This window comes from Salvia splendens, chromosome 20 (genome assembly GCF_004379255.2).
Source record: "Salvia splendens isolate huo1 chromosome 20, SspV2, whole genome shotgun sequence".
NCBI classification, from domain to species: Eukaryota; Viridiplantae; Streptophyta; class Magnoliopsida; order Lamiales; family Lamiaceae; genus Salvia; species Salvia splendens.
In genome coordinates, this window is record NC_056051.1 from 8,139,689 (window position 1) to 8,211,151 (window position 71,463).

Here is a 71,463-nt window from a genome sequence, read left to right on the forward strand (position 1 = left end):
AACCAATGATCAAGTTGTGAAAGAGAAAGGGAAATGCAATTAAATTAAGATATTATTAGTTCTTTTATAATTTAAACCTAGTGAACTTGAATTTTGATTAGACAAGATTCTTAGCTTCAAAGTTATAATATGATTGGATTATTAGAGGGGGCTGAGCTGGACATTCTCAATTGATTTAATTAATAAAAGTTGAGAAAGCTAAAATTAATTTAAGTATCATGATAGGACCTCTATAGAGATTGAAATAGTTTAGATATGCTTGAGAAGGATTATATACAAGTATATATATACTAAACAAAACTATTGGATCGGTCACAAAATTGCAATCGTAACTATCGGAAAAACAATGTTAGATGTGTATGAATATGATATATATCGGAAAAATGTAATTGTAACTATTGGAAAAAACAAGATATCAGTTAAGGGACTTATATAGAGAAGGGAAGGGAGTAGTATATATCTTGAAACTAGTAGTTTTCCCTATTTGTCCTCCAAGAGCTAATTAGTAGTACTTCATTTTCTCTCATGAAGGCACAAAAACATGAAAGTAAATTTTATTTTATTTTTTTTATAAAAAGAAAAAAGAGAGAGAAATCATAACAATAAATATGATTGTTCCGTAGGGGATGATTAAATGAGTACACATATGCATCGATGATCGATATGAGACTAAAGATGTGAATAAATTATTAGCATGTATGTTTCTTGCTATCGCTACAATAATACAGTATGATTTTAGTTAGTGTGCATCAATTATATGGAATATGGATTCTCCTAAACTATTCTTTTATCACTAAGATCTATGAGTGGGGTGCAAAAAGCTGATAGTTCAACACCTCTCCTTATTGTGGATGGCCACTTGTTACTACTCCACTATAATCTAATTTTAAGAATCTTGTTTCAAATATATTACTAATAATAAAAAGGAAAAAAGAGGATCAGCTCCATGAGAGCATACGCCACGTCAGGCCAATCGGTGAAGGACACAAAGGCACGCACAGGGGCTTAATTCTTCGTCTTTCCACCTCACCAAAAGATGTTTAGGTAGCACAATATATTATCAAAAGAAACAAGTGTCGAATGATGGTTAATCAAGGTGTTAATCTAATTAAGCCTAAAAAGGTCGTGTGTAGTTTAATAAAAGTGGCCTCCTCCAACCATGAAAATGCATGATAGAGTTAATTTATACTATTTGTTTATTGGGAGAGAATATGTGTGTGTGTATAAGGTTGTGTTAGTTGTGAGTGTTTTTGGTCAAGTACTGCTATCCTAGCAAGAGTTTAGAGAGAGAGAAAGGCAACAGTCTCGAAGCTAGTTCAAACTAGTGGGAGCTGCTTGTCTGCAAGCTTAATTACACCACTCATCAATTTTTTTTTAAAAAAATTGTTCATATATAAAAATATATATTTTGGTGAGTTAGGGAGATTTTTTCTGGGGGTGGTGTTGTTATTGTGTCGTGTAGTGATGGCACGTGGGAAGACGCAGATGAAGAGGATCGAGAATCCAGTGCACCGACAAGTGAGCTTCTGCAAGAGGCGGGCGGGGCTGCTGAAGAAGGCCAGGGAGCTCTCTGTGCTTTGTGATGCTGAGATTGGACTCTTTATTTTATCTTCCCATGGCAAGCTCTATTAACTTGCCACCAACGGGTATTTCATCATTCTCTACAACTGTGTTATTTATTTATATTTGTAGAAGTCATTAATGAAACAAATTATTGAAAATTCAAAACTTAATTTATTCATTTTCTCTATTTTAAATAAATGAATAAAATAACAAACCGAGCTTTTAGTGTCTGAAACAAAATAGCAAACGCATGCGGGTAGTCACAAAATTTCGATTTTAGGTCATCATCCAAAACATAATTCTGCCCGAGTTGAACAACAGATTAATTACTTAAAATTGTTTTCTATATATACATGCGAGTTTCAAATTTTTTTCTTGTTTATAAATTGCAGAAGCATGAAAAGCTTGATTGACAAATATACAAAGTATAGCAAGGAAATCCCAGCTGAGGAACCCAAAGAGAAGCAAGCTAACGAATTTATGGTACGTCAACTCAACAGAAAAACCCTTAATTATATTTCTACGTACAAGATCTTAGATTCTGATCCTTTTAGTCTAAATTAATTACACCAAAAAATAGAATATATTATATAAGTAAGACAGAATCTGGTGCCTTTTCTGGTGTTGATCAAAAGATACAATAATTAAGATATTGAATAAATGCAAAGCTATCAAATAAGTGACCTCCTATTCAGTTATTCTTGCTTTTTGCAGACAAAACTGCATGGGCAAGATGAGAATATATTACACCATTTAGATCAATCAAATAAAACTTTAATAAATTAATTACCTTTTTGCAAACCTTTATTTACTTTTAAACTCGATATATGTTATTATAAAATAGATATTAATTTTGAATTAAAAAATTTTAATTGATGAATATGACAGATTAAATATGCAATATACATATACTGACATGCAACTCAAATATTGTATACAACCCACTTTTCATATCAGATAGGCATACAAAAATTACAAGAATTTTATAGGGTATGAAATAATATTTGTAAATATCTTAAGACTATTTTAAAGTAGTCAAATGCATTTTGCATTTAGGATCTGAAAGAAGAGATTAACCTGCTGAAGAACGAGACAGAGATTCTGCAGAAAGGAATAAGGTAATAAACATATTTTCCAATTATTGGCATAATCAAAAACAACAATACATGAAGTTTGTTTGGATTTAATTTGAAAAAAAAAGGATTAAATTTTGAAAATGACTTAATTTTTAGGTATATTTCTGGAGGGGGAGCTCCTGGTGCTATGACTCTGAATGAGCTGAATGTTCTTGAGAAACATCTTGAGACATGGATTTATCAGGTTCGCTCTGCTAAGGTATGTTTTTTTTACACTCGCAAATAACATTTTTTATCTCGTATTTTGTTTCATTGTTATACAAATTACATATACAAGTATTGATAAAATGAAATAGGAGAACAATTGACTTGTTTTAACACATGCATGAATCATGCATGGAATAATATTCTCACACTTTTTATAATTTCTTCTATTTGTACTTATATTACTTTACAATAACATTTTGGTACAGATGGATATTATGGCTCAAGAAATCCAGCTGCTGAAGAATAAGGTTAGACTGATTACAAAATTATTTAATAGATTTTTTTTTGTGATATATTTATATATTATCTGCAATTTTTTTTACTATCACATTTATATTTACTACAAACCTGAAAATGAACTTTATATTTACCTTGTCTAATTTAGGAAGGAATTCTTCAAGCAGCATACAACCATTTGCAAGAGAAGGTATATAGTCTACAAGCATACTCCATATACTAATATTGTAATTTCAAATCACATTCATAAAATATATATGTGCTCATACATATTGGTTATGTATATATATTAAACACATAATATAGAAGTTTTCTTAGTAACTAATTTTTGGTGGTTAATTTTGTGCAGATAGATGAGCAATATGGGATGATTGAACTGACACCAATGCTGACTAACATTCAATACCCACTAACTACTAACATTAATCAGTACCCACTAATTATACCAAATCAAGAGATATACCAGTTTTAAATTAGCAAATATATGCCCATTTATTTATTACTTTTAATTTGGGCATATTGTAAGGCTCGATGTAAGAAAATAAAGTGGTGTTTTCACTCACTTTGACTGGACTTAGTTGGTGAGTGATGGAATTATATGGGTGTATGTGAAACTTGTACTACTTGTGATGTTATGTAATGGCATGTTTTTATTTTTCCGTTATTCCAAGATTTTCACTTTATGTAATGACAAGTTTGTGTTAATTTGTTCGTTCTTAAAGTATCTTTTTGTTAATTTATCACCTACTCATTTTATAAACTGTATTCAGGAATCATTAAAGTATGTGATAAAGTTCATGACTGTTTTAGAGAATGTTTTAAAAACCGGACCGGACCGGCTTATTCGACCGGTTCAACCGCGAACCGGTAGGTGGTCCGGTCCGGTTAGCACTATAAAACCAGTGACATGTTCAACCGCCATGAACCGCCGAAACCGGCTGGTCGGACCGGTCTGCCGGGAACCGGACACCGGTTCAAATGCTTTTCAAAATTTTATTCTAAAATTTTGGCCTTGATAGGGGTCGAACTCAAGACCTCCCGATAAACTTACCAACAATTCTACCACTACACCATAAAGACTTCTTGGTAATAATATGAACATAAATTATTTTCATATGTTAAACACGAAATATTTATCAATATAAACTAATAATTCGTGTTTAATACGTATATATGTATATTAAGAATATGTGATTAATTATATTAAAAGTTTACTACTATTTGATTATATACTAGGAGTATTTACTAAATATATGTTTTTAATTTATGTTTATTCATATATCTTTGTGTATAATATTATTTTGCCGCATTACTTTTTGAAAATAATACTATGAACTTATTTATTTTTATACATAAATATTAAATTTTTTATTTACAATAACTTACTACTAGTATAATTTATATATTTAATTATATTTGTTGATAAAAAATTAATAAAATTCTATCATTCACTAAAAATATATTCTTTTTAATTTTATATTCTTTTAAGATAATTCATTTTAATTTTATATATTCTTTTAAGAAATTGTTAATTTTAATATATTTCTTATATTTTAATTATACTTTTACAATCACTAATGTTTTATAATATAGGAGTTTATAATTATACATAGAGTTTAATACTAGTTTTTAATATTGTGTATTATAATTTATTATTGTATTTAAACTTAACGTCATTAAATATTCTAATATAGTAGTACAAGACTTGTTTTCTATAATAATACTATTAAATGTATAATACTATAATATCTATTGATAAAACATTTGATTAAATTTTATTATTTACTACTAAATAAATAAATAAATGTATAAACAGTATACCGGTTCAACCAATGGTTCGACCAGTGAACCGGTTGAATCAGTAATGACGTCGGTTCGCTTGCCGGTCCGGTTTTTAAAACATTGGTTTTAGAAAAAATACTGTATTTATTTTCATGCAATTAAATTCTGGAAACGCGTGCCAATCTTTGGAATTCGTTGTGAATTTATGTCAAACGCAGTTGGCAATTAACTCAACAATCCCCAAACCACCCACACCAGAATTTAATAAAGTGAAAAATAATATAATAATCCTTCTATTTTAATTTTTTTTTCTTAATCAGAACAGGCAGTGTGGCTATAGGTGGATGCAGAAAAAGATGGTGGCAGTGGCAAAACTTTATTCAAATTATACATATTACAAATGATAAATCTACAAGTAAAAACTACTACTAGTATAATAGTTCATTAAGGCTTAACCAACGACTAGCCATTGTATATGCTTTATTCGAACTAAATGTTAGGATCGTCGACTACAACATTAGTTTGATATTGTCCGCTTTGGGTCAAGCCCGCACGGATTTATTTTTGGGTCACTCCCAAAAGGCCTCAAACTAATTGGGGTTGGACATGAATTATATACACCTTCCAAATTCTCTCACTCATCCGATGTGGGATAGGTTTGTAACCCAACACTAAATGAGATGAAAAAATGAACCGTGACATCATCTATTAATCTAAATTAGAGATTTTTTTAAATTAATTTCAACGGTCTTGAGATGCGTACATATTTTTAAAATGATTAGTTACAAAATTTTTACAAACAACTTCTTCATAAAATTAAATCATAATGATTTTAGTTTGATTCAATCTTATAGTTTCTCAACAAATCGAAAGATACATTAGAAAATATTAAAATTGATTTTAAACACTAAAAAGTCTGCCAAAAAAATACATGAACGAATTAAGATATTTCAACTTTTAATTTATGAAGGTAGAACCGTTAATTAATAGAAGTAATAAAGATTAAAAAGTATAGAGGCCATGAAGCTGTTAATATTTGCCCTCCATCTCTAAAAAAAATAGTCTCATTCATCTATTTTTGTCTGTCCATCAAAATTACTCTCATGCTAAAACTTGAAATCCTTTTTAAAACGAAAAAACTTTTTCTCTCCTATTTTATTCAAAATGTCTCTTTCTCTCATTTTTTTATCAGTTTGGCATCAAACCTGTATCATCCACCAATGCTACTATTTTATATAGACAAATAAAGTATTTTTCTGAAGAAGTATGTTACTTGAACATAACTAGTTGGAGAGTGGTGAGTTTAGAATCATTCTTTTATGAGACAAAATACACACCAAGAATTTCATAACTTTCTGTTGGGATTTACGCACACAAGGCTTTCACACACTCAAGAAGATCACACACACACTCACTGTTGTATGAGATCACACAATGCAGAAAACACACACACTCACACTTTGAGTATTGAAGATGATAATCTTGGAGAGAAAACTGGAAAACTCTTTATTGATTAAACTCTACTCTAAACTACATACACGGTGAGCTATTTAAAGCTCTACTATCAAGTAGCAACTGCTACTAACTAACTACAAGAAGAATCAAGAAAGCAAGAAGAATAACCGCTACATCTCAGCTAACTAACTGCTGCTCCAACGGCTAGTTCGGCTAGGTTGCTTCTTCCTTTTCGGTTCAAGACCGAACTCCTTCCTCGGCTTAAGACCGAACTCCTTCCTCGGCTCACAACCGAACTCTTCCTTCTCGGCTCACAACCGAACTCTTCCTTCTCGGCTCACAACCGAACTCTTCCTTCTCGGCTAGTTCCAGCTCAAAGCCGAGCTTCCTTCTTCTGCCTTCTTCTTCTCGGCTAGTTCCAGCTCGGTAAGCCGAGCTTACCGAATTCTGCCTTCTTCTTCCAACTGAAATGAGCACTCCATTATTACACTTTCTCCATTCATAGATTGATCCGAAGGATTCGTTCAAATTAAGGGAACCAACAAGTATTTATTTCAAATTTGTTTAATTGTTTTTACACACAAATACAATATTTCACATGTGTAAACTACATCCACATCTCTCTATTATTAGATGATCACAAAAATTTATCACATTTTACCATGATTCATACACCCTAAAATAAAAAATCATTGACTGAGTGAGAAGCACACAAACCAACACGAAGAAGTAAATAAAATATTGGGTGCATATTAACTTCAGCATAGACTACACAGGTGAGGTGAGCATATTTACTTCTCCTCCAACCACCGCCCATTCTTGCTTAAAACCATCCTCACACACTCATTATTCATCATCTACAGAGAGAGAGAGAGAGAGAGCAACAATATAATAATGGGGTTCAAGTTTTGCAGCCTCCTTGTGCTCTTCTTGTCCCTCACTTCCAACAATGCAGGTTTATGCTATGGCCAAGGAGATGAGGATGCAAGAGGCAAAGCTATGGTGCCCGCCATGTTTGTTTTTGGTGATTCTTTGATCGATAATGGCAACAACAATGATTTGCCTTCTCTTGCTAAGGCCAACTACTTACCTTATGGTATCGATTTTAGTGGCGGCCCCACCGGTAGATTCTCCAACGGCTACACTATGGTCGACACCATCGGTATCTGTCTCAACCCCAAATATACTGCTGAATCTGTCGTTTTTTAAGTCTCAATCTAGTCTACATATACTGTTGGGTCGGCTATTTTTTTTAATTTTCAGCATGCAACCTTCCATTCTAATAATATGATACAAATTCATGGGGTTACGTCTTTTAAAAAGATTGGTGATAAACAATTTCAGCTAGTAATTTTTTTTATTCTTTTATTTTTGTTTTTTGTGTGAGAGAGAGATATTTGTTGGTTTCATTTGCCATAAATGTATTGATCCATGCATTATTGGATTGTACGTGCAGCTGAGTTGCTTGGACTTCCGTTGATTCCTCCTTACTCTGAGGCTTCCGGCGATCAAATGAGATTTGGAGTTAATTATGCGTCCGCTGCTTCTGGAATTCTAGACATCACAGGCAGAAATTTTGTGAGTTTTTTTTTTACTATTTTTTCCATGCAACTAAAATTGATATATTTATTTATTATGATTAAATATTCTTAAAAAATTGATTTTACCATTTCGGTTCTTTTATATTCTGTCATAGCTATCAATCGAATATTGATTAATACTTGCTTCGACTTACTAATAGAAATGTGACAATGTCATGTGGGCAGGTGACTCGAATCCCATTCAATCAACAGATCAAAAACTTCGAGAACACACTCGACCAGCTCACGGACCGTCTCGGGGCCCTCGAGCTGGCCCAGGAGCTGTCGAGGTGCATTTTCTTCGTCGGAATGGGAAGCAACGACTACCTCAACAACTATCTCATGCCAAACTACGACACCAAAAATCACTACAATGGCCAACAATATGCAGATCTCCTAACCCAACAATACTCACAACAACTCACTGTAAGTGAACATAGAAGCACACGCAGAAAAAAAAAATTTCTAGTGGAATATATTTTCTAATTTTGAATTTAAGAAATCCCTTATGATTTTGAAAGGCCAGTGTCTAAAGTTATTTTTTTATTTTGATCACAACGACTTCTCCACCGCAGAGACTGTACAATCTCGGAGCTAGGAAGTTTGTGATCGCCGGATTAGGGCTAATGGGCTGCATTCCGAGCATCCTAGCTCAGAGTAGTAAAGGGGTGTGCTCCGAGGAGGTGAACCAGCTAGTTGCCCCGTTCAACACAAACACGAAGGTCATGATAAACAACCTCATCCGTAATCTTCCCGGAGTCCGGTTCTCCTACATTGACATCCACAACATGTTCCAAGATCTCCTGGCTAATGCTAGATCATATGGTAGGTACCCTGAATTGATCAAGATTCGATTTTGACTCAAGAGTCTGACACTAGATTTGATTGAATGATTGATTAGGTTTCAGCGTGGTGAACCGCGGGTGCTGTGGAATTGGGAGGAACAGAGGCCAGATAACTTGTTTGCCGATGCAGACGCCGTGCCCTAATAGGAACCGATACATTTTCTGGGACGCATTTCACCCGACAGAGGCCGTGAACGTCTTGTTTGGGAGGAAGGCCTTCAATGGGGGCTCTGATGTGGCTTATCCGTATAACATAGAGCAACTTGCTCGCCTATGAATTTTAGGGCTCTAGGGCTAATTAATTTGTGGGTTTTGTAAGAAGAGAAGATGGTTGTTTCTATTTTGATCATAATTACCAAGTAGCTTAATTGATTTCTGATTTCTGATTAATGGATAGTTTGGAATTGATTACAGATCTAGGCTGACGCAGAAAGAATTATTAGTTACTCTATTAAACTTCGTTGGAGAATTTTTAAGACGAAAAGGAGCAGCTCACAATCGATTGTGTTTTGCCAACTGAGATGCGTATTTTAATACTTCAGGTAAGTTCAAGATGACAGCGTTACACATGTTTTCTTACCAAATTTGCAAAAAACATACTCAATTTATATTTCAAAATGAAGAATTGATTTAGATATATGGGAGCTCAGATTCACGAGTCTCTAATCATTTAAAATACAAAAAAACTCCATGAAACTGTAGCAGTTGTGCAATAATTCAGATGAATACAAGGAAACAAGAGCTCTTTCTATGGCCGAGATTTGCAAAGCGTTCTACCAAAAAAAAGTATTGTTGTTTTAACGAACCTTACGAGCTTTCTCCTCCTGACCTAATCCAAGCGATTTCTGTGCATCCGCTATACCATCGGGATCTGCTCAAGAAAATGGCACAAAGTTAAAAATGAGACGACGCGCAACTCAAATGGGAGTGTGAATTGTAACTAAAAAAACAGTTCAAGCCAGCATAGTTTTTTTCTTTTTTCTAATGCTTACTCCTGCGGTTTGAGGAGGCAAACGGGATTAATCATGGATCATTTTAATCGCGATAGATGCATAAAACAAATGCAATAGAACTAGGAAAGGCAACAGTGTGAAGAAGAAGAGTCGACTCACCAAAGAACTGAGTGAAGATCCTTGTGAAGAAGGATAAATTGCGGGAGACATTGTACGCCATTGATGGAGGAAGGGGCTTGACAATCGTATCAATGCTGAAGACGTTTTGAAGGAACTGCAAAAACAGAGAGGGAATCGTCACTGATTTTCACCACAACATTTGGCATTAACCAGCAAGCATAATTTATGTACTACTCTTTCACTCCTCCAAAACCAAAACCAAAACCAAATGAGACCTTAACATCATTAACGAAGAGCACTTTCAATATCAAAAAATTAGAATCATGAATTCCGATAAAAAAATTACTATCAAACACTAAAGCAAATGAGACCTTATCATCATCAACGGAGAGCATTTTCATCAAATCTAGTTAACATTCTTAGCTTCTCTCAAACATAAGAGAGGCATTTTATCAAACACCTCGGGCGCTTTACTTAAATAAAAGCCTAATCCCCTAAAATCAGAGGAGATATTGCAAAATGCACATAAAAACTAAGTGAACAAACATAACATAAAAATGGATAAGGTTTCAATTCACCTGGAAATTGCGCTGGAAGCTGTAGCGAAGTTCAGGGTCGATTTCAGTGAGAGAATCCTCCCCAACGGCGTCGTTTTTGGAACCGAAAGTCTTCTTGCCGGGGACGTGCATTTTGGGTGTTGCACCGGGCTGTGACGTCACCTTCAACTTAGCGTCCTTGAATTTGTCGTCTTCTTGTGGGCCCATCCTCCATGGCGCTGATGACAGCAGCTCTTTCTTCTTTTGCGCCATGATTGCGATTGATTACAGCTGTTCGTTTCTTTGGTTTGTGCAGTCGCGAATTTGAAGAAGAAGAAAGAAGATAAAACCAAGAGTGGATAGAATAGTAGGGGGGGTTATACGACGATGTTTAGGCATCAATAACCTCGTCCCGGTTTCAGACCCTAAGTCCCCTTCACGTCATCATTCCTCTACAGTTGCGGCCCAGGCCCCAACTGCTCTAACCCTGCAGGCCACAACTAATAAATGACATTATTCACAACTTCAACATATTTAACTCGTAAATGCAATTCGTTGAACAATTGAAACCGGGAAAATACATTGGTATTGTTCATTAGAAATTAACATTACATTTCCTAGACGAAGCAAATTAAAAATACTAGAAACCCGGGCCACAACTACAACTTCTTCATTTGGGCACGAAGGTAGGCGATCATCTCACGGTGCAACTCGAGATCGAACTCCAACATCGTCGAGGTATCCCTCGATGTCAACTCCGTCAGCTGGCTCATCTGCCATGTAATACTCATCTCCGACAAAGAGTCGGACATCTTATCCAGAGACGGATTGATCGGCGGTGGCACCATGGCGGAGTTGCTCGCAGTTGCCTTCCCCTTTGCTTTCCTCTTTGCCGCCTTTGTTCCCATCGGGCGGCTCTGAATGCTAGGAGAGGAGCCGAAGACGTCGTCGTCCGTCACGTTGAAGTCGATCGTCGGACCTCCTTCGCTCGAAGAGTAGTTTCCGGAGGCGGAAACTTTGGTTCTCTTCGCCGCCCCAGTTGCCGTCGGCTCGGCACCGCTGGTGAACTCCGGGCTCTTCTCGACGAGCTTCCAAACGTCGAAGTACTTGAAGGCCTTCTTCGCGTCAGCGAAGAACGCCTCCTACGCCTTCTCGACGAGGTACGCCTCGCTGTGCCCGCTCAGCCACATCCGGACTACGTTGGCCCACTTTCCATTCCACTTGCTCATATCCGCCTGGACCCGACCCCAATGCTTGCGCAGCTTCACGTAGCTACGCTCGATCGACCCTTTAGGACGCCCAGCGTTATACCTCTCAGCAATCCGCTCCCAGAAAACCTTGCCGGACTGCTGGTTGCCGATGATAGGATCCTCGGCGACGTCGATGTAGTTCCTCGCAAGCCACATTGTCTCTTGCAGACTGTACTTCTTCGGCCCATCCTCCTCGCCGACCTTGCTCTTGCCCCGCCCTTGAGCGGGCTCCATCTCACTGATCTCGAACTCTTCGGTGTTGACCAGCGATGTTACGTCGGCGTTGCTACCGACTCCCGGACTAGGCGTCGGCTGCGATGGTGGCGACGCCGGCATGTACCAATTGTTCGAGTTAACGAACTCGTCCATCTGACGTTCATCGTTGTTGAACCAATCCATTGACGCTGAAACAAAGTGTATAATAGAGGATTGAAATGGATAATGCACGTTAGAATGATGCAAACAAGTCTCGTATTTATAGCCAAAAAATCGAAAAAAAATATAATTTTTGGGGACTTGCGGCCCGGCCCGAAGAGCATGTAACGCTGGGCCGGGACTCGCGGGATGCGGCTCGTCCCCGATTAACGCTGGCCAGGCCGGGCCGCGGAACCGTCACCGGGCCGCAAATGCGGCCCCGGGACTGGCCTGGGCCGTGACTCCCCTCCGATTAACGCTTGTGACGGGCCGGGACTCGCGATTTGTGGCCCGGCCCAGTGCGTTACTGATGCTCTTAGAGCATCGGTAATGCTACGGGCCGGGCCACAAATCGCGAGTCCCGGCCCATCCCACGCGTTAAACGGGAGAGCGTCATGACCTGGGCCGGTCCCGGGGCCACATTCCCGGCCTGGTGACCTTCCCGCGGCCCGGCCCAGCCACGCGTTAAATGGTGCGGGACGTGACGCAATGCGGCCCGGCCCAGGGTTATTTCGTTTTTGGGTCGGGCCGCAACTGATTTTTGTTTTTTTTTTTAAATTCGAATTTTTTTATATAAATACTCCTCCATTCCTCCATTTTCATACACATTCAACTTCATTTCAACTTCAAATCTCTTCCTAGAATTTGAAAAAAATGCCTCCTCGTCAAAGATTATTCGAATCTCAAATGTCCCGGTTGTTAGCAGAGGCGGTACCGGCAATCCAAGAAGAAATCAACAACGAAGTAGAACGCTACCAAGCTGCTATTCAAGCTTGGAACGAACAACAAATCCGGGTACCACGTACTCGGATGTATATTCACCGAGACCGTCAACAAGCTGCCTTGCGGCTTTTCACGGATTATTTCTCTAGAGATCCGTGATGGAGTGATCAGATGTTCCGTCGCCGGTTCCGGATGTGGAGGCCTCGGGCAGTCGTCGAAGCATTCAAGGATACATACTTGAGAAAGCCAACGACCGACGACGTTAGGAAGCTGGTCGACATGCACGAGCGGGCCCACGGCTTCCCGGGGATGCTTGGAAGCACGATTGTATGCACTGGCAGTGGAAGAATTGTCCAACGGCTTGGAGAGGACAATACACTAGCGGGCACAAGGGCACACATCCCACGATTGTGTTGGAGGCCGTTGCCGACAAACGATTGTGGATCTGGCATGCCTACTTTGGTGTCGCGGGGTCCAACAACGACCTCAATGTGTTGAACGAGTCTCCATTGTTCAACGACTTGTGTGCCGGGTGAGCGCCGAACGTAAAGCTCACAGCCAACCACCGTCGGTATAGTATGTACTATCTGGCAGACGGGATCTACCCTCGATGGCCCGTGTTCGTGAAGACTATCACATGTCCGACAACGGATCAGAGGGCATTGTTTGCCCAAAGGCAAGAGGCGGCTCGGAAAGATGTCGAGCGTGCATTCGGAGTCCTCCAAGCACGGTGGGCTATCGTGAAGGGAGCGGCCCGTGGTTGGCAGCGGTCACTAGTCGCCGACATCATGTATGCATGTATCATAATGCATAACATGATCGTTGAGGACGAGAAAGATAATGTCACTTTGTGGAGCGACGATCCGCTCGCCAGCACTGGGAGTGACTACGTTGTCACCGACCCGCCCGTGCAGGGCCTTCCTCCCGACATCCGCAATGTCATGGCCCGGTCAGGTGCGATGCGCCAAGAGGAACAACACACTCGCCTCCAAGCCGATCTAATCGAAGAGATTTGGACTCGCACCAACGTTTTCCAGCATTGACGTTGTGTTTTTTATCGTTTTTATTTTGTATTTTAAAATTTCTATGTTGTAATTTTCAATCTTCGATCGAAATTAACTTTACCGTGTTATAAATTTCCGGCGTTTTTTATTTTACGTTTAAAATAGGTTGAAATTGTGAATAGTGTCATTTATTAGTTGCGGCCAGGGTTGTGGCTTGCAGGGTTAGAGCAGTTGGGGCCTGGGCCGCAACTGTGGAGGAATGATGACGTGGAGGGGACTTAGGGCCTGAAACCGGGCCGGGGTTATTGATGCCCTTAGTGTTCTCTCAGGGATTTTTGCAAATTCGCCCTTCGGGTTCTTGATAATTTAGGATATCTTACCAACTTATTCTTTTGCTTCTCAAATTTCATTTTCCAATATAAAGCTTAAGGGCACCCGCAACGCGTCTCGTTGCGGGCTTTATCTCGTCTCGGAGAGACGAGACCGCATCGAGACAGCGTTGCGGGCTCCGTCTCGTCCCCATCCCGTCCCTTGTCTCGACGCGGAGGGAAGTCTCACGAGACAGCTCGCTATGCGCGTTAGCGACGTGGCGAGCTCCGGTTCATCCGTGAACAGCGAATCCATGGGTATTTGAACCCGAATATCCAGGAAAAAGCAGAATATTTGATGGAAGGACGGGGAGCTCGAGTGGGCGTCGTTTTTATCCGAAAAAAAATATTTTTTTGTTTTTTTTTAAATTCAGGAAAAATTCGATAATTAAAAAAAATCCCAAAAAATATACTAGTCGTTTATAGCCATTTTTTTGCAAATTTTTAATTTTTAAAATTTTTTTAAGCCCTCAATCACTTCTATAAATATCAAATCATTCCCACAAATTAATCCACCATAAAAAAAAACTCTCTATTCTCACTCAAACACTCTACATTCTTCATCTCAGAACATTATTCTTCTCCCAAATTTAATCCATTCATGGATCCATTTGAGCAAATGCGTCTAATAAAAAAATCAAACACCCTAAATTTTCAAGTATCGTTGGAATCCACATACTAAAAGTTTGTCGGAGCGCTCTCCCAAATTCGAAATAAAATCCTTCACCTCCCCAAGTCTATCGCTGCGAATTTTTGTTGCCTCGAGCTTTGATCCCACAGAATAAGACGTCGCAACTGATGATATCTTCTTCTGCTTCTTTGAGTTTTGAGATTTTGAATTTAGAGAGAGTGAGCAGAAGATTTTAAATTATGTATTTTTTTATTTTTTTAGGATTTTATTAATGTGGTTTTTTATTTTTTAAAAATTTTTAAGTTGTAATTTTATTTTATTTAATGAAGTGTGTTTTTATTAATTGAATTTGTTGGAAATAAAAATAAAAAAATGAAATTGAATGAATAGTTAAGGGATGAGATGGTTAAGAGATGGAGGGATGCATGTGTTGTCTCTTAGTTTAAGAGATGGAGGGATGCATGTGTTGTCTCTTAGTTAAGAGATGGGGTGAAAAGTACAGTGGGGCCCATGAATAGTGAAGAGATGAGACGGATAAGAGACAACGTTGCGGATGCCCTGATCAAAATTTTATATAACTGTTTCTAAAAATAAAATATCAATATATTATTATCGATTTGCATCATGGCACAACTAAATCGTTAAGTGATTCTGATGATCAAATTGACAAAATTATGAAAATGAGATGGAAATATAATTAACACAATTGCTACAAACAGGGATAGAATTATAAATTATAAAGGTTTTAATGAAAATGATAAAATCCCTAAAAGTCATGATATACTCAATCATTATTCCCTCCAATGAAATCAAAACAGGTTTGGAAAATGTAATAAAATTGAAATAGGCATGCCATAATTAAAATGCTATACTTTATTAATTTCATGATATATAATATAGAAAATCTCGTACAATCAATACGAATCCATAAATTCAAAAAATAAAAAATGAAGAAACACAAAATATAGGAGGTGCATAGTTTGTTGTCACACACGTATAATAGTGCGACCATATATGTGTCTATGGACAAAAAGGTCTACCCGAACTAGTCCTATGACTAGGGATATTGAAATGCCTAATTCTCCCTTCTTGCTCAACCAAATATCCCTCACACAACAATTCCTTTGAAAACTTGTCTTCTACAACCCTATCCACATCATGCACAAACACATCACTCTCCCCACTCTCTCTATTCCTCGCCATCAACCCGGCCGTGTAGATTGCGCTCATCCGCCCGGGCGCCCCATCAAAGTACCCAGTCGGGGCGTCCACCATGATCAGGTCCCACTCCACGTCGTAAACCTCACTCGGAAATCCAGACAGCGCTAGCTGGCACTTGGAGAATCTAGGGTCACTCACGGCCCTGCATTCTTCTCTGGAGGCCACCTCGAGAAGCTCGTCGGCCTGGGACACTTTTGTGTCATACGTCACGTGGTATGCCTCCAGGGACGGGATCTGCGCCTTGATTTGCGCGATCCACTCCTTGTCCTCTTCTAGGAAGACGGTCCGGCCGCCGTAGTTGAGGGATGTCCACATCAAGCTGTCGTGGCCCAATCCGAAGACTAGGAAGTTGCATGGGGATTTTTTTTCGAGGATTTTGAGGGAAATGGAGATTTCTTTTAGTGTTTGTTGTGGGGTGAAGTTGAGGGTTGCATAGTGGACTAGTGAGTGGGCTAGGGAAGGTGGTATTTTGGTGCATGATGGTGGGGAGTTGGAGAGGGAAGGGCAGTTGATCGATGAGTTCGATGGGCGGAGGGTGGCCGGAGTAGAGGGGGTGGGTTGGGGGTAGGGGAATGTTGATCGGAGGATCAAGAAGAGGAAGAGGAGGAAGAAGAAACATATCAAGATTGTCTTGAGATTGTAAGGGTAGTATGGTTTACCTCTCATGTCCAGTGGTTAAATTGGACCAAAATCAAGTAATTGAAAAAGTGGGAGTAGATTTGAAGGTGGGAGTTTGTAGATGAATTGGTGGGGAAACAAGAAGGGTATGATTTTTATGGGGGGTTTTGTGGTTTTGCTTTATTTAGTCTTGGAGTTGAAGCAATGAGTTGTTGTGGGTTGATGGGGACATGCTAACTTATAATGATTGGTTGATGGTATGTTAATTAGGTGGGGGGTATTAGGTGACATTGAGGTTGTTATGTCTTATCTAACACAAGTGAGTGTGACTCCGAAGGTTGTATAGTCCTAGTGTTAAATTATTGTTGTATTGTTAGATATTAACTACTACTAGTATGTTACAATTAGAGAATTGGATGGTGCTTCACGCTACATAATTTTATAAAGCAAGTAGTTAGTTAACATAATGCTTTCAACAACCATTAGGTGGTACGATGATAAGGTATTGAAATAATATTAATCTCACTCTTTATATGAGAGATGTCATACTTGTTCTTCTTCAAGATAGGAGGGGCTCGAGCCCCTGTCAATGTATTTATTCTTATAAGAAAAAAATCATCAAATGTGTAGAATACAACCTCTTCCTAACATTTTTCTTCTTTATATCGTATTTCAATATCATCAAAACATAACACAAAAATATCATTCGTTATGTCATCCTCAAATTCAAAATAGAAAAATAGGAATATAGTAGTAACATAAGGTCATGAACATCTTTACAAAGAAAATGATTAAGGATCAAGTCAGAAAAATTGTACAATTATTTCCAAAAAATTTAGAGATTACATATATATAGCATTCACGATAATATTTTTCCCACGGGAAAAGTTCTACCAATACACAAGAACTTCAGCAACTGTGAACACAACTGACAGAAGCACCGCATAAACCGGACATCTATACACAAAAAATGTCTATATTGATCGATCCTCAAAGAGCAAACCATGGCAAAGATTTAGAGCTCGATGAGAGCTCAAGAAACTGATGAAACATCCGACAAGAATGGCAAGAATCGATTTGTCAAAATTTCCATCTACCTTAGAATCTATAACCAGAGCCCGATGATGGAGGAGCAGGTGGCAAACGATTGGGAGTGCGTCGGCCGCCAGGGTTTATATCACCGTTTTGAGAAGGATCACTATTCCGGCGGTTGTGGCCATTTGATCTAGAATCCCCATATGATGGGTTTGGACCGTTGGCAGCAGCATCAAACGCAGATCTCCAGTCGTCCCCGGAAGATGGACCAGCAATGGTGGGACTTTCTACTGATGTAGAGAGGAAACCGTTACAGGCTTACAAAAGAATTATCATATATCAAAATAAACAAAACCATGTATATATAGTTATATAAAATTTGTAAGAATAAACCCTTTATAATAGTAAAACAAATAACCTCCATTAGAGTGGGTGGATGCAGCAGCTGCCCGATTATCATGAATACTGAGTTGTCTAGTAAGCTTGGAAAGAATAGAGGACTGTTTCTGGATACGCTCTCTCCTCCGTTTGACATTCTGGTCCTCCTGGAGCAGCTCTTCTATTCTTGCCATGCTTTGAGCACTATCATTCCGAATTACACAAGTCATGTCATGAACACAAAAATAAAAGCATAAGATGAACAAATCTTTTTAACAAGGAGATGTTCATATAGACAAACTATCTCAATAAGGCAAGGCCATGTGAGTATTCTCTAATCTTTCCATGTGATTTTGCCGTGGTTAAGAAATACAAACTGACGAAAGCATCGTACACCATTGGATGGAAGCATGTAAGGAGACTACTGACCTTATAGAACTGTATAGCTTAAATAGCATATCTTCTTTTGCCTTTTCAACTTGGCAAAGCACAACTGCCTGTTATGAAATAGAGTACATCACAAGTCAAAAGGTGGTTTCTCTTAAAATGCAGTTTAATGGAATCTTTTTACTATCATATATCTGACCTTTGGGACGTTGGCTGCAAGACTGTTAAGAACAGCTTCAACATAACCACGCACTTCCTGAGCCATCCACCGAAGTTCTTCTTCTGGATCGGCAGGCCTTCTAGTCATTGTATCCTAGACGAATATTTAAAAGTGAGAACATGTATGAAAGAAATTCCTAATTCACAAACAGAAAGAAACTAAAACGAACCAAACATTTAGAATTTATAAATCAAGCAGCTGACAAAATTCCGGCAATAAGAACTTTAAGAACATAAGCATTGAACAAATTTGGCAATGCTAGGAAGTTCATGAACTTACAAGAGAACCATCAGAAAGACTTTGGCGCAATGGAGGGCCAGATTCACCCTTCACTTGACCTCCTTTTGAACTGATAATATTTCTTAGTTTATTAATCCATTCTGTCTTGTCAGTAGCACTTTCAGCCTTCAAAACAACGGCACTATGGGCTGCAGATACCGTGGAGCAGTACTTAGCTGTCTATGAACTGAATTTGCAATAAGTTTCAGAAAGAGAAGGCAGCAATATTTGTGGTACCTTTCAGGACAGTCTTATATGGAACTCTACTTGTTATCTTGAATACTAGACTGGGTGCTTTTCCCGGATCTGGACCATTTGCTTTTTTATCTTTAGAGCTCTTTGGAGGAGGTGTTTCCTCATCTTCTGCAACTTCTTCCAGATTACATTCCTGAGTGTTGCAACAACAAAATGACAGGATTGGTTAATCTTAGGCGCAACTTCTGCAGCTATACAAAATCAAATCAACACTTTTATGAACCAACAGATGTTATGGAGCTTTAAGACAGAACCAGTGAAACATGTTCAAGTCATATAGCTCCAAAACATGCAGCAACGTAATTCCGTTCTTATTGGTAGGCATTAACACATCCTCCAGATGACTCCCCATTCTTTGTAATATTATTTAAATTCCCCAGTTTCTAACATCTTTAGAAGCTCTTGTAGTATATAGACATATTTCAGGACTAAACTAGAGGGCTCAGTAAAATGTGTATCACACTGCCATAAAGTACCTCTAATGTAATGACACCACGAAAATGCCTCTCTTCCTGCTTCTTCGTGTACCCAAGCTGCAGAGGTCATGGAAAGTATATGTCATGAAAGCATGAAAAGAAATTTGCTTCTACAAGTAGTTGTGTAAGTCAAGGAACTCACTTTTCCTGTTTTTCCATTCAAGACGAACCATCTGCGGCTCCAACCATTAGTTTTCGTACTCCTCTTTAACAAAAATCCTGCAGAGAGAAAGGGTAGTGCTCCATAAGAAATCTGGATGTATATACATAAAAGTAGACAAGCAGCATCTTTGAATCATCTATCTACCAGCACACAGTTTCAACTTTATAAAGAAACAATATGCATGACAATCATCTTTGACCTTTGAATTGTGATTGTTTAAAAAGAAATAGGTTTGACAGCTCTAGTGGGTTTCTTACAACCAAGCTCACCTAGGTACTAAAGCAATCAGATATCGAGGGCAACTGATTCTAATTTGTTCCACAAATAACATATGCCAATAGACGAAATGAAATACGCAAAAAGAACTATAGCTTCTGTGAGATTATTTTGCAAGAACCTGCTGTTAGTTCTCCATCTGGTCCTGCAATCTTCAGCCCAGATCCTTCTTGGATATCTTTATCTTTATCTTTTTCTTGCTGACTAGATTTGCTATCCTTCATTGATTTTGAGTTGCCTCCAGTTTGTGGGCTAGTAGCCTGAAAGTAGGAATATGACAATTAGAGGAGCAAATATCATCAACCATTTTTCATCACAAGGTTATAGCAAGCAATTTTTTGGTTGAAATAAATTAAATAAGAAGCCAACTTCCAATCCTAAATGAAGTAATACAAGTTCCAAAAACATGTTTACCCGATTCAATATAGATTGCTCTGCCTCAGAACCCTTTTTGGAAGACCGGCCTTTCAACTCCTCTTCACGCCGTTGTCTATCCATCCTGCAAAAGCAATCAAAGACAGTAAGTATAAAAGAACATAGATTCAAATGCGGGGAATGTAGAACTAAATCAGTTACAGTACTCACCGCCTCTGCACTAGACGTATGAAATGTTGAGGCGGAACATATGCACGTTCCATGTCAACAAGTGCAACTACCATGTTTTTAGCTTCATTCTTGAATCCTTCCAACGCAGTTGTGGCAATTGCTATAACCTACATAGGTTTCACAAAAGAATGCCCTATGAATATTTAATAAAATAAACAAGACATAATGTCAACAGTAAATGAAGTAAAAGCATCCCATGCACCTCACGCTTAAAAGGAGGATATCTTCCAAGGCCTGGTGTGGCATTTGCAGAGGCGGAGACAATATCAACAAGAACCCGGTGTACCTACAAAAGGTAAAAAAAATTGTTTAATCAAATATATCTACAAGCACTAGACTCAAATAGGTAAAAGAACCAACATTTATTTACCTCGTCAACACAAAGGCGTGAAGATTCTTTTGCTAGTTCTAAAACACCTTTAATTAATGACCTCAGCCCTTTCTCAGGAGAGATAAGATATGGTTGATAACCATCTGCTTCGAGCACAATCTGGTTCAGTTTCGAAGCATTAATACAAACACAAGAGGCATCAAAACTCATACTCAAAATGACATAACTAATTGAAACACATACTCTTTTAACATTATTGATGTCGAAATGTCTATCCAGAGGTAGTTGCTTGATCCTGTTAGGGAAATTGCCTTCAAAACTAGAAACCACTTTCCAGCCAGAACCCTGGACAGGTAAGGTAATCCAGATTCAAGCCAGCAATATAGAGCTCAAATAAGAATAATGACAATCAAGATGAACTAGACCTGAAGTTTGAATAAGGAAGAGTTCCATAGAACATCATTCCACCTCAGAGATATATTATACTATATATGTATGTATATATGATGTGCATATATTCCTTTCCTGGAGTTCAGAGCATTACCTCTCCGGTTGTGATATGCTGGAGGAACTTGTCCTCAAATTCACGGCAAAGTTCTAGAGCTAAAGCTCTTGTACCCTCGGAACTATGAACCATCTGTTCACCAAGCCTGAAAAGTTCATCCTGCACTACTTGGGACTTGCCCTGGAGCCTGCAGTAGTCACACGATCAATATCAATAATTAATATTCAATATAGGCGTAAATAGTGCATCATACTCTAGCATATGATGCACTGAAAGAATCAATGCATCCAGACAGAACTAGGATAGAAGCAGCTTCACGAGACAACATACCCTGAAAGAAGATTTGGCAGCCTTATTTTCATGCGATTTCGGATCTGTTGAGCGAGGGTCTCAACCAATGCTAACCTCCCAAGCTTACTTTGAGGTGCTCCAGTTAATATAGATTTCAAACTTTCGCTCTCAGCTCGCCAAGCATTTTCTAAAGAATTATCAGCTCCAACGCTCCCAGACTGAGCAGATGCTATAGCGACCGACTGACCAATTAAAGCAACCCAGGGGATGTCGGATGTACTTCTAGGCCCTTGATTTAGCAAAAGAGCCTGCACAGCAGCAAGAATCTTTGGATCTGATGATGATTGATCTACTTTGCTGATCACTCCAACAGTTCGTGTACCTATTTAAAAAATGAATATAAGTTACTCAAGACACATTGGCAGATAATGTTCAGTTTCTATATTCTTCCCCTCTTAAATTTATTAATCAAGACAAAATTGGATAGCAAACTGACATTCTCCATCTAGTTCCTTTGCAATTCTAATAGCTTTGGCAGATGCAACTTCTGGAGCCTGGGCAGCAGGTATGACAACCAGCAATATTGCATCACTACGTTCGGCATACAGACTCTGACATGAAGAGAAATGCCATCAGACAACTTAAAAATCAAAATACTTTGGGCCCAGGGCCATGATTAACAATCATTAGTATCATTCAGTCAGGGTAAGAAGGTCAAAATTCAGCAAGACTGAAGTAGGGAACATTATCAATTGTTCAACAAAAGTGCAACTGCAATCTGCAAATCAGTAAAAGTGCAACTGCAAATTCTATTGAAGTCCAAGGTGTATTCCACTCAATCAATTCAATTGAAATCAAATCTTGTTAAGAAGGTACTCACCAATGAATCATCAACATTTCCCTTATCTGCTCCGGGCAAATCAATCAATTTCAATGGTGGAGCTGCCAAACCATGAAGATAAAAGAATTAGATAACTAACCTCATGTGTTGCATAAACCAACATTCTTATGAGATAATATTATTAGATGCTCTTTCAAAAAGCAGAAAGAATGCATCTATAACAACTCCAAAAGAAGACACACCTGTACTTGTACGGAGCTTCAAATATATTTCATCACGGCTCTTGCCAGATGCTTTACCCAACCTGTCTTGTAACGAATGCCGAAGTGCACCTATGGCAGAACACTGAATTAATATGAATGATTACATGCAATGATAAAACCATGTGACAATAATTTTTATCAATACATAACCTATTTTAATTCATATTATCTGCTTTAGGAGTAATGTTCAGTTAGAGGCCTTACTTGCAGAAACTGCTTGAGATTTACTATCAATCTGCAACATAATAGATTTGCTGCTTAGTGAACTATCCCTTGTTAAGTCAACACATATTGGAGCACGGGTTGCACCACCTTCGCCAGTTGGCTGCAAAATTCAATAGCAGCTTTCAGAAAAATGACTTTACAAATGAAGACAGCCGACCAACCTATAGGATACTTACCAATGCTGGATGCCCGATTAGACTATTCAGTACTGCTGACTTACCTGCACCCTGAAAAAACAAGTACCATATGAATTAGCAAAGAATAGTAAAACTGCAACACATGCAGATTGTTCATTCACCGCAAATGGTAAGTCAAATTAGAGAATGCTAGAATACTTCAATCTGGATGATACAAGCTTATACAGATATTCTGAGAGTGTGAAACCCAGGTGAATTGTTAAAAAATAATCCAAGATATAGTTACCATAGGTCTGATACATTATAGTAAAGTATGAATTCTAAGCTTAATTTGAATAGGAAGATAGCAGCAGTTTCTTTCTACCAGTTTCCATTGCAAGGAGTAGTGGTCCTTCGAACATGAACAAGCCTAATAGAGATACAACAAACGATTTTTTCTGGCCTATATAGGAACTAATCTATGATCAACATGTTGGCTTCTACTTAAAGCTCTACAGACTTGCCATTTTCCCACACATTTAACAAGCTAAGCAAGTAAGCAGAATAGTGTCTACTAGGTATGAGATGTTACATACAATCACATAGCTTATATTACAAATTTATAATTAGATTGAAACAATCATAAATACTTGGCACAGAAAGGGAACAAATAATATACAGTAAAGGTATACATACTTTCAAGCTTCTAACTCACTCAAATAAGACAGGAGCACTGATCTTGTGCATTATTACTTTCTTCCTTTCATTACTCATATTCAGTCATATAAATATTACTATAAACAAATTATATATCCACATCTTTGCACGCAAACTTCCAAACCAGCAGCCTATTAAGTGAAAACAAGACATGGCATGTTGACACATTTAAATTAATGCATCCACCAACAAAAGTTTTCGGTTAATTAACCTGAAAGGTAGACCTCATCACAGAAACAGCTGAATTCAGCTTGCCTAAAATGTCTCATTGCAATATTTGAGTTACAAGCTAGTGGGGAAATAGAGAAAATGAAATAAATAGATCAATCAAGAGTTCAGAATACAGTATTGTTTTTAAGTTTGCTGTGATTTGGCAATTTAATTCCAGAGACATTAATTTAGTTTTTCTTTTAATCATCCTGCAAAAGTAAATCCCGACGGTTATGTGAAATACCCTTATTATGCTCATTTGGTTATGTTACTTGCTAACACAATATAACCCACTAATCAAGAATAAAGCCCCGCCACCAATTGATTAACATTATCACATGATCTGCATCAATCGCCCAAACCCAGTCATTGCAAACTGAATTTCGCATCAGCCAGCTAAATTGATCGTACAAAGATTCATCTTGAGATCAGATGAACCGCAATTTCCATTTATTAAATCAAAATCCAGATCCCAAAATGGCCAACCCCTGAGATCTAGACCGTACAACATCCACAAACCAATTCAACTGCCAACTTCAAAACAATCCTCTGATTGAGCTAACTCACAGTGTTTCCAAGAGCAACGACATTGAGGAAAGTGGACGAGCGCTTGGATGAAGAAGATGAAGACGCCGTCTCGTCCACATCTTCATCGGCGAGCATCGCCGACGCCTGGCGCATCGATTCCGAGAGCTGCGCTAGTTCCTCGATAGCCTCCATGGATTCAAATCAATCTATAAACTTTCTGATGAGCAATTAAACGATGAATTTTCACCAAACCACTGGATCGAAGTGCCGAAAACCACAGATCCAATAGAATGGGAAGAGATCGAGCGAGAAAACTAGCGTGTATGTATTATATCTATATGTTCATGTGTGAATTGTGGAGATTTAGGGTTTGGGAGTTTGAAGTTTTCAAAAAAAATTGGGAATGAAATGAAAATTGGTTGAAGAAAGTGATGACGGTGAGCCGATTACGTTCAAATTTTGAAAGGCAGATTTCAAATTTTTATAATTGGAAATCGTACTTATTTTATTTTATTACTACCTCCAAGTATTTTATTACTTCAATATGTGTCCCACTTTACTCGACACAAAAATATATAAAAAAATAAGTTGAAAAAGTTGTAAATCCTATTTTTATTAACTATTCCCTCCATCCTGAAAACAAAATAGTGAAAATAATGTTAGTATATTGTGGAGTATACATTATTAATAGTGTGTGTTTGTTGAAAACTTTTATTATTTAGACTTTTTCTAATTTTCGGGGATGACCCAAATAGAAAAATTAGTCTATTTTTTTGGAGACGATGAAATGTTTGTTTAATAAAATAATGTAAAGGGGAAATAAGTTAGTAGAATGTGAGTTTTATTATCAAAAATAATAAAAATGATATGGAACAATTAATAAGGGATAGATCAAAATAGAAAATTAGGACAGATAATAGAAAAGAGGAAATATTGTTTTGTTTCCTGAGGCTCTATAGCAATGTAAATTATCAGATCATGGCGGTACAATTATCATGTTGTGTGATTAAAGATAATATTTAATTTTATTTTATTAAGTTCTCTTTTTTATCAAAAGTTACTTTTGCTTTGCCAACATAATACCAAAATTATAATTTACTATTTCATAATTATTAATCTCACTTTCATAGTACTATGTAACACATTTAATTAGAGACAAACTTCATTTTGGTTTTACTAAAAAATAATGTCACCTTAGTTGAATTGAACTAACTCATAAACTTGTGAAGATTAGCTTATTAACAAAAAAAATTATATTAATATTACTGAAAAGTAACAGTTTTGCTCAAATTCTAGCCAGTCTCGTAACTTTAAAGGCATAAAAAAAGTAAAGGTCGCTTTTGACCATAAATATATGATCAAAATACGAATTTTATCCAAAATATTCACTTTTTAAAAAACGGGTCCATAACAAATGAAAATGTTGTCAAAGAAGTTATTTTTTTGACGTTTCCGTCAAAAAAGTAACGGTCAGCGCCAAATGCACAGTGGCATGACCGTTTTACGGAACCGTCAAAAAATGACCACTTCGACAGGGATTTCATTTGTTATGAGTCTGTTTTTCAAAAAGTGAATGTTTTAGACCAAATTCGTAATTTGGTTATATGTTTAGGACCAAAATTGACATATACTCTAAAAAAATATACTACCCACGTCCACCAAAAATAGACAGTTGCAAAATGACACGGACTTTAATGCACAATTAGTAAAGTAAGAGAGATATAGAGGGAAAATGTGCTAGAAGTCGTGTTGGTGGATTGTAGGATCTACATTCCAAATGATATGTAGGGTTAGTAATTGTTTAAACCCTTCTGTATTTATAATTTGTTTAATTTTGATGGACGGCCAAAAATAGTAAACTTGGTAGTATATATTTTTTTGTGAATGGAGGTAGTAGATTTAAACATTTCTGTCATGGTTAAAAAAAATCAAATGTCGCAATGTAATATATTGTTGATTTAACACACCCATGTTTCAAATTGATGATAGAAAAATGCTAAAATTTACCGGTGGCGTTGATCTCGTTGAATTTTATAGATGTCATATTGATATAGTTTAGACTCAGACCCCGCTGGAAAATTAAGAAATGTTAAAATTTATTACTTTTTTTATTGAATTTTAAATTTGTGAGATAGACTAAAATTTGTCCGAAATTAATATTTTTTCGGACACTTTGCCCTAACAAAATAAAATTGGATATAGTGGCCAAATTCATGTTTTTCCAACAATTTACTCTAACAAAAATGCATAAAATTCAACATAGTGCAAAATGTAACAATTGAAAATCATTTTTTATTTATTTTACTTTTATTATTTACTACTTATAGGTAAGGTGAGAATAAATTAATTTTGCTGCAGTCCACCATTTGTGAATTTTCCTTTTTGACTATTATTGCGGTGTTAATTATGGGTTGATCAAGTTAAAAGCATGGGCTACACTAAAAATTTGAGTGGGTAATCAGTTATGCCCTAATAATTATATATATTGGGGCAGAAAGAAATATAGATAGAGATTTAGCACAATAGATTATTTAAAGTTTTGATTTTAAATGGGTGAATTCTTAAATAATGTATTATAATCAGTTCCTTATAGACAAAAAAAATAATGTATATTTGTTTTAAAAGGTTCATTTTGTATTTTGGGCCACTAAAGCTGCATTTTATGCCCAAACTGTAGGCTGAATATGACCCATAAATTTATTGACCATCAAAATTGGGCTTTTGAAAAATGAATTTAATGTGTTTATTTATAGTTTAGGTCCCATATAATATACCCCGGGATCAGGATGTACTCCCTACGTCCCACAATAAAAAAACAATTTTATTATTTTGGTCCATCTCATAATAAGAGTCACATTTCACTTTTACCATATTTAGTAAGTTGGTCTCACATTCCACTAATTCATCTTACTCACATTTAATTATAAAATCAATATAAAAAAGTGGATCTCATATTTCACTAACTTTTCCAACCTACTATCTTTTACATTTCCTAAAACTCGTGCCCACAACAAATATGATTCATATTGTGGGACGGATGGAGTATTTTATTTTAGGATACATCTATTAATCCCATAATTTTAAATAATATACATTTCACATAACATATCTATTAATCCCATAATTTTAAATAATATACATTTCCCTGACGGACGGCGTCCGTGCCGCTGGCGCGGCTTTGTGCTGCCGCCGTTGTGCTCTTGCCGCTGGCACAGCTCTGCTCGATACATAGAGCACGTCTGTGCCGCTGAGCAGGTTGACGTGGCGCGACGGGATTGGCCAACGGCAAATCCGTTGGCATTTTCAATTTTTTAAAAAAAATCGTATTTAATTTAAAAAATCTATTTTAAATAAAAAAATATTTCCACTTCCCAATAAATTATATCCATTTTCTCCCCACTTTTAATTTATTTTTCAATTTTTTCCCCAAATTTCACATTTTCATCTATAAATACCCCCACTTCCACACAAAAAATTTCCCACCACACTACACAATTCTCATCTAAATTCTCTTATCAATTCTCAATCTTTCACTCTTACAAAAAGAATGTCCAGCTCCGGCGATCACCCCTCCGACTCCTGCGGTTGGAACCCCGACTGGTTCGGCTCACAACCATTCCCTAGTCCGGAAACGCAATTCTCGGCTCCTCCTCAAACCCAAGGTTCTCAAGTTTCAGGTGGCTACCGGTCTTACCCGGTGGACGACCAAGATGCCCCCGACGGGTGATACGGGTGGGCACCCAAACCCGGATCGGGAGGGGGTGACGGCTCTCAAACTCCTCCTCCTACTCTTACTCCTACTCCTTGTGGTGTCCACACCCCGTACACTCCGGCGGAGATGGATCAGTTATTCAAAGTCTATTCATTTTCTCCGAAGATCCGGAGGTTGACACGAACCAAAGCGGGGATAGGTTTTGGTGGTGCGTCTGTCGCCGGTACAATGAAAACCGCCCTGATGGAACCATCAAGCGCAATGAGAGTATGGTGCGCAATGCCATCTTCAGAGCCAACTAAGAAATCCAAAAGTTCCAGGGGTATTACCTCCAGGAAGAGCGGTCGGAGGGGAGCAGCAGGAGCGAGCTTGACATCATCAGTGCCGCCTTGTTGACCTTCCAATCCCAACATTACAAACCATTCAAGAACCTCAGCGCTTGGCAGGAGGTGCATGTGCATCTAAAGTATAAGGGAGGCGTATCATCCTCCTCCAGCTCCTCCAGCAAACGGTCGAGGTCGGTATCCCTATCCGACGCCGGCGAGGATGAGGTGGCTAGCCAGCTTGCCGGCCACAAGGAAAAAGCCGACGGCCAACCGCCGTCGCGCCGCGACTCCATCCGCCCCCGCTCCCTTTGTGCCACCTCAACCTCCCACCAACTCATTGTGGACCCTTTTGGCTCAGCTCAATTTGACCGATAGGTTTCGGATGACTTCCGAGCAATTTGATTCACATTTGGCAATGATACGGGGTCTCCGAAAAACATTGGGGATAGGGCCAGAGGACTAGTCTTCCACGTGGGTATTTTTTAGCCTTTAATTATGTATTTTTTATTTTTTAGGATTTTAATTATGTATTTTTTATTTTTTAGGATTTTAATTATGTAATTTTTATTTTTTAGGATTTAATTATGTAATTTTTATATTCTAATGTATTTTTAGTAATTGAAGTATTTTAATTAAATAATGGAATTGTGTGACCCTTGAGCATGTCCTTGTGAAAGAGCATGGATGTGGGTGTTATGCTCTTGGAGAAGAGCATGCAGTACAAAAAATAATAAAAGTGGGTCCGGGCCTAGATCCATGCTCTTGCCAAAGAGCATGTATGTGGATGCTCTAACATATTATACAGTACTTGTTTTCAACCATTGAAGATATATCATATATGTACTTAAAAGAAATGTGTCATACACACCGAATAATATTATATACTCTCTCTGTCCCTCATTAATTTACTTTACTTTCATTTTTCATCCGTCTTCAATTAATTGATACCCATTTTTTTACTATTTTTGGTAACGAACCCTACATTTCACTAACATTTTATTATAAAATTAAGATATAAAAGTAGGATTCACATTCCACTAACTTTTTCCACACACTTTTCACTATATTTCTTAAAACTCGTGTAATGTCAAACAGTGTTGATTAGTGGAAGATGGAGAGTGTAAGATGTGTATCAAGCATTTTAACTCATGAAATATACAAAAATAGCAAGCAAATATTAAATTTTATAAATTAATTGTGAACTCGTCCATTCCACCAACAAGACCATTTAATACACTCATCAAGAAATAGCATATAATTCAGTAAAGACGCGATGGCAATGTAGGTTCCATGAGTAGGGAAAGTCGATGTTTAGGATGTGTGCTGAGTCCGTACTCCTCTTCGAGAGACACATCTTCTGGCCTCATGCCATCGACAAATTTTAGGTCAAATCCATGCAACAAATTTGCCAGCCTCGTGCGAACGACCTTAAGTCCGAGCTTAATTCTGGGGCATACCCGCCTACCCGAGCCAAAGGGGAGCAATGCGAAGTTGCTCCCCCACGCACTTGTTTCCTTTCCTAGAAACCTCTCAGGCAGGAACTCATCAGGGGCGTCCCACGCCCCAGGGTCCCTACCTATGCTCCACACGTTGACAAAGATAGTTGTCCCCTTTGATATGTCGTAGCCTGCAACGTTGCAGTTTTGCATCGCGTAATGGGGGGCTAACATTGGGGATAGGGCCAGAGGACTAGTCTTCCACGTGGGTATTTTTTAGCCTTTAATTATGTATTTTTTATTTTTTAGGATTTTAATTATGTATTTTTTATTTTTTAGGATTTTAATTATGTAATTTTTATTTTTTAGGATTTAATTATGTAATTTTTATATTCTAATGTATTTTTAGTAATTGAAGTATTTTAATTAAATAATGGAATTGTGTGACCCTTGAGCATGTCCTTGTGAAAGAGCATGGATGTGGGTGTTATGCTCTTGGAGAAGAGCATGCAGTACAAAAAATAATAAAAGTGGGTCCGGGCCTAGATCCATGCTCTTGCCAAAGAGCATGTATGTGGATGCTCTAACATATTATACAGTACTTGTTTTCAACCATTGAAGATATATCATATATGTACTTAAAAGAAATGTGTCATACACACCGAATAATATTATATACTCTCTCTGTCCCTCATTAATTTACTTTACTTTCATTTTTCATCCGTCTTCAATTAATTGATACCCATTTTTTTACTATTTTTGGTAACGAACCCTACATTTCACTAACATTTTATTATAAAATTAAGATATAAAAGTAGGATTCACATTCCACTAACTTTTTCCACACACTTTTCACTATATTTCTTAAAACTCGTGTAATGTCAAACGGTGTTGATTAGTGGAAGATGGAGAGTGTAAGATGTGTATCAAGCATTTTAACTCATGAAATATACAAAAATAGCAAGCAAATATTAAATTTTATAAATTAATTGTGAACTCGTCCATTCCACCAACAAGACCATTTAATACACTCGTCAAGAAATAGCATATAATTCAGTAAAGACGCGATGGCAATGTAGGTTCCATGAGTAGGGAAAGTCGATGTTTAGGATGTGTGCTGAGTCCGTACTCCTCTTCGAGAGACACATCTTCTGGCCTCATGCCATCGACAAATTTTAGGTCAAATCCATGCAACAAATTTGCCAGCCTCGTGCGAACGACCTTAAGTCCGAGCTTAATTCTGGGGCATACCCGCCTACTCGAGCCAAAGGGGAGCAATGCGAAGTTGCTCCCCCACGCACCTGTTTCCTTTCCTAGAAACCTCTCAGGCAGGAACTCATCAGGGGCGTCCCACGCCCCAGGGTCCCTACCTATGCTCCACACGTTGACAAAGATAGTTGTCCCCTTTGATATGTCGTAGCCTGCAACGTTGCAGTTTTGCATCGCGTAATGGGGGGCTAACATCGTGCCCACCGGGTGGAGCCGAAATGTCTCCGTCACAATGGCATCAAAATAGGGCAATCGAGAGATGTCGCCCTCTTCCACCCACCTCTCTCTTCCGATCACTTTTTCAAGCTCTGCTTTTACCTTCTCAATTATCCGTGGTTGCCTGAGAATTTCGTGCATAGCCCATTCCATCGTTGTGGCAGCTGTATCCATGGACCCCACTATCAAATTCTACAATTGTACAATACTTTTTTGTAAATAGAAAAAAAGTCAAAATTAATAAAATCAAAATTATTGTACCTGTATCAATGCCTTGACACAATCCCTTGTGAGCTCAACTTCAACCTTGTTACCATCCTCAGCCATTTGCAACAAAGTATCCACAAAATCCCTAGGGGTAAATTCGTCTTTCTCTTGAAGTTTTCAAGCTAAATGATCATCAATCACATAGTTGTAAAACTTATCCATTTTCTTGTTCAAAGCCTTCATTTTCTTGACATATCCTTGCAAATCAAATGGACTGAGCCATGGAATCCAATCTCCAATGTTAAAAACTCCAGAAAGCAAAAACCACTCATCAAGCATCTTGTGCAATTCATCCATATTTAAAACAGAATCTCCCTCACTAAAATGCTCATCTCTTGATAGCATCTTCCACGTAGTTGTCAAACTATACCGCGACAAGTGATCTTTTAGCACAACAGGCTTGCCAGCTAGGGCTCATATGTTTGACAGCAAATATTGCCTCTCAGCAACACGTACTTGCTCATAGAGCTCGAGCTTCTTAGTGTTGAAGACTTCATAGGAGTAAATCCTCCGAGTCTGGCGCCAATATGGGCCATGTGGGGTCCATACTAGGTCCCTGTAGTTGTAGCTGGTGTATTTTCCAGCTGCAAGCGGGGGTCTAGAGGCGAAGCTCGCGTCATGCACCATCAGGAACTGTTTGGCCATCTCGGGTGATGATGCAACCACGACCGATATTTTCCGAACTTCAGTTGCATAATATCACCGTATTTTCGGGATAACTGGTGAAAGGATTGATGTGGGATTGGACCAATAAGGTTCAAGTTGCCTATGATAGGCCATGGTTTTAGACCTGGTGGGATTTTCCGGTTTGGTTTGGTTCGGATTAGTTTTGAGGCAAAGGCTATTACAACTGTATATAGTAAGGCAAAAAGAATCCAAGAACTATCCATTTGGCTGTGGAATTTGTAGTTTGGAAGGTGAAATTGTACCTGTATATATAGGTGAAAGCTTCTCATGTTAGGCAGTAGGATTCAACTTGATACTATTAATTTAATTAATTTGTTTATAAACATTGCGATAAAATTTGTCACGTGATTAGACGTGGACTGATTGATGCACTATAATGTTTAATTTGTCGCAGTCCTATTGTACTTTTTTGAGGTAATGCTGTAACACCCGTACCTTAAGTTAGAAATTAATCTTATGTAACGGAATAATTGATAAAATTATTTCAAAATGCTATGCTCCTCGATAAATGTGATAGGGGAAAATTATGGTTTATGTGTTTGATGTGAAAAGGAATGTTTTGATGTTGTTAATTGTGATCGATGGGAGGCACGTTTAAAGGCCTCGTTGAAAGATCGACGACGAAATTGCTATTCTTTAGCAAGACGAATGAATTAAATGGAAAGAAATATATGTTTTATGGATAACGACGCGCGTAAAGCGAGGAATGGTTGAAGGAATATTATATTTAGAACAACACCAAATATAAATTATGTACGATTTCTCGTACTTTAATTTTTGGTTATGAAGAACGAGATAACAAAATTTAATAAAGAACCGTGAATTTTAATTGATGAAGGAAAATACGAAAAATATATAATGTATGAATTTATTTTGGACTTTCCAAAAATAAATTTGAAGTCCAATTATAAATAAGATAAATTAAATCTAATCACTCTTTAAATCCATCAAGTGATAGTTTTAACTTGGGCTTGTAATTAATTGTTGATTCCTTTCTAGCCCAATTGAATTAAATCTTTGAGCCCAACAACATGGGATTTAATATTATTCTTTTTCTTTCCAAGCCCAAAAGTCTTCTTCTTCCTCTCTCTCACAAAGTAGTCGACGGTTTTCTCCCCCCATGACGACCAATCGGTTGTTCCACCTCCCCACTTTCCTCCTCAATACCTACACCCTCCTCTAACCCACTCATCACTTCCACTTGACAAAAAAAAAAGAGAGAAGAGAGAAGAAGGAGAAGCGGCGAAGCCGAGAGGAAGGAGGAAGAAGAAGAAGTTGGTTCCACCATTTTTTTTGTCCAACCACCATCAAATTTAAGCTTGAGGTATACCATTCCTTCCATCCTCAAAGCATGAGTCGTTTACTAGCTTTGCATACATGATATACACCCTTGTGCCATAGCTTTTCTTCCATAATCGAACTAAGTAGAATTTAACGTAGAACCTTCCGAACGATCGCCGTACGTAGCCGAAGCTTAGAAAGAACCTAGCTTTATGTAAATATCACGTGTTGCGAGTCTTTGCGGAGTGTTTCCGGGCGGGTTCGGAGTGGTTTCGGTGGAGGGGAAGCCGCCGCCGACGACGGGCAGCGGCGGTCAGCCGTGCTCGACGTTCCGGGGCGGGCGACGGCTCTCGGTGAGTGACGACAGTAGCTTCTCCCCCGTTCCCGCCGTGTCGGTGTCCTGGCGAAGCAGCGGCAGCAGCACGGTGGCGGTGGCGCGACGGCGAAGCAGCGACGCCTCTCGGCGAACCCAGCGACGGCGACGGGCTGAGGACGTCAACTCCTCGACGACGTTGCTGCAGCGGCGATCCCATCGATGGTGTCGAGCCGGAGAGGAGACGACGGCAGTGTGCCTTCGTCGTGGGGGAGGTGGCGGACGGCAGTGGGAAGAAGAAGGAAGGGAAGAGAGAGAGAGGGGGAAGAGAGAGAGAGGGGTTAGAGAGTGAGATGAGATTGGGCCTCATGTTTGTTTTGGTTTGATTTTGGGCCTTAGATTTTTGTTTTTGTGGTTGGGCTTTTAATAAAGTTTTGGAAGTCAAATTAATGGTGGACTCTTCTTTTAAATGATGGGCTTCCTAATTAATTATCTTGAGGAATAAAGTGGCTGAGAAATTTAATCTCGGCCGGTAATTAAATTTTGATCGGGGGAAAATATTTGGTTTATTCCCGGAAGTTTTTGGAATGAATAATTTACCTAAGTATAAATTAGTACTTTTTCCAACGGTAAATAATTACGGAAATTTAAGTATGCGCATAAATAAATTTTTGGAATTTATTTTCGACGCTAAGGAAAAATACGAGGAGCCAACGAAGGGAAGAACGAGCGTAAGCGGCCGACCGGCATCGCACGCGACGCCTTGGGCGGCCGCCGAATAACCGAAAATGCACAGAAATCGAGAAAAAGAATTTAAAAATTGTAATTAGAGTGCATGCATTCTAAATATTGTCGTTACCGAGAATTGATATGATTTTTATGTATTTTGCGAAAAGGTGGTTCGCACACTCGTTAAAGTCGGATCGAGAAGTTATAAAAGGAAATTTCTAAGCTATTGAGGTGGGCTTTATTCTTTAACGTTTATTTTAAATCAATATGTTACGGTGTTATAAGGATGTTTCTATAAGTATGTCATGCCGTATTTATGTTTGGAAACTGCCTATCTGATTGTCTACTAGAATGATACTCTACTAGACTTTGATGGTTAACGAATTCGGGTCTAACTAGGGCTACGCCCTACTTAGACTAGTGCACTGATGGGGATCGTGAGCCGTCCCCTAGGTCGGCCGGTCCAGTGATCGAGATTGTGGCCACAGTCTCGTTTCACATGATGGTTCAGATATGGTATATGATGGAGGAGGATGTTATTCCGCTGATAAGTCGTATTCTAGGCCTAGGTTACTGGTCAGTATGATGTGCGTAATTGAATTATATCTGCAAAAACTAGTTGCTTAAGCGTGCAGGGTAAGCATTATAGCCACTAGGCAGAGTTTCAGACACTTCAAGTGAAAAGGGCGTCAGGACGATTACGTACTGACCAGTATACATGCAAATATGGCTCGAGATGGAGAAGGAGGATAGCTGGGACTGCTCGATCACAATTAAGGGCAAAGAAGTCATCTCACCGCAAGGTCTTACCCTAAAAATCAAGGGTAAGCCTCCCTATAAAAGGAAGCCACTTGGAGAGAGAAAATGGATTTTTATGATCATCATCACTCTTAGGTAGAATTCTCTGGGAGTTCAGTCCTTCAGCCCAGTCCAGAATCTCATTTCTCGCCACTGCCATGGTCACTTGAAGATTTAGATGTTCCCGGAATTCCAGATCGTTCGTTCCAGCCAGCAGAACCGTAGTTAGAGATATCATCGCCCGGAGTGGCAAAACACTTTTACTCGCTTTCGTAGTTTAATTCGCTTGCTTTCTTTACGTTGGATCTTTTGTTGCTTTTGGATATTTTCTGTTTTGAAGTACTTGTGGAAGATCCGAACGTGTTTATGCTATGAAGTTGATTTCCGTTTCGTATATTGTGTCATTTTCTTTTCCTTTCTATTCCGCCTAGTTAGCTCAGATCTAAGGTTCCTTGGTGTTTTAAGTGCTGAAACTTTCCTTTCTTTGTTTCCATCAAAATTCCTTTAGTTAAGTGTGGAACTGTTGATCGTGAGTGAATCGCTGCATGTGGAGTCTTGTTTGAGTTCGTTTTCGTTTTCCTGCTGATCAGTATGCGGAGTTGCATTTTCTGTGCTTGATTTAAGATTTGGTGTTCGTATTTGTGGATCTGTGTTCGCGAATTGATAAACTGTGTTTCCGTGTTGAATCTGGAATTGTTTTTCTGATTTCAGTTTGTGTTGCTGAAGAAGATGATGTCCTGTCAAATGTTGGGGACCACTTACTTTTTAGATGCTTTTTGTTTTTTTTCACTTTTTGTCCTTTGCTTTTCGTTATAACCTGCAGATCTGTCAGCCCAGTCACCTTGACTACCACTACCCTCTGAATATTCTGTCTAGCCCAAAATAGAATCCCGTACATTCCAAATATTTCCTGTTACAAAAATGTCTCCCTATTTCCACGTACACAGCTGCACCCCTACACTCCTTTCCCCATTCTAGTAAGTAGGAAATTACCTTTAAGTTTTTGCCTAGGTAGAGACTCAACCCGAGCGTGGTAGCTAACCAAACCATCCAGAATATCACCACAATAGTTTTAACGCACCATCTCTGTGGGATTCGACCCTTACCACCACTATACTGATCAGTAGAAGTGGGTTGAGGAATTTTTGAAACCAGGGTCTAGGCTTAGTTAGGATCTCTATCCTGACCAGTAGGATATATCCTTGCTTGAACGACACCTAAGCACCCTGAGAAGAACCATCGTTTCAAATGGCGCCGTTGCCGGGGATGGATGGCGTTACTAGTTACTTTTGTGTGTGATACTTTGGCGTATATATTGTGCATAATCTTCTTTTCCTTTTCTTTCCATTTCAGTTTATGAGAAGCAATTCGGCTCCTGACCAGGGGAGACCGAAGATACTTCAGCGAGGGTCTATACTCGTAACCACTCGTTCTGGCTTGTCGACCACCTTGTCTGACCTAGGGACGAGTAGTGACGAGGAGAAGGGCACCATAGAGGGACCGATACCAGAAGAGATACCACTGTTGGAAGGCAACCCAAGGGAAATGGCCAACCAGGGAGATGAGGACCCGGAGATCGGGACGCTGAACGCGCATACTGAAGGAGAGCCCCCGCAAGCCATAGTCGTTACTCCAGGCCAAACCGCCTGCGATGTGAAGCCTCATGTGATCGCAATCCTGCCTACATACTGTGGGAAGAGCTATGAAGGGCCGTATGAGTTTCTTCATGAGTTTTGCAAAATTTGTAGGGCGCAGAGGAGACCGGCAGGAGCGACGGAGGATGATTATAGGCTGAAGGCTTTGCCATTTGTGCTAAAAGGGGAAGCTAACACCTGGTTCATGCGCCTGCCCCCCAACTCCATCGAGACTTGGGCCGATTTCAAGTCAGCATTTCTGGGCGAGTTTTTTCCGTCATCCAAGACAAGCGCGCTGAAGAGGGAAATAACGAATGTGAAGCAAGGGTATGATGAGCCCTTGAGTGATTATTGGGCAAGATACATGGGTCTTTTGGAATCGTGTCCCAACCATCGCATGGCGGACATTGAAGTACATCATACTTTCTACGAAGGCATGAACGCGGTAACCAAGGACCTGGCAAATTCATCGTCGGGAGGAAGCTTCACGCAATTGCGGGTTAGCGAAGCAAAGAGAGTCCTAAGGAAGCTACTGAATGCAAAGAAAGAGTATGACCATTCAAGGGAAGGATATAACCGAGAGCGGGCTGTTGTTGCCTCGGTTATTGATCAGGAAAATACACTGGAGCAGAAAATGGATTTGAAAATGGATGAGCTGAAGAAGTCACTTCTGAGTGCGATCGAGAAGAGCACTCCACCACCTCCCTCAGTTGGGAATTACAAGGGTGCAGAGCAGGGAAATCAAGGACCGAACTATGATCAGCCTAATGACTTCGGGAATATGGAGCAAGTTAATGCTGCGGGGTACTTCAACTCTAGTGGGCATTGGATTCAAGGTAGGCAACGGGATGCACCATGGAGGGATCATCCAAACTTCCGATGGGGTGACGGGAGCCAAAATCAGAACCAAGGTCAGAGCCAGTATAACCCCCATCCGAACCAAAACCCTAACCGTGGACCAGCGAACCCAGACTACCAGCCCAACTGGTCAGGAAGAAACCAACATTCCCAAAACCAAAACCCACAGAACCCGAACCCTGTCTATGTGCCACCCCACCAGAGAAACTTCCAAAACTTCCAAAATCAGCCAAACCCAGGACCCCAAAACCATCAGAACCAAAATCAATTCCAAGGCCAGCACCAGAATCAATATCCTCAAGATCAGTACACCCCTCCTGCCCAGTATAACCAATACCCGCCTAATCAAGGCCAGCAAACCTCCCAGAACTATCAACACCAATGGCCAAGTCACTTCCAAAACTCGAGCAGGTCAAGGAGATCCGTTGAAGACATGATGGGTGAAATGCTAGCATCACAACAGAGCATCAAAGGAGAATTGCAATCCCATAATGAGGTCGTGCAGGGGATGCAAAACGCCCAGAAGGAACATAAGGCGAACATGAATATGATGAATAGGCAGTTAGCTCAACTGGCCAGTTCGGTGGGTGATTTGAAGGGAAATGCAGGGAAACTCCCATCTACAGTCCAAATGCCCGAAAAGGCAAATGTGAGTAAGGTTACGTTGAGGTCGGGAACCACTTATGACGCGCCTCAACCGAAACAACCTGGTGGAGGATTTAATGGAACGAAGATAGGAGGTGATACCATTTCAGTGGATGAATTAGGGAGAACTATGCCTCGGATGAAGGATCCATTCTTCTTGGATGATACACCAAGTTTACGAGGTGAACCCGACACCCTACTGACCAGGAAGAAACCCCCTCAAGAGGTAGAACCCAGAATGGAGGCCCAGACCCAGGAACTACCCAAGAAAAACTCCAAGAAGGTTGCTGAAGAACCAGTAGAGGAAAAAAATGGGAGAAACCGTTCCCATTCCGATTTGTTACAAAGAGGAAGAAAGAGAACCCGGTTGACTACTTGTCGATTTTTGAGAAGTTGGATGTCACCATACCATTCCTCCAAGCCGTGAAGCTACCCCCTCTCGGGAAATTCATTAAGGACTTCATAGCCGGGAGAGCCCAGAAGGATGGCAAGATTATGGTGGAAGGAATAGCGTCAGCAATAGTGCAAGAGAAGTTACCACCCAAGAGAGCCGATCCAGGTATGTTCACTTTGCCTATAACTATAGGAGATGTGAAGGTCAAACATGCAATGTGTGATTTGGGGGCGTCCATAAATGTTATGCCATTGTCTATCTATAACCGATTGAAGGGAGTTAGATTGTCTAATACTACTAGGGTGTTGATCCAACTGGCTGATAGGTCGTGCATAAGTCCTGAGGGAGTTTTAGAAAACGTGTTAGTAAGAGTGCATGATTTTACCTATCCTGCTAATTTTTATGTGATCAAAATGAGTGAGCATGAAGCTAGGGAATCTAGTGGAGTGTTGTTAGGAAGGCCATTTTTGAGAACGACTAAGACAATAGTAGACATGGCCGAGGGGACAATTTGCATTGATTTCCATGGAGAGAAATTTACTTTTGATATCAATGAAGCCATGAAGAAACCGATTGATTCTGAAAATATGTGTTATGTTGACGTGATTGACCCCCTTGTCCAAGATTTTCTTGAGACCGAACTATTGCAGGAGAAACTCCAAGCATTAGATGTTTATGAGCAGGCTGACGTCGAAGCCGCTGCATGGTGTGAAATGATCAGTAGCCAAGGGTTGACTGATGAAGAAATAGAAGTAGCAATCAAGGAATTCTGTCAGAAATCGGAGTTCACTGGAGCCGCAGGGGTTCAGCTACCAGCCAGTATAGAAGAACCATCGAAGGGAGGTTTAGAAAAAGAAGGAGAGATTGAGAAAAACCCTCTACCCGAAGACACACTTCCACCTCAAGTTGAGCTGAAGAAGTTGCCACCAAATTTGAAGTATGCCTTCCTTGGAGAGGAGAACTCTTATCCAGTGATCATCAGTAGCAGCCTCACGAAAGAACAAGAGGCTAGGCTACTGACCGTGCTGAGCAAGAACAAGAAGGCAATTGGATGGAGTCTTACAGATTTAGTGGGGATTAGCCCCGACGTCTGCATGCACCACATTAGGTTGGAGGAAGGAGCGAAGGCACATCGAGATGCTCAAAGGAAGGTAAACCCTAACATGCGAGAAGAGATATTGAAGGAGATCTTGAAGTTATTGTCGCTAGGGATTATCTATTCAGTACCGGATAGTGAGTGGGTCAGCCCGATCCACATGGTCCCAAAGAAGTCGGGCATCCAAGTAGTTCAGAATGAGAGGAATGAACTGATCCCAACGAGGCTAGTCACGGGTTGGCGAATGTGCATCGATTACCGTAAGCTGAACAATGCGACTAGGAAGGACCATTTTCCCCTGCCGTTCATCGACCAAATGTTGGAGAGATTAGCTGGGAAGAAGTTTTTCTGCTTTCTAGATGGGTACAGCGGGTATTTCCAAATTTACGTAGATCCTGAGGACCAGGACAAGACTACTTTCACTTGCCCGTTTGGAACCTATGCATACCGTCGCATGCCCTTCGGCCTGTGCAACGCTCCAGGTACGTTTCAACGATGTATGATGAGCATATTTTCTGATTTGATTGAGGATTGCATAGAGATATTCATGGACGATTTTACGGTTTACGGAGACTCGTTCGACTCTTGCCTTCACCATTTAGATATAGTTTTGGAGAGATGTCAAGCAAAGAGTTTGGTTTTGAACTTCGAAAAGTGTCATTTTATGGTCGCCGAAGGGATAGTTTTAGGACACGTGGTCTCAGAGAGAGGTATCCAAGTGGATCGAGCCAAGGTAGATGTTATATCCAAATTGCCATTCCCTACTGATCAGAAGGGAATAAGGGGTTTTCTGGGGCACGCCGGATTTTATCAAAGATTTATCAAGGATTTCTCCAAGATCGCCCAGCCCCTTACTAGTTTACTTCAGAATGACGTGGAATTCATCTTTGATGAGCAATGCAAGGCTGCTTTCAACCTTCTCAAGGAAAAGTTGATATCCGCACCTATCATAAGGGCTCCTGACTGGAACCATCCGTTCGAAGTAATGTGCGACGCCAGCGATTTTGCGGTAGGAGCCGTGCTGGGTCAGAAGATCGACGAGAAGAGGTACGTAATTTTTTATGCGTCCAAGACTTTAAATCAAGCCCAGCGGAATTACGATACCACTGAAAAGGAGATGCTGGCAGTGGTGTATTCTTTCGAGAAGTTCAGGCCATATTTGTTGGGATCTAAGGTCATAGTGTATACTGACCATGCGGCGATTAAGTATCTGATTGCCAAGAAGGAATCCAAACCACGCTTGATCCGATGGGTACTCTTGCTACAAGAATTTGACTGGGAGGTAGAAGATAAGCGAGGAGTCGAGAACAAAGTGGCGGACCATTTGAGCAGAATAGTGCAAGATGGAAACGGTGACGAAGTGCATGATAAATTTCCAGAGGAACATTTGTGTGAGGTGATTTTTGTGCCCAGAAAAATTGATTGGGAAGAAGTGTTCAAGCTTACTGGTCAGAATGATACAGCAAAAGGAAAAGAGAAGGTAGGGCAAGAGCCTTGGTACGCGGACCTGGCCAACTACCTGGTAACTGGAGAGCTTCCAGAAGTGCCAAGTGTTACCAAAGCCCAAAGAATGAAGATCAAGAGTGAAGCGAAATACTACTTTTGGGACGACCCCTATTTGTGGAGGATAGGGTCCGATCAAGTGATAAGGAGGTGCATTCCTGACTGGGATTAGCGGGATGTTTTGACCCACTGCCATTCGTTAGCATGCGGAGGACATTTCGGGTCCAAGAAGACGGCTAGGAAGATTTTGGATAGCGGCTTTTATTGGCCAACCCTCAACAAAGATGCGTACGAATTTTGCAGAAGTTGTGAGCGTTGCCAACTGACCGGTGGAATATCTGCCCGGGATGAAATGCCACAGGTACCCGTAATAGTTTGCGAGTTATTCGACATATGGGGAATGGATTTCATGGGGCCTTTCCCTTCATCCTATGGGAATCTGTATATCCTAGTTGCTGTAGACTACGTCTCCAAATGGGTGGAAGCCAAGGCCACAGGCACGTGTGAAGCCAAGGAAGTGGCCAAATTCTTAAAGAGTCATATCTTCAGCCGATTCGGTGTGCCCAGGGCGATCATATCCGATCAAGGTACACACTTCTGTAATCGCACAATTGAAGCTTTAATGAAGAAATACGGTGTGCACCATAGACTATCCAGCCCTTACCATCCGCAAGCAAATGGTCAAGCAGAAATCTCTAACCGCGAAATAAAGAAAATTTTGGAGAAGGGGTGAACACTTCTAGGAAGGATTGGAGTGTAAGGTTAGAGGATGCTCTCTGGGCGTATCGAACAGCCTACAAGACTCCCATAGGCATGTCCCCTTACCAGATTGTCTTTGGAAAGATGTGCCATTTACCAGTTGGAATCGAGCATCGAGCATACTGGGCAGTACAGAAAGTGAATATGGATGCTATAGCCTGTGAAGAGGAAAGGAAGCTGCAACTGCAGGAGCTTGAGGAACTTAGATTGGAGTCATTCGATTCCGCCATGTGGTACAAAGAACGAACTAAATTATGGCATGATCGAAATCTGAGGACTAAGGAGCTCCATGTTGGCCAGAAAGTACTACTCTTCCAGTCAAGATTGAAGCTTATGCCAGGGAAACTCAAGTCCAAATGGACAGGACCTTACATCATAACTGCACTCCGGTCCAACGGGGCAGTAGAAATTTCAGGGAGTTTTTCTAACTCTGAACCTTTCATAGTACATGTGCATAGGTTGAAAATATTCAGGGATAATAGCGAGGTGGGTGTAGTGGATGAAATTCCACTACAGCCACTTACATCGGTTTCATACTGATCAGTAAGATAGGAATTTGGAATTCCGCGCGACCAGTTTCCCTTTGAGAATAGTATGCATATACTGGCCAAGTTGAATTCCAAATTACCTAAGAAAGTTGTAAATATTGTAAATACGTAATTATTTTTTGCACGCTAGATAATTCCTAAAAATCCAAAAAAAAAAATATTTTCGGGCCTTAATTTTAATTTGAAGTGCGCATTGACCAAAGGATTGCTTATCTGGTGCTATTTCAAAATGTTATTTAAGTGCCCATTTAAATTAGTCTCCTTTTTTTAGACAAATAGAGGAGGAATTATGGAAAGGACGAAAATTTGAATTAAAGCTTGTGCAGCTTTTGCAGGATGACAGCAAGAGAAATGGCGCGTGAGCAGAGGGAAAAGACGCGCGGACCAATAAGAGGCCAGCAACCTCAACCGCCCTTCTCGTCTGAAACGTCGCGACCGGCTACCCCTGATAACCGGTTACAACCACCTGCAACTGCTCTCTCTCACCCGAATTAAACTTACCGTCCCAACACTTTTCCCTCACAAACCCTCATTTTCAATTCGCTTTCAAGAAATCCTTGTCCATCTCTCTCGCGGAAACATCATTCTCAACCCTCAACCCTACCTTTTCACCACTAAATCGCAGATTTCCACTCATGGGGAAGAAAGCTTTCGCCCGGAAAATCAAACCGTGCCGCCAAGAAACCCAGGAGGCACAACCACAGCAAAATCCACCGCCACCAGCACCGACCGCTCAGCCACCACCTATGATTTCCATGGATGCCATGATGGCATTTCTTCGTCAACAGACCCTACTCGGGACTGGACGGCGGCATTGACTGGTTTTGATCAAATGGGGGGCGTAGGAACCACACCCAGTGAACTCTCGCCTGCGCCGGACAGTCATGCAGCAGATTCAGTGCCGAATTCGGCAGAGCTCGACTCTATCACCGCACATTACGACTCCGACTCTGAGGAGCGTACGAAAAAGTCGAGTCAAGGCAAGACAACTCCGGAGGGGAGCGAAGGAACAGAGAAAACGCCCGAAGCGGAGCCGGTAGTTCAAGAAGTGAGAAGGCCGGAAATAGATTTGAATGAATCGGCCAGAAAACAAGGCCTAATGACAGACGAAGAATTTGACTCGATTCTGAACAGGGTCAACCAGAGAGAAGAGGACACTGCACCAATGGCTGAGGGTCTAGACCTCGCATTGGGGGCAGCAGGAAACAGGGAGAAAGCCACATCAGGAAACATACCGGAAGGCCGACCTTTCCAGTTGGTAGGAGGGGAAGGAGAAGCACCGAGTAAAGAAAAAGAGCCAGTAGATCCCCGAGTAGAAGTAGGGGATGGTAGAATGCAGGTAGGAGAGGAGGAAACAGCTGCAGAAACCAATGAACCAGAACCGGTGGCACCTCCGGTAGTGAAGCCCAAGCCCATAAAGCGGAAACTGGTGGTGAAAGCAGACCCCAAGGCAGACTCACCCAAACCGCGGAGAATTTCGCAGAGATGCTTGGGAAAGTGGGCAGCTAGTAGGGCGAAGCCGAACACAGAGGCAGATCCCGTGGAAATCTTGAGTGAAGAGGAGAGGACCACTCCCACAAAACCTGGGGAGGAGTCTTTACCTGTTGCAGAGGAAATCGAAGCGGTCTCTCCAACACTGAGTGGCCAAGGTGAAGAGGCTGACGGGATGGCTGAGGGTCTGGACCTCGCATCCAGGTCAGTAGGCCACAGGGAGACCGGTCCTACTACCCAGTACCCATTTTCAACACAAGCTGAGAAAGAACCCGAAGTAGAGAACGACAAAGCTGAGGAGGAAGCCAGGTACCAGATAGAAAGAAAAAGGAAAGGAAAAGCCGTTGTGAAGAACAAGCCGAGTACCAAAAAACCGCGTACCGTGAACACAGGCATCGTGATCACTGAGGCTGACCAGAGGACCCCATCAAACCGACAAACACAGAGTGACAGTGAATATGAGATCAGTGAAGAATCTGAATCCGATAGCGATACGACCATGGAAGATGAGGAGTACAAGGAGCAGCAACTCCCTAACGATCATCGGGAACTATTGCATCCACCTGCAGAACCACTCCGATATAAGCGTTGGACGGTGGAGCTCACAGATGACGTGGTGGAGGGGATGCAATTTTTTGACTCCAAGGAGCTCCAATCCATCTATCGCACCAAGAACGCAAAAGGCAAGAAGGTTAAGTGTGGAAAGGTAATTCATCTCCCCTCGTTAGATGAATTGAAGGTTCGGGAATCGTTTCTCGCCCTTTTCCACGAATTAGGTTTTGAATGGCTATTAAGGAATGAGAATTTGAATGTTCCGGTCGATTTGGCCAAAGAATTTTTCGCGACCTTTCGATTCAAGGTCACAACGGATTTGGATGTAGAGTGCATCAGTTTCAGAGTATTTGGAAGAGAGATTAGGATGAATTTGATTGAATGGACTGTTCGGCTAGGGATATGCAGTTTGGAGGAGGCCATAGGGCCCGAGCGGAGAGATAGGGAGCGGGGGATTCCCCGCAGGCATGTGGACTTTGAGCCCCAGGTAGCTTGGGAAGAGCTTACTCACCCCGGGGCAGGACAGTTTCAGTCCACTATCTCCCGATCTATCCATCTCAACGATCCTAATCTACGCCTGGTTCAACTCTTCTTGGGTTACAACCTTTTAGGACAGTCGAATTCGCCAGTCCGGACATCGATGACGGAATTGTATCTTATGTGGTGTGCCAAGAGAGGCAAGAAGTTGCACTTAGGGTTCTGGACTGCATACACATGTCACCTCATCGCTACCCACCCAGCACGGAATATTTCCCTCTGCCATATATTGGGAATCTTTGTGAGAAACAACGTCACCGTTTCAGAGGACAAAGACTTAACCCCCTTGACGATGGTGGACGCCCCAGGATTGTTTGATACCCCCCTATTCGTCCGGACGAATGCGGTATACATGAGGCAAGGCGTGCCACACTTCTACGCGATGGGAGAGGAAGCTACACCCACTGCTCGGTTGGCAGCAGCTCATGAAGCACCGGCACACGACCAGAGACAAGAGGGGATGGAAAAAGCTGTGGAGAAGATAGCGGAGGGAAGCAGACAGATAAGGGCAGAAATGATCGGATTGGCATCGGACCAGGAACAGCGTCAAGCCAGAATGGAGAAGGAAATGGATGAAGTTAGAGAGGAGAATAAGCAATTGAAAGCAGAGATGGTCAAGCTAGCGGCAGTGATGGAAAGGATGTTGGAGAGATCTGCAGAGCAGAAGACATTGGCTCAAAAGCAAGACGCTATGGAGACGTTAGTGACTACTTTGGGAGAGGAAAACCATCGATTGATCACGGAGATGGGCCGGATGGCATCCGTGATAGATGTGTTGTTGGAAGACGTGACCAGCCGGAAGAAAGAACAAGCTACAGGAACAAGCGGCCATGGAGGCCAGGACGATGAGACCCACCCACCAGAGACAATGATAGACGAGCCCGAGGAAGAGAACGCCGAGGTGCCGGCAGCAGCCGAGGAACCGGCGAAGAAGAGTGAGGATCACACTGGAACGGAAGAGGAACCCCTGGAAAAGCAGCCTACACCACCTGCCCCACGGAGGAGCAGGAGACTTCGCTAAGACCACCCCCATCTGACCAGTTAGTTTTTTTTTTCTTTTTATTTTCTCGTTTTTAGCTCTTCGTTTGTTTTAATTGTGTTTTGTGTGTCTAGGCAGTATAATTTCTGTTTGTCTGCAAACCCCGTTCATAACACTTAGCCTATTCTATAGTCTAAGTGTGAGAAGTTAAGGGTTTGTCTTTTGACGCATGTGTTGTGTTTTCTGTTTTTCGTAAGCATGATTGACGCACACTTAGTCCGTTGCACGGCCTAAGTGTGAGGAGTTTTGTATATATATGTGTTTTGTTGGTTGCTGTTTAGGTTTTCAAAATCTCACACTTAGCCTATTCCATAGTCTAAGTGTGAGAAGTTTTAGTTTTAATTTGTTGTTTTTGTCTGTTTGTCTATGTGTCCATCATACTGGCCATTACCTTTTCCACTTCACAGCCCTATCTGAGGGCAGACACTTGTGAAGTGGGAGGGAGGACGCAATGACCAGTATGATGAGTATGTGTATATGTGTAGTTTTTGTGTTCGTGCTTGTGTTAGTGTCCTGTTAGGTTTAGTTTTTTTTATATTTTGTTTGTTGATTGGGCTTAAAACTCAACCGTCTTGAGCTGACGGTGAAGGGAACTGAGGGAGATAAGACGTGCTGGAAAACCGAAACCACCCTCCCTAGTACCTCCTAGTCAGGATAGATGATGTGAGTATGAGAGAAAAGCCCATACTTAGAGCCAAGCGCGAAAGCCCTCTTAAAATGTGAGTTATAAGCTTTAAGTGGAACCACTTTCCACATATATGGAAAAGAAAGAGAGGCTGCCACAAATTGCCTAGGATGAAGTGACCACGGGTAGCAAAGACTGAAGGCAGTAGGAAACCCCCCATCTAAAAAAAAAAAAAACCACCCTTAGAACCTTTTTTCCTAACTCTTTTACCCAGATAAATACCCCTAGCCACTGGGACTGTGTGTGTGCAAAGCGTGAGGCGAATGAAACCTACTGGCCAGAAAGATGTACAAGAAAGCAGACTCCAGCTGGGCAAGAAGGTTCGGAAGAAAATCGACCAGGGAGTTATCCCGGGTCCACAAAAAGAAAAAAAAGGAGAAGAAGAAGGAATAAGGGTGGCGAAGCCACAAAAAAAAAAAAAAAAAGAAAAAAAAAAAAGAGAAGAATGTGGAGAAAAATGGTCAGAAACTTGACCACAAAAAAAAAGAGAAGGAATAAGGGTGGCAAAGCCACAAGATGATACTGAACAGTTGGAGACCCAAGCCAGAAGCGCCAGCTAAAAAGCAACTGATCAAAAGCCTACAGCACACAGTTCTCCCGCATTAATAAAATAGAAATTTTGAAAACTTAGAACCTCAGGAACATCTACCCCAAAACGCTGCAACCCAATAGCCCCATTACAAGCCTTTAAGTCCTTCAGTAGCTGCACGTGAGATCTAAGTCCGAAGCAAGTGTGGTTGAGCATATTGAGAGAATGCGGTCCTAACATTCCTGGTGAGGTATGAGAGACCGAGTGAATCTAGTGTTTGGCCGAGAGTTTGGGCAATCTTGACAAACGGATGTACTGACCAGGAAGGAATGGGGGGGTGGCAGGAGTTCAAGGCTGTCTAAGGCCGGATTGCACCAGATCCCGAGGTAAGTGATGGTTGAAAATATAGCCCAAATCTTTGTGTTTTTGTTTTATTTGTGTTTGTGTGTTTGTGTGTTTTTTTTCTGTGTTTGACCAAGTGTTTTTCTTTGCGTCGAGTCTAGTTTAGGTAGAGTCGGTCAGGGGAGTAACCAGGCTAGAATTCGACTTATTCGTTTTTGTTTGTTCTTCACGCTTGAGGACAAGCATGTGGTAAGTGTGAGCAGTTTGATAAGTCGTATTCTAGGCCTAGGTTACTGGTCAGTATGATGTGCGTAATTGAATTATATCTGCAAAAACTAGTTGCTTAAGCGTGCAGGGTAAGCATTCTAGCCAGTAGGCAGAGTTTCAGACACTTCAAGTGAAAAAGGCGTCAGGACGATTACGTACTGACCAGTATACATGCAAATATGGCTCGAGATGGAGAAGGAGGATAACTGGGACTGCTCGATCACAATTAAGGGCAAAGAAGTCATCTCACCGCAAGGTCTTACCCTAAAAATCAAGGGTAAGCCTCCCTATAAAAGGAAGCCACTTGGAGAGAGAAAATGGATTTTTATGATCATCATCACTCTTAGGTAGAATTCTCTGGGAGTTCAGTCCTTCAGCCCAGTCCAGAATCTCGTTTCTCGCCACTGCCATGGTCACTTGAAGATTTAGATGTTCCCGGAATTCCAGATCGTTCGTTCCAGCCAGCAGAACCGTAGTTAGAGATATCATCGCCCGGAGTGGCAAAACACTTTTACTCGCTTTCGTAGTTTAATTCGCTTGCTTTCTTTACGTTGGATCTTTTGTTGCTTTTGGATATTTTCTGTTTTGAAGTACTTGTGGAAGATCCGAACGTTTTTATGCTATGAAGTTGATTTCCGTTTCGTATATTGTGTCATTTTCTTTTCCTTTCTATTCCGCCTAGTTAGCTCAGATCTAAGGTTCCTTGGTGTTTTAAGTGCTGAAACTTTCCTTTCTTTGTTTCCATCAAAATTCCTTTAGTTAAGTGTGGAACTGTTGATCGTGAGTGAATCGCTGCATGTGAAGTCTTGTTTGAGTTCGTTTTCGTTTTCCTGCTGATCAGTATGCGGAGTTGCATTTTCTGTGCTTGATTTAAGATTTGGTGTTCGTATTTGTGGATCTGTGTTCGCGAATTGATAAACTGTGTTTCCGTGTTGAATCTGGAATTGTTTTTCTGATTTCAGTTTGTGTTGCTGAAGAAGATGATGTCCTGTCAAATGTTGGGGACCACTTGCTTTTTAGATGCTTTTTGCTTTTTTTTCACTTTTTGTCCTTTGCTTTTCGTTATAACCTGCAGATCTGTCAGCCCAGTCACCTTGACTACCACTACCCTCTGAATATTCTGTCTAGCCCAAAATAGAATCCCGTACCTTCCAAATATTTCCTGTTACAAAAATGTCTCCCTATTTCCACGTACACAGCTGCACCCCTACACTCCTTTCCCCATTCTAGTCAGTAGGAAATTACCTTTAAGTTCTTGCCTAGGTAGAGACTCAACCCGAGCGTGGTAGCTAACCAAACCATCCAGAATATCACCACAATAGTTTTAACGCACCATCTCTGTGGGATTCGACCCTTACCACCACTATACTGATCAGTAGAAGTGGGTTGAGGAATTTTTGAAACCAGGGTCTAGGCTTAGTTAGGATCTCTATCCTGACCAGTAGGATATATCCTTGCTTGAACGACACCAAAGCACCCTGAGAAGAACCATCGTTTCATCCGCGCGGACACTTTTTATGGAAATGAATATTTTTGTGCTTCCCGGTTCTTTTAAAGTAAAACCCGGGATCCACTCGATGATGGCTTGACATATCTTAATGGTGAATGTTTTTGGGCATGGGTTCACTGGGTGCACCAAGTACTCATCCCCTGCATATGTTTTCCCTATGTGCAGGTTGAGCGGGGTCGGGAGGCGGAGGATGTTGAGCGATGACCCAAGAATGTATTAAATCACTGTTCCGGTTACTATTATGTCTTCATACATAGTAGTAGCTAAACTCTCAAATTGCTTCCGCTACTCAATATTTTCAGAATTTCTGTTGTTTTCTTTGAACTGTTGAACTCTGTTACTTCCTTTATGATTGAACTCTGTTATCTTTCAGTATGATACTTGGGTTTTGAAACGTTGATCGATTTAAATGGAATTTCCTCTTTGATTGTTAAGTTGTATTGCCTTGAGTTGATTATCCCCACCTTCATCCCCGCTTCTTAGTTCCCCCACTAGTCACGATTTTCCCGTGCTTCCTATCCTTAGGAAGTGCGGTCGTGACAGAATGGTATCAGAGCCAGGTTTTTCCTTCCGCTCTGGACCGAGAGTCATTTATTCAATCTAGTCTAGACTCGTTTCGCTAGACTAAAAGAGTATTCGCTTAACACTCAACACTCCGTCTCACCGCGCTCAACATGAAAGAAGGCAAAAGTTGAAACGAAGCATAATAGAAGTGATAGAATGAATGGGGCGCGAAAAGGGCGCAAAAACCAAAGGACGATGAAATGACGAGACAAGGATAACCTTGTGAAGCGCGGTTTGCGTTAGATTGAAGGATAGACGAAGTTGCAAAAGTACCACGGTTTTAAAATACGAAACATCTATCCTTAGATGATAAATAAAAAAAAAGGAATTTTTATGACTTTTTCCTATGGAAATTGACAGGTATATGCACGATAACATGGATGACGTTCTCTATACGTTTTATCTTTTCTACCTCGCTTTTTCTTTTTCTACGATTGGTTGCTAAGAGAACTTACCCTTTTATGTAGATGGCGATCACGATCCACGCACCGCTAAGGGGAAGGTACGTCAAGAATGGATTGCGGGCGGTGGAAATGTATCGCGGGTTCGAGAGGGACGAGAGGGCCCCTTTGATATCTTATGTCGCCGACTACTTGACCTTATGGCGGGATGCTCATGGCTGTGGAGTGAGACACTATGAGGGAATCAAGAGATTGATTGATGGACTACCGACACCTTGGAATAGGTGGGCCGACGAGGCTTCACGGTCATACGTCTGGCATAAGCTTCCCGACTACAGCATGCAGGGAGACATGCATGGTTTTGTGAAGGTTCTCTTGGAAGCACTGGTCGATGCTCGTGGTGGACCGCCACCCTATGCTCCTCCTAGGAAGGAGGCGTCCTCATCGAGCCGCAGTCCCTACAGCGGGGGTCGATACGAGAGTGAGACGCCGCAACCAAACTGCCCTAAGAGGAGAAGGCTTGGGATGCGTACCTCCGCACCTCCCGCGACGAAAGTCCTTGTGGTTGATGAGCATATCGACGACGCTACTGATGTGCGGGAGAGTGATGAGGAAGAGGAAGAAGATCCCCTTGAAGACGAGGAGGATCCCATGGAGGATGAGGAAGACCCCGAAGAAGAGCCCCTTGCGAGAGAGGTTGAAGTTAATAGCGAGGAAGGGGCGAATTATGAGAGAGCTCCCGAGGAGTAGTGTTCTTTTACTGTTTTGTTAGTTTCGAATGTTTTGCTTTGACGAACTATGTAGTAGTTTCTTTTGACGTTTGTTTTTCCTTCCCTGTTTCAAAGACCTTGTGGAACACGTACTTGTTGGTTTTAAGATAATAAAGTTTCCGTTGTTTTATCGTTATGTTCGTTTTACCTCGTTGTGTTTGGAAAGTTGTGTTATCGTTTTGGAGAGGATGTGTGGTGTGGTGATGTTAAAAGTTGGATTTTGTACTAACGCATGTGTTGAACAGAATGCCTCCCCGACGTGCCGCAGTTCACCACGAGAATGGGGCAAGCAACGAGACCCAGAGCAGTGTGGGTCCTGAAGGACAACCACCACCACCACCACCACCTCCACCACCGCCACAGCCGGAACGGAACATCGAGAAAGAGTTCCGAAAGGAACGTCCTCCCGTGTTCGATGGAATGGGAGATCCAACCAAGGCCGAGACCTGGATTCGGGCCATAGAACGCATCTTTAAGTTCTTGAGGTGCACTGACCAGGAGCGCCTATCGTGCGTGACTTATCAGCTCACCGGGTCCGCAGAATTCTGGTGGGAGACTAAGCAGCGGACAATGACGCAGGAGCAGTTAGACACTCTGACGTGGGAAGACTTTAAGGAGGAACTGTATGACAAATACATTCCAATGAGCTACCGTAAGGCAAAGGAGGTCGAGTTTTACAATTTAAAACAGGGGCGGATGACTGTGACAGAATATGACCGTGCTCTATGTGACATGTCTCGATATGCACCCGAGCAGGTAAACACAGACGAGAAGATGGCGGAGAAGTTTTGTGCCGGTCTGAGGCACGAAATCAGGATGGCGTTGGCGTGCCGTGGTAGACTCTCGTATGCCGAGTCATTATCTCGTGCACTGGACGTGGAGGAAGCGATGCCACGGGAAAAGACGGTTACACCCACTACCCCAACACCGCCGACCTCACAGCAGAATTTCCGGGATAAGAGGAAATGGGACGGGAACCGCGCACCCTTCGACAACAAGAGGTTCCAGAGTACCCCAAACTCTTTCCAGGGAAAAGGAAAGCAAGCTGCTCCATTCCAAAGTGGAGATTTCCGTCAGAGAGCACCTCATTGTGCCAAATGTCAGAAGAACCACATGGGAGAGTGCAGAGTCGGGACCAACGTGTGCTACAAGTGTGGTGGAGTCGGACACTTCGCCAAAGAGTGCCCGAGCAATAACAATGCTGGAGGTGGGGGAATGCCGAACGGACCTCGAGGGAATCCTACACCACCTCCGCCGCAGCAGCAGCAGCGTCGCCAGCCATACCCGACTCAAGCTAGGGCCTATGCCTTGGGACGCAAGCAAGCGAAAGCCCCACAGGGAGAGCCGAAACAAGAAAATCTGGCAGGTATGGGAACAATACTTGACATGCCTGTTGCTGTTCTGTTTGATACGGGTGCGTCGCACTCTTTTATATCGCACTCCTGCGTAAATGCTTTAAGACTGTCTGTTGATGAACTTGAACTTAAGATGAACGTGAACTCACCGGTAGGAGACCTTGTAGAAATTTCACAATCCTGCTCGAACATAGAACTCACGGTGGGAGAACTTAGTTTAGTGGCGCACAACTTGCACGTTATGCCGATGAATAATGTGGACATTATTCTGGGGATGGATTGGCTAGCTGAAAACTATGCCACTATCCGATGCCAAGAGAGGCAAATCTCGTTACAAACCCCGGGAAAGGAGCCCTCTACCTTCCACGGAATTTCGATGAATCAACGAACTTGTGTGACATCAGCACTTCAAGCAACCACGATGATTAGAAAGGGGCGTCCGGCCTATCTCGTGTATCTACAAGGACATGACAAGAAAGAGAGGAAAGTTGAAGATGTGGCAGTGGTACGTGAGTTTCCCGACGTATTTCCCGATGCGTTGCCAGGCCCTCCTCCTGACCGACAGTTGGAGTTTACTATCGATCTGGAACCAGGAGCCGCACCAGTATCGAAAGCGCCATATAGGATGGCACCGAAGGAGTTGGAAGAACTCAAAATCCAGCTACAAGAACTACTGGACTTGGGTTTTATCCGACCGAGTGTGTCGCCGTGGGGAGCACCGGTGCTGTTCGTGAAGAAGAAAGACGGGACACTGAGAATGTGCATAGACTATCGGGAATTGAACAAGTTGACTCTCAAGAATAAGTATCCTCTACCGAGAATAGACGACCTGTTCGACCAACTCAGGGGAGCAGGAGTATTTTCGAAGATGGATTTAAGGTCGGGATATCATCAGTTGAGGGTACGAAGGGAGGACATACCCAAGACGGCTTTCCGAACGAGGTATGGGCATTATGAGTTTGTAGTAATGCCGTTTGGACTGACAAATGCACCGGCGGTATTTATGGACTTAATGAATCGAGTATTCCATCCATACTTGGACAAGTTCGTCCTGGTATTCATAGATGATGTGCTAGTTTACTCGAAGGATGAAAAGGAGCATGAGGAGCATCTAAGGATCACACTAGAAACACTCAGAACAAAGAAGTTATACGCCAAGTTTAGTAAGTGTGAATTCTGGCTAAAGGAAGTGAATTTTCTGGGGCATGTTGTGACGGCCGAAGGGATTCGAGTTGACCCCGCAAAGGTGGAGGCCGTACAACAGTGGAAGGCACCAAAGACCCCAAACGAGATTCGGAGTTTCCTTGGACTGGCAGGATACTACCGAAGATTTATTGTAGGATTTTCTAAAATCGCAAGGCCAATGACTCAACAATTGAAGAAGGGGACCAAGGTCAATTGGACACCGGAGTGTGAAGCTAGCTTCCAGTTGTTGAAAGAGAAATTGACCACCGCACCTGTTCTAGCCGTGCCGGAACTGGGAGTAGACTACGTGGTTTACACTAATGCATCGAAGATTGGACTGGGGTGTGTTCTGATGCAGAATGGTAAGGTGATTGCCTACGCTTCGCGGCAGTTGAGACCACACGAGTTGAACTACCCTACTCATGACCTAGAACTAGCGGCTGTGGTGCACGCATTGAAGATTTGGAGGCACCACCTCTATGGAGTTCGGTGTGAGATTTTTACCGACCATAAGAGTCTGAAGTACTTCTTTGAGCAGAAAGATTTGAACATGAAGCAACGCAGATGGCTCGAGCTAGTCAAGGATTATGATTGTGGTATTAACTATCATCCGGGTAAAGCAAACGTGGTGGCGGATGCTTTGAGCCGGAAAGCTCAACCGCAGTTGGCTACTTTTCGTACTCAGGAAGCGGAGTTGATTCGAGAATTTAGCAAGATGCGTTTGGAGGTGGTGAGAGCTCCGGAAACTGTGAAGGGAAAGATTGCCACCTTGGTAATTGCATCCGATCTCCGAACAAGGATAATAGAAGGGCAACGCAACGATGAAAATTTTGAGAAAATTCGACTGAAGGTGAAGAAGGGCGAACAAGAGAAGTTTCGAGAAGAGGCTGATAATGCTCTCACCTACGAGGGGAGACTATGTGTACCAGGCGACGAAGGACTTCGAAAGGAAATTCTGACCGAGGCACACGAGACCCCATACACCGCCCACCCTGGAAGTACAAAGATGTACCAGGACTTGAAGGGATCATTTTGGTGGGATGGAATGAAGAGGGACATAGCTTCGTTTGTAGAGAGATGTTTGGCATGTCAACAAGTAAAAGCTTTACATCAACGACCCTATGGGAAGTTGCAACCTTTGGAGATCCCGGAGTGGAAATGGGAACATATCACTATGGATTTTGTGACAGGACTACCAAAAACCCGACAAGGGAATACAACCATTTGGGTGATTATAGACCGCCTCACCAAGAGTGCGCATTTTATACCCATTCCCATAACACATGGATCGGACAAGCTGGCCCGGATCTATGTGAAAGAAATAATTCGGCTACATGGGGTGCCAGTGACAATCACGTCAGACAGAGACACCAGGTTTACTTCAAGGTTTTGGATGAGTCTACAACGAGAACTGGGTACACGACTGAATTTCAGTAATGCTTTCCACCCACAAACCGATGGACAGTCCGAGAGAACGATTCAAACTCTCGAGGACATGTTGAGAGCCGTGGTTCTTGACAGAGGAGAAAATTGGGAAGTGGTACTACCGTTGATCGAGTTTGCCTACAACAACAGTTTCCAGGCAACAATAAATATGGCCCCGTATGAAGCATTGTATGGGAGGAAATGTAGATCACCACTTTACTGGGATGAGGTTGGTGAAAGAAGAATACTCGGGCCAGATTCGGTCGAAGAAATGATAGAGATCGTGCGACAAATTCGACAAAGGATAAAGGAAGCTCAAGACCGACAGAAGTCGTATGCTGATGTCCGGCGTACTGATTTACAGTTCAATACGGGAGATAAGGTGTTTTTGAGGGTATCTCCGTCGAAGGGGATAACGAGGTTCGGTGTAAAAGAGAAGTTGAAGACACGATACGTAGGGCCTTATGAAATCCTTGAGAAGGTGGGACCCGTAGCGTATAGGTTGGCACTACCACCAAGTTTTGGGACTGTGCACAATGTTTTCCACGTGTCACAATTACGAAAGTACGTGTTCGATCCCAAGCACGTGATTCATCAGGAGGAAATGATTTTGAATCCTGACTTGAGTTATGAGGAGAAGCCCGAAGCTATTCTGGACAGGAAGGTGCAAGAGTTGAGGAACAAATCGATCGCGTCCGTGAAAGTACTTTGGAAACACCATGGCCACGAGGAGGCTACTTGGGAACTCGGGGATAAAATGAAAGAAAAGTACCCGGAACTTTTCGTTAGAAATGAGTAAATTTCGGGACGAAATTTCTGTTAAGGTGGGTAGAATGTAACACCCGTACCTTAAGTTAGAAATTAATCTTATGTAACGGAATAATTGATAAAATTATTTCGAAATGCTATTCTCCTCGATAAATGTGATAGGGGAAAATTATGGTTTATGTGTTTGATGTGAAAAGGAATGTTTTGATGTTGTTAATTGTGATCGATGGGAGGCACGTTTAAAGGCCTCGTTGAAAGATCGACGACGAAATTGCTATTCTTTAGCAAGACGAATGAATTAAAAGGAAAAAAATATATGTTTTATGGATAACGACGCGCGTAAAGCGATGAATGGTTGAAGGAATATTATATTTGGAACAACACCAAATATAAATTATGTACGATTTCTCGTACTTTAATTTTTGGTTATGAAGAACGAGATAACAAAATTTAATAAAGGACCGTGAATTTTAATTGATGAAGGAAAATACGAAAAATATATAATGTATGAATTTATTTTGGACTTTCCAAAAATAAATTTGAAGTCCAATTATAAATAAGATAAATTAAATCTAATCACTCTTTAAATCCATCAAGTGATAGTTTTAACCTGGGCTTGTAATTAATTGTTGATTCCTTTCTAGCCCAATTGAATTAAATCTTTGAGCCCAACAACATGGGATTTAATATTATTCTTTTTCTTTCCAAGCCCAAAAGTCTTCTTCTTCCTCTCTCTCACAAAGTAGTCGACGGTTTTCTCCCCCCATGACGACCAATCGGTTGTTCCACCTTCCCACTTTCCTCCTCAATAGCTACACCCTCCTCTAACCCACTCATCACTTCCACTTGACAAAAAAAAAGAGAGAAGAGAGAAGAAGGAGAAGCGGCGAAGCTGAGAGGAAGGAGGAAGAAGAAGAAGTTGGTTCCACCATTTTTTTTGTCCAACCACCATCAAATTTAAGCTTGAGGTATACCATTCCTTCCATCCTCAAAGCATGAGTCGTTTACTAGCTTTGCATACATGATATACACCCTTGTGCCATAGCTTTTCTTCCATAATCGAACTAAGTAGAATTTAACGTAGAACCTTCCGAACGATCGTCGTACGTAGCCGAAGCTTAGAAAGAACCTAGCTTTATGTAAATATCACGTGTTGCGAGTCTTTGCGGAGTGTTTCCGGGCGGGTTCGGAGTGGTTTCGGTGGAGGGGAAGCCGCCGCCGACGACGGGCAGCGGCGGTCAGCCGTGCTCGACGTTCCGGGGTGGGCGACGGCTCTCGGTGAGTGACGGCAGTAGCTTCTCCCCCCGTTCCCGCTGTGTCGGTGTCCTGGCGAAGCAGCGGCAGCAGCACGGTGGCGGTGGCGCGACGGCGAAGTAGCGACGCCTCTCGGCGAACCCAGCGACGGCGACGGGCTGAGGACGTCAACTCCTCGACGACGTTGCTGCAGCGGCGATCCCATCGATGGTGTCGAGCCGGAGAGGAGACGACGGCAGTGTGCCTTCGTCGTGGGGGAGGTGGCGGACGGCAGTGGGAAGAAGAAGGAAGGGAAGAGAGAGAGAGAGGGAAGAGAGAGAGGGGGGTTAGAGAGTGAGATGAGATTGGGCCTCATGTTTGTTTTGGTTTGATTTTGGGCCTTAGATTTTTGTTTTTGTGGTTGGGCTTTTAATAAAGTTTTGGAAGTCAAATTAATGGTGGACTCTTCTTTTAAATGATGGGCTTCCTAATTAATTATCTTGAGGAATAAAGTGGCTGAGAAATTTAATCTCGGCCGGTAATTAAATTTTGATCGGGGGAAAATATTTGGTTTATTCCCGGAAGTTTTTGGAATGAATAATTTACCTAAGTATAAATTAGTACTTTTTCCAACGGTAAATAATTACGGAAATTTAAGTATGCGCATAAATAAATTTTTGGAATTTATTTTCGACGCTAAGGAAAAATACGAGGAGCCAACGAAGGGAAGAACGAGCGTAAGCGGCCGACCGGCATCGCACGCGACGCCTTGGGCGGCCACCGAATAACCGAAAATGCACGGAAATCGAGAAAAAGAATTTAAAAATTGTAATTAGAGTGCATGCATTCTAAATATTGTCGTTACCGAGAATTGATATGATTTTTATGTATTTTGCGAAAAGGTGGTTCGCACGCTCGTTAAAGTCGGATCGAGAAGTTATAAAAGGAAATTTCTAAGCTATTGAGGTGGGCTTTATTCTTTAACGTTTATTTTAAATCAATATGTTACGGTGTTATAAGGATGTTTCTATAAGTATGTCATGCCGTATTTATGTTTTGAAACTGCCTATCTGATTGTCTACTAGAATGATACTCTACTAGACTTTGATGGTTAACGAATTCGGGTCTAACTAGGGCTACGCCCTACTTAGACTAGTGCACTGATGGGGATCGTGAGCCGTCCCCTAGGTCGGCCGGTCCAGTGATCGAGATTGTGGCCACAGTCTCGTTTCACATGATGGTTCAGATATGGTATATGATGGAGGAGGATGTTAGTCCGCGCGGACACTTTTTATGGAAATGAATATTTTTGTGCTTCCCGGTTCTTTTAAAGTAAAACCCGGGATCCACTCGATGATGGCTTGACATATCTTAATGGTGAATGTTTTTGGGCATGAGTTCACTGGGTGCACCAAGTACTCAGCCCCTGCATATGTTTTCCCTATGTGCAGGTTGAGCGGGGTCGGGAGGCGGAGGATGTTGAGCGATGATCCAAGAACGTATTAAATCACTGTTCCGGTTACTATTATGTCTTCATACATAGTAGTAGCTAAACTCTCAAATTGCTTCCGCTACTCAATGTTTTCAGAATTTCTGTTGTTTTCTTTGAACTGTTGAACTCTGTTACTTCCTTTATGATTGAACTCTGTTATCTTTCAGTATGATACTTGGGTTTTGAAACGTTGATCGATTTAAATGGAATTTCCTCTTTGATTGTTAAGTTGTATTGCCTTGAGTTGATTATCCCCACCTTCATCCCCGCTTCTTAGTTCCCCCACTAGTCACGATTTTCCCGTGCTTCCTATCCTTAGGAAGTGCGGTCGTGACAAATGCATATATGTATCCCAGTTTTCGTTATCAAGGTTGTTATGTAGTGAAAATAATTGCAATAAATGTTGGGTGAGTTTTAATAGTTGCTCTCAAATTTGTAGAGAAAAAAAGCACTCAATTTCTGTATTTGTATTTGTAGCAAAATAACTTAAACAAGTGTGTTTTACCAGAAGAAAAAGTGAGGACAAATCGTAGTGCAATGTTTTATGCACCTCTTCAAATACATGATTTGTGTATCGTAGTTTTTCCCAATTTGGGTGTTTACGTAATTTTTTCTCTCGCAATTCTATACTATTATGCACCATATTAATTTGTTTTTATTGCTTTAATCCATTTTTATCCCGACAAAGAAATTTTTTGTCATGGTGGTATTTTATTGTTGTACAAGTAGTACTACCATTTATTTTGAACAATTTGATAATTATCACTATTTTCCCAACACAATTAATTTATGGTACGTAGAACTTGGACTTCTAACTCATCACGAAAGATTCACCCCACTAAATCTTGATTAAGATAAATTTTTTCTCTACATTGTATTACAAAATGTCTGAAATGTTTTGCTACAACTTTTTCTGCACTAACATGGTATGTTTGACTTTTAATAGTAGAATTTTCAATAAACACATTAAATATTAGTCTTCCATAAGGTTTTTAACTCTTCATTTAGTAAAAGACGTGCTTAATTAGTGGTTTGTTCAATTCAAGTAATTTAATACTAACTAACTATATTGCGTGTTGCGTGTATACTAAGTCCAACAAAAGTAATTAATGGCAAAAATTTGAACAATTTCCCTCCAGTCATATGATTTTATATAACAGAAGAGTAATATTTTACTTTTGGGACTAACTAGCTAGAGTTTTAGTTAAAGTTTATTATTATCAATTAAAGTTTTAAAAAATTGAACTACTTTATTATCGCTTTCACGTCTCTATTTTTCTATTACCTACTTTATTTACTTAACTCATTTAACACAATTTTTCTTAAATCACGTGCCTAAAAAAATTTTGTTGGAATCGTGCTTGGTCAAATGATTTTTGACTAATAATAAATGTTACAAGACATTGAATTTTGTGAAATTAAATGCAATAACGTCGATCTACGTTCCGAGTAGATGACCGTAGTATATTCATTTTCTCAAATCCGATTCCCGGTGAGTGAGAAATACTCCCTCCGTCCATTAATTGGAGTCCCATTTCTCCATGGCACAAGTTTTAAGAAAGTTGTTGGAATGTGTAATAAATGGTGTGTGATAGTGTAATATGGGACCCACCTCTATTGTGTTAAATTTGCTGCCAATATTCGAATTTTGCAGCCAAAATTCGAAATTAAATATGCTTTCAAAAGTGAATTCGATTGCATTTAATATGCTTCCCAATTTCGAAATTTGCTGCCAACCTTAATTCAATTCAATTCTATTCAAGAGATTCACAATTTAAAACTGAATTTAAAGATTACAGTCAACATATTAAAAAACCCTTCAAATCATAATTCATCAAAAAGTCTTGAAAACCCGGTGTTTCAGGGACGATAAGGTCTGAATCGAGCCAAGCATTCGGCGTATCAGGGACGTATAGCTCCGAATCGACCCAAGCATCAGGCGTATCTGGGACGATAAGCTCCGAATCGAGCTTACATTCCACATCTGGTGTTTCAACGGGCATAGATGCCTTAGAATCGGTTGAATCGAGCTTCAATTCCACCATCGGAGTTTCATCAACTACAGTGGACATCGAATCGGTCGAATTGAACCCATTGATGGGGGATAGGGTTTCAGAGGGTCCATACTCCATTTAGGGTAGAGTGAAGAAGAGGAGGAGGCGGCGATGGTGAGGAGGAAGAGGAGGCGGGTAGAACTAGGGTTTTTTCGAATGGGGTGAGAGACCGAGCGAGAGAGAGAAAATGAGAGTGAGATAGTGAGAGTGAGAGTGAGAGTGAGAGTGAGAGAGAGTGAGAGAGAGTGAGTGAAAAAATTAGATTGGGGGGGGGTGTTTTTTAATGGCATATGGCGTAAATAATAGAGAAGGGGGAGGGTAATTAAAATGTCCATTTATGGTAAGTAGAACCGGGACTCCTATTGTCGGACGGACAAAAATGGAAAAACGGGACTTCTATTGCTGGACGGAGGGAGTAATATATTAAAGTTGGTCACAATAAAGCTAGAAATGAGCTATGTGAAAAGACTAAGGGATTAATTAACTAGGTGTTAATTATTCCACATCGGGGATGATAAACTTCTTTGATGAAGTATTTAATCAGATGAATTATCATGTGTAATAATTATCATGGAATAAGAAGGGTGACAGAGCCCACACGCGCGCGCCGCCTCCCGCCCGTGACCCGTGCATCGCGCACCGGGTGCCGGGTGCCTTGGATCTTGGCAATTGGTCTTTGGGTGGTCTTTGGGCTGTTCTTTGGAGCTGGTCGTTGAGCGTGGTTCGAGCCCCGCTTGTTCTTTTTAGACCACCCCAAACTCCACGCTATCCCCGATGGGTCCTGGTCCACGTCATGGTCCCGCTGGACCCCGACGCATGACGAGAGTTAAAAGGTCCCCGCTGGACCCCGACGCATAACGGGAGACAAAGGTCCCCGATGGACCCCGACGGTCCATGTTGTATCCCGTCGTGTAGCATGTCCAGGTGCATCGTGTCTCTTCAGCTCCCACTGGCTAGTGCACCAGTCAATAACCCCCGACGGTTACAGTCAAGCCATCATGGCACACATAATGGCTGTTGACTCCATCAATGCCCCAGCGGGTGGACTTGGCCTATAAATAGGCAGGCATCCATTGCATTCTACATAGAACATACACAAGCATTCTTGCATACACGCTCTTCCCGTCGAAGCTCTGCCCCGCCTTACTCCCGTTCGCCGGAGCTTTGCTGCTAGCGGTGCTGCTACTTCAGAGACGAAGCCGTTTCATCTTTGGGGACGACACGCCAAACCGAGAGCACTACCGGAGCGTATCTCATCTTGTGGATAGAGGACTCCTCGACTCGGCTTACCACTTTCCACAAGTTTTCTGTGTAATTTGTTCAGTTATTTTATGTGTAATTTTTCTTTATTTTCCGTGTAATTTTTCGTCCGGCAAGTTTGTATCTCATAATTTTCCAACAATCGCAAGACGAGATACTCTTGCCACTAAAGGAGTTTACACACACCAACTGAACTTAATCAACACCTTTGTTTGGAGATGTTGACTGACCCGTCTACCGCCGCTGCCACCGTTCCACTATGTCCCCCGTTGTACCCGTCAACACGTCGCGGACATAACGATGATTCCGACTCCTGGCTTCTCAACTTCTTCCTCAACAACCCCTTGGGTGTTTGACAACCCTTAGGGACGGTTATCGGATTCACCTCGAGTGGATCGGTCGGTTCCACTTTCAGTGGTTCCATTGGATCCTTAATTGGGTCGAGTGTCGGGGCTTTCAGGCACGACACGGGTGTTGGATCCTTCGGGGTCAACATGAGTGCTAGCTCCTTTAGGGGCAGCACGGGTGCTAGCTCCTCCGGGGTCGACACGGGTGCTGGATCCATCGGGGTCGGCACGGGTGCTGGATCTTTCGGGGTCGGCACAAATTCGGGGGCCTCCGTGCTCCATGCAACTATGGGGGGTACTGTGTCCCACCCAATTGTTAGCTCCTACGGGGGCAACAGACTTGGTCCCTTTCATGGGACAAACTCGGCACCAATGGTACCAAGGATGATGCCACCCGCAGAGAAGCCATCGAAGTTCACGGGAACGGATTTCAAGAGATAGCAACATAAAATGTTGTTCTTGTTAGGTTTAGTATACTGGAAAGCATATTTCGAGCGAGTTCGCACGAATAGAATCTTGCTTGTGTACGGAAAAACTCCACAATCCACTTTTGACCCGATTCAGTATCATTCGAGCAGTTTGCACGAATAGAATCAATATATTATTACATTGTGTTTGCTTGTGCGTTTATAAGATGTTTTTTGCTTAGTAGACTGGTCATGGGCTGTGCTCACTTTGAGGTACTACAGTCGGTTCTAAGCAATGCTTTGCAAAAGAAAAGAAGAATTTCACAACCTAGATAGGCTTTGGCTACCTATCGTGAAAGGTTGCAATGTCAGTCCGATTATTTCTAAACCTTATTGAAATAAGAGGACGTTGGTGTGGTATAGCACTGAATAGATCTAACAGCAAGACGAGTCTTTATGCTATCTACTGAAAGACGAGGTCTTGATAATTAATTTCTTAATCTACATACGTTAGCATTGAGCATACGACACTGAGTATCTACTACTTTGACTTACCAAAGGTGCGGGTTTTTTGTCACCCAACGATCCAGGTATATTAGGTAGTGATGATCATTATCTAGCGGTGCTAGGATGGCTATTATGTTGAATCGCGCACGAGGTAGTCTCGTTTGATAATGTCCTCAAGAGGAGCTTGAACAAGATTTTATTATTCGGAAACTGGCTAGTTGGAGTTTTATTACTCTATGAATAATAAATAAGTGTTTCTTGCTAAGTCTACTCTTGGAATTAAAAAGATGTTAATTAATTAAGTCCATAGCAGACTTTAATTAATTAATGAGCATTTATATCTTAAGCACGGGAAATAAATAATAAACAAAATGGAAACCCAGAATACTTATAATTTCGGATTTGGACGGGGAGTTCAATATTACGTCTGTAGTGGCTGCTCGTAATATTCCAATATAAGCTTGTACTAAATTGTGGGTTCAATTTAATTAGTAAAAAGCTAATTGGGGTAGCCCATATCCAAAACCTTCCATAGATACCTGACTGGGCTCAATATGAACTATTATAAATAGGAGAATAAAAGAGACAGAAACACAATTTTATTTGATGAAAATTTCGTCCCTCACATATACAACGTAGGGGCCGATAATTTCTCAGCTCTCCTCCGTGAGTTTTTCAGCTCCTCCTCTGTGAGAAAGTTCTGTCTTCTTTATTCGAGTCCCAGTGTTTCGATAAGATCAGCCCACCCTGATGTCAGAATACAGTTCGGGACACCAGTCAGAAGATCCGTGGTCTAGTATTGAAGATCATCGTGGAGAAGGCGCGAGCAATCGACGATTCTTTGGAGAATCAAATCGGTAACTCTAAACTGTAGAATTCATGTTTAGGATTTATATTCTATGAGCATGAATTATTTGCGTTCTAGCATGCAATTCTGTATTAACATGTGAATAGATTAATCCCGTAATCGGTCAAATAGATCCCACGTCTGATTTATTTGTTTTGTACAAGTCTTCCGCTATGATTATGTGGATTAATTTCATGTTATGTGAATTGCTTGAATGCATGATTTTCTTTGTTGAGTGGTTGTTATTTTTTTTTTTGAATAATATGCATGACGTATGAACGAAGAATCCGATAGTTACGTGAACATGCGTATTGTGCATTTTGAAAAATTTCGGAGAATTAGTTCATCCTTTGTAATCATTACATGGAATTATTTCATTACATGGAATTATCTATTTTATGTGGATTATCTGTCTTATCTGCTTATGTGATAATTATGCAAAAACCATATAAAATATCTAAGCGATAATTACAACAAGTGCGTTGTATATTGTCTCCATCAATTGGTCTGCAATTTATGAAGCTTTTTTTCTAATATTATCGCCACCTGCTCTGTGGGGAAAATAATCCTAAGAAATAGCGAGTTTATGAGGGTGGACTTCTCGAAAATAAATAGTATGAACTAGAATGTGGTTTCCAATATCATCGTCACCTGCTCTGTGGGGACAATAATACTAAGAAACTGCGAGATTCAGAAGTTCACACAGAATTTATGAGATAACTTGATCTTGTTAGCAGCACATAAGCATTGTTATGGGAGTGAGTTGTAGAAATGAGACTTTGTAATGCTAAATTCGGTGGTCTTGCTTAGGCAACATTAGGCGGTAAAGCCACTCTGTGGTCTCTGGACTATTCGTCGGTGTTGTGACCAGTAAAATTGTAAGATTTTAATGCGTATTGACCTCCTCTGGAGGATACAAAATTTTAATTTTACAATTGCAAGATACATACTTGTTTTGTGGTTATTTGCGATTATGTATTGAGCATAAGTATGTGATAATAAGTTTATTTGCCAAATCTTCATTATGTCATTCAATATCTTGTCTGCGATCCTTAAAGAAATAAACTCAAATGCCGAAAGTATGTAGACTAGAAATGAAAAAGGATAAGATTCTCATCGCTAAAACTTGGAGTTTATACTCAATGATTCATGTCCTCCATTTCCTCGACATAATTCCACGAAGGTTGTTCGAGAATGCTTTTTGCATGTACTTGACAAGTTCTTTAAGGAATAAGGTCAATCTATTTTCTTTTAAGTAGCACGACAAGTCTTGGTTAGTGACGATGAAAGATGGATATCAATAGAATCTGTCAAGATGATTCGATTGGAATATCCTAAAGGGACAGAATATTTTGAGGAATCTTTTGATCACTCAAATAGTTTCTGACTCAAGTCATCGCCTGAAGTAATAAGAAATGACTAAAAGAAGGTTTAACCGAAAAGTAAAAAACCTTCAAAATATTAGTCGTTATATTACTGTTAGAGGAAAGTAACATGATAGATGACGAATTCATGAAGGCTGCATTTTTCCTAAGTCCTAGTTCATTTGAACAAAAGACTAGATATGGAAATGGGAGAGCCTGAATTGTCATCAAAGTTTGTTTAAAGCGAGTGAAGATGCTTTGTAAGTTGGATTGACACCCTTTAAAGAAAGACAATGACTTACATGACAATGCAACTTCTAAGTAAGAGATCTTAATCCAGTTAGGTTCTTGTTGCAGTGGGAGCTATCAATGCTCAATTATTGTTTTATGGTTGATGTTTAAGGCATCATAGTATTGAAACAATATAAGTGCAACAAGATTGAGTATGAAACAACACATCAACTTCTTAAACAATTAATGATAAAGTATTTATGGCTCTTAGTCTTAAAAGCCAAGAAAATACTTAGCTATTGTTCAAACTGATCTAGACTATCAAGAATTTAACAATTAGTTTGTTAAATAGATTGAAAGTCGAGAATGTCTGTTTGATGCACTATGAGTTAGAATTCTGTGATTCAGAATAGTTATACAAGTGCGACATAGAAAGACTAGCAAGTCTTAATGGTTTAGACCATAAGAAGACAAACAATGGGTTATGATCAGTAGTGGGAGTCTAATCTCCATTGACGAATCTAAGCATTCTTCTGAAGAATGTGATAGTGTAACGCCCGTACTTTTTAAGTACTAATTAAAATATGTCGTGAAGTAATGACTTGTTTTATTTAAATAATGAAGTTTTCTAGGAGACATGTTTGAAAGTCTCGTTGAAGTAATGAAGTTGATGTTGCTATGCTTGGCATGATTGAATGACATGGTGGAGATGGGTTTTATAGTACTTGGCGCGTTTAAGTCAAGGATCGGTTGAGGAATTAATATTTGGAATAGCACCAAATATTAATTGTTGCGTTGGGCGATTTTAATCTTTGTTGGAAACAGGACGACCAAATTAATTAAGGTTTTCCGTGAACTTTAATTAATAGAAAGGAATGCGAGAATGTAAATTATATACACTTAAGCTTCTCAAATAAAATTTAAGTCCAAATGTTTTTATAAAAATGGCTTTGGGCCATGACAAATCGAAAAAAGTCCAACAAATAAAATTATACAAATTTGGGCTCTGCAACTAAATGAGCCCAAACAATTAATTAAAGTTGTGGGAGATGTTTTTGAGCCCAATCCTTCCCTCTTCCATACTGCACGGTTGTTTCTACAGATTTACATAAATCTGCTCCCATTCCAGCGTGAGATTTCTGCAGGGAAATGCTTCAGCTTCTACTTCACTCCTTGAGCCGTTACCTGCAAATAAAACACCCAATTAAATCCTAATCATGAGGATTTAACCACAATTTAAGTTCAGCCAATCTCAATTAGTCCTCCTGATTCCAATCTACAAATTTTAAGCAAATTGAGAGGAAGAAAGGAGCTACGTTCTGTGACGGAGGAAGGGCGAATCAGCGGGCAGCGACGGACAGCAGCCGCTGCGATCTGACTGAGGGAAAAAGTAAGGAGCGCGGGTTGCCGGTGATGAAGACCGAGCAGCGACGACGCTATCGGCATACAGTAACAACAGTGTTGTGAGGAAGGCAGCGAAGGAAATAGAAGCGGCGAAGGCGCTGCAATTTGGAACGTGGACGGGGGGGACAGAGGATGTTGAGCATTTGGACAAAGTCAATATTCAATAAATGTTCCGGTTGCTATTGTGTCTTCATACATAGTAGCAGCTAACTCTCAAATGCTTCCGCTACGCCAAGTTTTAAAACTCTTATGTTTCTTTAGTATGTTGGACTATTTTCATATAAACTTTGTTGCTTCGTGCTTTTCAGACTATGATTTGGTAATAAAGTTTCATCTTTTGATCTATATGTCGTACCCCTTGATTGATTCCCCTTTCTTCCCCGGTTCTAAATTCCTCCATTAGTCGCGACCCACCGTACTTTCTATCCTTAGGAAGTGCGGTCATGACAGAATGGTATCAGAACAACTTTTCCTTCCGCTCTGGACCGAGAGTCTCTTATTCAATCTAGTCTAGACTCGTTTTGCTAGACTAAAAGAGTATTCATTGAAGGCTCAACATTCCGTCTCGCCGCGCTCAACAAAAGAGAAGGTAAAATGTTTTGAAATGAGGAATGTTTATGCAATTGATGTTGGACGTGATAATGAATGGAGTATGATTGATAATATTATGAGATGAGAAAATTTCGGGACGAAATTTCTGTTAAGGTGGATAGATGTAACGCCCGTACTTTTTAAGTACTAACTAAAATATGTCGTGAAGTAATGACGTGTTTTATTTAAATAATGAAGTTTTCTAGGAGATATGTTTGAAAGTCTCGTTGAAGTAATGACGTTGATGTTGCTATGCTTGGCATGATTGAATGAGATGGTGGATATGGGTTTTATAGTACTTGGCCCGTTTAAGTCAAGGATCGGTTGAGGAATTAATATTTGGAACAACACCAAATATTAATTGTTGCGTTGGGCGATTTTAATCTTTGTTGGAAACGGGACGACGAAATTAATTAAGGTTTTCCGTGAACTTTAATTAATAGAAAGGAATGCGAGAATGTAAAGTATATACACTTAAGCTTCTCAAATAAAATTTAAGTCCAAATGTTTTTATAAAAATGGCTTTGGGCCATGACAAATCGAAAAAAGTTCAACAAATAAAATTATACAAATTTGGGCTCTACAACTAAATGAGCCCAAACAATTAATTAAAGTTGTGGGAGATGTTTTTGAGCCCAATCCTTCCCTCTTCCATACTGCACGGTTGTTTCTACAGATTTACATAAATCTGCTCCCATTCCAGCGTGAGATTTCTGCAGAGAAATGCTTCAGCTTCTACTTCACTCCTTGAGCCGTTACCTGCAAATAAAACACCCAATTAAATCCTAATCATGAGGATTTAACCACAATTTAAGTGCAGCCAATCTCAATTAGTCCTCCTGATTCCAATCTACAAATTCCAAGCAAATTGAGAGGAAGAAAGGAGCCGCGTTCTGCGATGGAGGAAGGGCGAATCAGCGGCCAGCGACGGACAGCAGCCGCTGCGATCTGACTGAGGGAAAAAGTAAGGAGCACGGGTTGCCGGCGATGAAGACCGAGCAGTGACGACGCTATCGGCATACAGTAACAACAGTGGTGTGAGGAAGACAGCGAAGGAGATAGAAGCGGCGACGGCGCTGCAATTTGGAGCGTGGACGGGGGGACGGAGGATGTTGAGCATTTGGACAAAGTCAGTATTCAATAAATGTTCCGGTTGCTATTGTGTCTTCATACATAGTAGTAGCTAACTCTCAAATGCTTCCGCTACGCCAAGTTTTAAAACTCTTATGTTTCTTTAGTCTGTTGGACTATTTTCATATAAACTTTGTTGCTTCGTGCTTTTCAGACTATGATTTGGTAATAAAGTTTCATCTTTTGATCTATATGTCGTACCCCTTGATTGATTCCCCTTTCTTCCCCGCTTCTAAATTCCCCCATTAGTCGCGACCCACCGTACTTTCTATCCTTAGGAAGTGCGGTCATGACAGATACTTATGTAAGAAGGAATCGAAGTCTTTCTAAGACAAGTTTGATTAAGTGATGAGTTTTACTCATGAAAATCTTATCATTGATGGGATAAACGTTAGATACAACGAAATACACATTAAAGAAATTACCAAAATCAGTACCTTCTACAAAACACGAGTTGTGGAGTAGAACGACTTTAGTCTGGCACATCTCAAGGTGTAATGTTGTTCCAACACATGTTGAAAGGTATCCAAGTAATTGGTGTTGAGTACTGATGTTTTAAGGTTGTCCCAAATGATGTAAGATTATAAGTTCTGTAATCTTCAAAGATAGAACTCTTGTTTGAAGATCAAGAGAGGAACTAAAAGCCTAACAGCGTGATAACTCTCAGGACAAAGAGAGATATCGAATTTTCCACATTACCAAAGAGTCATACCATTAGAAACTTTTGCGCTAATAAAATTAACTTCAACACCTAAGATTGTATGAACCATGTCGTAGTGGGAGCGTTCATTGGAACATAACAAGTTCATGGGTCTAAGAGTGTCGCAAGACTCGGTCTTAGATTAACTTGAACATAATCCCTTTAACTACAATGTAGAATTGGGTCATTTGGATATTCGTCCTTGAAAAGGTGATAGATTCCTGAAGAGAGGATTTTTGCACGTGTGTCGTGTGCACGTGTTCCCCCTTTCAACAAGATTTATAATTTTCCCACTAATGCAACAAATATTACGAAGTATAAGCGGCAAGAGCGGGGTCGAACCACTAAGACTAGGGACTTAATCGAGATTGTTTCTACGACACATTCAGAAAAGTGATCGGCTGTTGCCACGCAACGAGAGAGACCTGGGAAATTAAACCTAATCTAATCTATCTACTGGGTCCAGAGAATGGAAATTGCTTGAAATATAAATGCATGCATGATTCGAAACTGAATTTAACTTTGGAACATTCACCGAATTTCCTGGGTCAAGCAAATAAGTTTCCTAAAACAGCCAGACAACAGATTGTAAGAAAAGCAGCAGAACAGATTTCCCTAAATAGCCTGACAGAAACTGTAAAAGCAAAGCAGATCTGATTCTCTAACCAAATTCCCACTTCATCTTTTTCATGTAACTAAGCTAAAACAGAGTGAAAACAGAGCATTGAACACCATTGACGAAATAAAACAGAGCATGCTTCAAAACCTCTCGTAAACACAAAATTCAAGCTAGAACTAACAAATCTACTCTCCTGGGTCAAGCGGAAAACAGAATAAACACAGATATACCTTGCATGCATCACCTAAACTAACAGATCTCAGAAATCGAGCACGAGAACAACTTGATCTCAACCTCTAAACTACTAGAAATCATGTAAACATCATGGATCTAAACATCTAAGCCATCAATTGCGAAAAACATCCAAGAAACATAAGTAAAAACATCATCAGCATGTAAGTAAACACCAAAGCTTAATAAAAACAGAAATAAGTCGAGATCCAAAGGTGGAGTCGTCAATTCCTCCGATGAAACTCGAGATCTTACTACATCGTCTCAAAAACGGTAAAGCAAGCAAGGATCCAACGTCGGAGGCGTCAATTCCACCGTCGAAACCATTGAACTAAGCTAAGAAATCAGCAACCAAACTAAACTAAGCTAAGAGAACAGTGGCGTTAAGCGCCTATGAGAGTTTCCTACC

At 40.9% G+C, this 71,463-nt stretch overlaps 5 protein-coding genes and 2 pseudogenes across 6 annotated transcripts; 2 read left to right on the forward strand and 5 right to left on the reverse strand.

Moving 5' to 3' along the window:
• The first annotated feature begins 1,203 nt into the window (after window positions 1-1,203).
• Window positions 1,204-3,848, forward strand: LOC121780972 (annotated as a pseudogene).
• Window positions 3,849-7,267: 3,419 nt separating this feature from the next.
• On the forward strand, window positions 7,268-9,195 carry LOC121781282 (GDSL esterase/lipase At1g71691-like). Its single transcript, XM_042179021.1, has 5 exons — window positions 7,268-7,542; window positions 7,837-7,958; window positions 8,147-8,386; window positions 8,536-8,785; window positions 8,862-9,195. Exons 1-5 carry the CDS (start codon window positions 7,275-7,277, stop codon window positions 9,080-9,082), a joined length of 1,101 nt encoding a protein of 366 aa, XP_042034955.1. The 5' UTR covers window positions 7,268-7,274; the 3' UTR covers window positions 9,083-9,195.
• A 194-nt stretch (window positions 9,196-9,389) lies between these two features.
• LOC121781050 lies at window positions 9,390-10,769 on the reverse strand. Its single transcript, XM_042178731.1, has 3 exons — window positions 10,457-10,769; window positions 9,918-10,032; window positions 9,390-9,676 (listed from the first exon to the last, which is right to left on the reverse strand). Exons 1-3 carry the CDS (start codon window positions 10,685-10,687, stop codon window positions 9,603-9,605), a joined length of 420 nt encoding a protein of 139 aa, XP_042034665.1. The 5' UTR covers window positions 10,688-10,769; the 3' UTR covers window positions 9,390-9,602.
• Window positions 10,770-15,659: 4,890 nt separating this feature from the next.
• On the reverse strand, window positions 15,660-16,781 carry LOC121782302 (glucuronoxylan 4-O-methyltransferase 1-like). Its single transcript, XM_042180093.1, has one exon. It carries the CDS (start codon window positions 16,689-16,691, stop codon window positions 15,825-15,827), a length of 867 nt encoding a protein of 288 aa, XP_042036027.1. The 5' UTR covers window positions 16,692-16,781; the 3' UTR covers window positions 15,660-15,824.
• A 637-nt stretch (window positions 16,782-17,418) lies between these two features.
• LOC121782301 (dynamin-2A-like) lies at window positions 17,419-25,208 on the reverse strand. 2 transcript variants are annotated; one of them, XM_042180092.1, is made up of 22 exons: window positions 24,785-25,208; window positions 23,351-23,401; window positions 23,154-23,274; window positions 22,929-23,018; window positions 22,726-22,787; window positions 22,342-22,456; window positions 21,885-22,227; window positions 21,594-21,741; window positions 21,293-21,394; window positions 21,089-21,208; window positions 20,921-21,004; window positions 20,698-20,825; window positions 20,527-20,611; window positions 20,234-20,372; window positions 19,816-19,892; window positions 19,674-19,730; window positions 19,180-19,330; window positions 18,943-19,091; window positions 18,643-18,756; window positions 18,486-18,553; window positions 18,097-18,260; window positions 17,419-17,965 (listed from the first exon to the last, which is right to left on the reverse strand). In XM_042180092.1, the coding sequence occupies exons 1-22, from the start codon at window positions 24,935-24,937 to the stop codon at window positions 17,742-17,744; spliced, it is 2,745 nt and encodes a 914-aa protein (XP_042036026.1). In that variant the 5' UTR covers window positions 24,938-25,208; the 3' UTR covers window positions 17,419-17,741. The 2 variants fall into 2 exon arrangements, with proteins under 2 accessions (XP_042036026.1, XP_042036025.1); XM_042180091.1 differs by having other exon boundaries at window positions 17,419-17,968.
• Window positions 25,209-30,042: 4,834 nt separating this feature from the next.
• Window positions 30,043-30,432, reverse strand: LOC121781420 (trimethyltridecatetraene synthase-like). Its single transcript, XM_042179163.1, has one exon. It carries the CDS (start codon window positions 30,430-30,432, stop codon window positions 30,043-30,045), a length of 390 nt encoding a protein of 129 aa, XP_042035097.1.
• An 840-nt stretch (window positions 30,433-31,272) lies between these two features.
• LOC121782007 lies at window positions 31,273-32,861 on the reverse strand (annotated as a pseudogene).
• Between the last annotated feature and the right edge of the window lie 38,602 nt (window positions 32,862-71,463).

Bases quoted from the DNA above. Each gene is read 5' to 3' on its own strand.
- LOC121781282 (XM_042179021.1), top strand. From the start codon at position 7,275: ATGGGGTTCAAGTTTTGCAGCCTCCTTGTGCTCTTCTTGTCCCTCACT. The intron at 7,543-7,836 runs GTATCTGTCTCA...TTGTACGTGCAG, and splicing joins CACTATGGTCGACACCATCG to CTGAGTTGCTTGGACTTCCG. The intron at 8,387-8,535 runs GTAAGTGAACAT...TCTCCACCGCAG, and splicing joins AATACTCACAACAACTCACT to AGACTGTACAATCTCGGAGC.
- LOC121781050 (XM_042178731.1), bottom strand. From the start codon at position 10,687: ATGGCGCAAAAGAAGAAAGAGCTGCTGTCATCAGCGCCATGGAGGATG. The intron at 10,033-10,456 runs GTGAATTGAAAC...CTGTTTTTGCAG, and splicing joins GCTTCCAGCGCAATTTCCAG to TTCCTTCAAAACGTCTTCAG. The intron at 9,677-9,917 runs GTGAGTCGACTC...TTTCTTGAGCAG, and splicing joins GATCTTCACTCAGTTCTTTG to ATCCCGATGGTATAGCGGAT.
- LOC121782302 (XM_042180093.1), bottom strand. From the start codon at position 16,691: ATGAGAGGTAAACCATACTACCCTTACAATCTCAAGACAATCTTGATA.
- LOC121782301 (XM_042180091.1), bottom strand. From the start codon at position 24,937: ATGGAGGCTATCGAGGAACTAGCGCAGCTCTCGGAATCGATGCGCCAG. The intron at 23,019-23,153 runs GTAAGGCCTCTA...GTTCTGCCATAG, and splicing joins ATCTCAAGCAGTTTCTGCAA to GTGCACTTCGGCATTCGTTA. The intron at 18,757-18,942 runs GTAAGTTCATGA...ATATTCGTCTAG, and splicing joins GTCTTTCTGATGGTTCTCTT to GATACAATGACTAGAAGGCC.
- LOC121781420 (XM_042179163.1), bottom strand. From the start codon at position 30,432: ATGCAAAACTGCAACGTTGCAGGCTACGACATATCAAAGGGGACAACT.